Source organism: Limanda limanda, chromosome 3, assembly GCF_963576545.1.
Source record: "Limanda limanda chromosome 3, fLimLim1.1, whole genome shotgun sequence".
In the NCBI taxonomy this organism is placed as follows: Eukaryota; Metazoa; Chordata; class Actinopteri; order Pleuronectiformes; family Pleuronectidae; genus Limanda; species Limanda limanda.
Genome location: NC_083638.1, coordinates 22,726,792 through 22,787,739, shown reverse-complemented (window position 1 = coordinate 22,787,739; position 60,948 = coordinate 22,726,792). Strand labels below are relative to the sequence as shown.

General features: G+C 41.5%; 3 protein-coding genes and 1 long non-coding RNA gene across 7 annotated transcripts; 3 read left to right on the top strand and 1 right to left on the bottom strand.

Moving 5' to 3' along the window:
• Nucleotides 1-1,622: 1,622 nt before the first annotated feature.
• cgnl1 (cingulin-like 1) lies at nt 1,623-29,639 on the top strand. 2 transcript variants are annotated; one of them, XM_061068803.1, is made up of 20 exons: nt 1,623-1,780; nt 2,147-2,235; nt 4,361-6,056; nt 6,225-6,319; nt 7,999-8,104; nt 8,607-8,708; nt 9,944-10,080; nt 11,287-11,425; nt 11,828-12,040; nt 19,695-19,901; nt 20,023-20,127; nt 20,211-20,363; nt 20,945-21,115; nt 23,687-23,848; nt 24,055-24,144; nt 27,020-27,103; nt 27,327-27,451; nt 27,710-27,818; nt 27,927-28,090; nt 28,177-29,639. In XM_061068803.1, exons 3-20 carry the CDS (start codon nt 4,413-4,415, stop codon nt 28,319-28,321), a joined length of 3,951 nt encoding a protein of 1,316 aa, XP_060924786.1. In that variant the 5' UTR covers nt 1,623-1,780; nt 2,147-2,235; nt 4,361-4,412; the 3' UTR covers nt 28,322-29,639. The 2 variants fall into 2 exon arrangements, with proteins under 2 accessions (XP_060924786.1, XP_060924785.1); XM_061068802.1 differs by lacking the exon at nt 2,147-2,235.
• LOC132999029 (uncharacterized) lies at nt 22,949-35,866 on the bottom strand. Its single transcript, XR_009678018.1, has 3 exons — nt 35,716-35,866; nt 24,039-24,111; nt 22,949-23,810 (listed from the first exon to the last, which is right to left on the bottom strand). It is a non-coding gene; the product is annotated as an uncharacterized LOC132999029 (long non-coding RNA).
• myzap (myocardial zonula adherens protein) lies at nt 32,837-49,795 on the top strand. Of its 3 annotated transcripts, none has more exons than XM_061068806.1 (14): nt 32,837-36,052; nt 36,736-36,816; nt 41,987-42,079; nt 43,023-43,187; nt 43,316-43,408; nt 43,507-43,620; nt 43,711-43,875; nt 44,881-45,006; nt 45,235-45,363; nt 45,889-45,983; nt 46,349-46,454; nt 46,998-47,081; nt 47,362-47,423; nt 47,530-49,795. In XM_061068806.1, exons 1-14 carry the CDS (start codon nt 35,987-35,989, stop codon nt 48,317-48,319), a joined length of 2,169 nt encoding a protein of 722 aa, XP_060924789.1. In that variant the 5' UTR covers nt 32,837-35,986; the 3' UTR covers nt 48,320-49,795. The 3 variants fall into 3 exon arrangements, with proteins under 3 accessions (XP_060924789.1, XP_060924787.1, XP_060924788.1); XM_061068804.1 differs by having other exon boundaries at nt 32,838-36,052; nt 47,317-47,423; XM_061068805.1 differs by having other exon boundaries at nt 32,839-36,052; nt 43,723-43,875; nt 47,317-47,423.
• Nucleotides 49,796-51,437: 1,642 nt separating this feature from the next.
• Nucleotides 51,438-56,167, top strand: polr2m (RNA polymerase II subunit M). The gene is made up of 4 exons (XM_061068292.1): nt 51,438-51,761; nt 53,054-53,632; nt 53,764-53,986; nt 55,507-56,167. Exons 1-4 carry the CDS (start codon nt 51,658-51,660, stop codon nt 55,648-55,650), a joined length of 1,050 nt encoding a protein of 349 aa, XP_060924275.1. The 5' UTR covers nt 51,438-51,657; the 3' UTR covers nt 55,651-56,167.
• The last annotated feature ends 4,781 nt before the right edge of the window (nt 56,168-60,948 follow it).

The following is a 60,948-nucleotide window of genomic DNA, read 5'->3' as shown; positions in this document are numbered from 1 at the left end:
ATGCAGCAAACTCAGTATGAACACGTCAGCTCGGGTCCCTCTGACCTTTCTTGCTGTTTGACCAGAATAAGAGCGAGCAGCGTACTGGGCATGCCCAGAGGTCCCAGCTGTGGCACGTCTGCAGAATACAGAGCTCTCATTGTGTGCTGCTGTAACTCAGCACAGTGGCACAGAGCTCGGATTAAAGGCTGTGGTGCTGCATGGCCTCTCTGCGGACACAAATATAAACAGTGGACCGCGACAAAGGCTAGTGGCCAGCAGGGCCTTCATTTTGCTGCAGTTCAATATAGCAATATTGGAATGATCATTTCTTTACAGACTCAGTGTAAGAGGGTGAGCGTTACAGTGCTGCTTTTCAGGAACTGCAAAATCTTTAGAAAAGTTGTGTTAATCGAAGTATTCGTTGAGAAGTTCGAGGTACTTATGTGGAAAATTCTACTGAATGTAAACTATGATAGGGTTGGGAAATATTAAAACTGTGTGCCTGTAATGTTTGTAAAGGAAAACTGCCTTTTTGTTATTGTGTCTGTGATTTTTCATTCAGCTCTTTTTCATTGAAGTGAATTATTAGAAGCCTCTTTGGGACAGCTTTCAACATCAATAAAAAGAAAAAGAAATACCTCCTCCTGTTCTTTGTTGTTGCTGTACTGGACTCTCACCATTTACATGAGCACTCCAGGTCTATCTGTTGTGATGGTTTACTGTTATGGTGTGTGTCCGTGTGTATCCGTGTGTGTTTGTGTGTGTGTGTGTGTGTGTGTGTGTGTGTGTGTGTGTGTGTGTGTGTAGCAGCCCCACCCGCAGCACAGCTTCTCATTAACTGACCTCTCTCAGGTCACCTACTAACCACTAGATGACGCTCTCGCTTTTAAAGACATGCAGCTGCATTTATGCATTTATGCAGAATGCAAATAATTAATGTTACATCCTGCATGAGGCGAGCAAACTCATGTATAAAAGCCCCTGGGGAATTAAATAATTCATAAAAACATTAGTTTGCAAAAGAAATTAACATGAATTCAAGAGGTTAAAGTGTGCTACTTATTATTTCATTCTCCCAAATATTTTAATAATTCAAAATATTCCTGTTTTCCTATTTTTTTTAACAACCAAATAGCAAAAATAACCTGTTGGGCCTGCTTCTTCTTAACGCAAACTTTGCATTTTTTTCTCAGTCTGTCTGTAGTTTATTTAATATGTAGTGTATATAGTTCAAAGAACATAAAAAGGTAATAAACAGAGTGAGTATCAGATCTCAAATACAGCCTGTGTCCTGCAGCCTGTACAGACTCTGCTGGGCTGAACCGAGCCGTGCTAATTAGTATCTATTGATTTGTTATTTTAATACTTCTTTTGTCTCATGTTTACTTCTTTTAAGTGAAGTATTGATGTAACATCACTTTATGGCAGTTCATTAGAGCCATATACATGCTCCACACAGGAGTAGGTATATCTATATAAGTTAAGCTATATAAAAGTAATGTTTATTTTGTGAAGTGTCTCTGATCCAGGACCCGCTGACTGGTTTGGGGTTTGTTTGGGTGGGCGGGCGAGTTTGGTGCGCTTGATTCAGGAGGCGGGGCGGGCCGGAGGGTCGGACGTCCTTCTGAAACAGCCATTCTGAGAGTGTCCCAGAGAACAGGACAGCAGCGGATAAGTTGTACAACTGTGCTGAGGCCGCTGCGCACAAGTGTTCGTCTGCTCTTCTCTTGACTAAAACACTTTCAAACAAACCCTGTGAAATCTGAGGAGAAGAGAAGCGGAGGGACAAACGACGCCGGTGAGTAAACTAGCGAACAGTGCTGATTGTAGATGCTCCGTCTGTCGCGTAACTCACTGGAACTCCACAGGAACTCCACTGTGAACGTGTGACTGTGACACATGATGAGAGGTGAAGTGAGCAGACTGAGCTTCACACTGACTCCGGGCTTCTGTCCACCTGTTGCGCACAGATTCTCCACTTTGCTTCACCTGCTGCTGTTTTAGTGCACTTTTCCCCCGGTGCCATGTTTGTAGTTTTTTTGTTGTTGTATTCAACACATAAGCGGTGGTGGTTTGTTAACGCGTGCATTCTCGCTGCTGCTGCGCGTTCACGTCGGCTCCACATCAGTGAACTCTTGCGTAACTTCACACTATTTTCCCACAGAGTAAATCCTGCAGAGCGACTGACCTCCTGTCAGGTCCCACCTTCTCCCGCCCTGTCCTCAGCTGATCTGCCCCTGCTCCTGGAGTCATGTGAGCAGCTCCACACTCACTGTCAGGATGCAACCTCTGCTTTGTTCACTATCTGCCTCGACACCTTAACCTGTGCTGCAGCCCTGACCTTTCCGGAGGCAGTGAAGGCCACACGGCCTCTGGAGACAGTGGGGGGTAACTCACTGAGCGTTTCCTCCATTTGCAGTTCAACACCAAACCAAAACAATGGCAGGGAAATGGTTGCACCTTGTGCTGGAGTCCCTGTGAGTCATATGCACATGAAACTATGAGGATGGAAGAGTCTACTGTTCCACACGAAGCTTGAACCGGTCCCTGACAACACCCGTACACCCTTGTTTGTTTTGAGAACACCGCACACGTTGTCTTAGTTTTTACTTCAAGCTCTTTCACTTCAGTGTTTTTCCCTCAGCAGGAAGTTGCTTTGCACAACAGTGTCGGCCAAATGATTAAGTATAATTGAAGCGCCAGGACCAACCACAAGCAGGGGTTGGATCATGTTGTCCTAGGAGTTTCTGACATTTATACAATAATATGTTTTCGGCTCTATGGTGTTTCATACGAGGCAGTAAACCTGACCTGAGACAAAGATGGCCTCTGTCACTAAAGATAATCCACTTTAATGAAATAACATGGCCACCCCCCATGGGGAAACAACAGAGGTGCTATTTCATGCAGCAAATTCCAGATGTTAAAACAAATCTGTCTGTTTTGTTTCCGCCATCATGCACAGACTGAATCCCTTATGATACAGAGAACATGATCTGAGGATCTCAGTGGCTTTCTACCATGGTGGCAAATCCTGCAATGTTCTGTATTGATAAATGGCATAACTTATTAATAAATTCCAGAAAATCGATTTCGAAGTGTATACAATAGGGTTCAAAAGTCTGAGGTTACTTTCCTGTTCATGCAGATCACACATTGATGAAATATCGATACAATAACGAGAGGGATGTCTGTTGAATGCCTTATAAATCATTATTCTTCTAAACGTCAACAAATAATCTAGCAAAACATTCAGTAACACTTCAAGGCTATTCTGCTTGATTTGCACTTGGTATCTTTACCCACAATGCAACCAGAGGCAAAGAGTGTGACATGGTCTGTGTCAGCTGACAGATCTTCTTCACAGCCGTCCATAGGTTTGGGTTTACCTTTTTCCGTCTTTATGTCCTATATCCTGCTTTCACCTTTTGTTGTCAGGGTTATCAGTGTCCTTCCTCCTGGCCCATCTCAGTCCGTCTTTGTATTGTCACACCAGGTAGAATGGGACTTTATCAGTAAGGCAAACAGGAACCTGTGAGAAGCCCATTGTCTGCTGAAACACATGTTGGCTGCTGATGGCTTTGTCTTCAACCACTTCCCAGATATAAATTTGTCTCATGAACATTTAACAGCTCGGTTTGATATTAACAGTTTTATATTTATTACCAGGTGCGTTCTCACACTGCGACGGAAAATCGGCGGTCAACTCCAACAACCCTGACTACCCTATAAATTATTAAGATACAGAGTTGAGTCAAATAGGTTTTGTTGATCTTTTTCCCATGTGTATGGATACTACAAATTACAAGTGCAAGGATCAGCTGCACTGTGTATTCACACATACACATACTGCACATCCACTCTAAACCTCATGCTCTCCAACATTGACAGACCTCTCACATTTTTCCCAGGCCTGACTCAGTGCTTTCTTACTGTTGATACCTTTGTCTTAACCTGTTTAAGCCACATTCTCTGTCACGCACAGTAAACAGTCATTTTCTTGTACCATACCTGTTAGTCACTTACCTGTGAGGCCTTTCTAAACAGTGTTTGTCATTTAAACGAATGTGGCTCACGCTGAGACATATTTTTCTGCGATATTATGGGCTCTGATTTGTTTCAGGCAACACAGGGAGCTTATTGTCCCGTTTGGCCAGAGCAGATTAACTGAGAGGTTTGACAACAAAGATCTCCCCGGAGACAAATCAGGGCATTAAGAATGCAAAACAAAAAAAGAAAAAATGAAATTTGATGACATAATTAAATGCAGCAAGGGGTTTAATGTTTCATTATAGGCTGATTGTGGAGCCGTCAATCAATTGTTGATTTTACTTAATTAAGCAGTGTCTCATTTCTGACTGTCAATCTTTGCTTCCAGAGGTGGGCCACCTGATCCAGGGAGAGGGATTTGTTTTCCTCCTGTCTTCCTGATGGAGTCGTACAGAGTGACTGGCATTCCCGACAATGGAACGCAGCGGTCCCGCTCCTCCAGGCCCCAAAGTAATGGAGCTGGAAAATACGGTCTCAGCATCCGCGTCCAGGGTATAGATGGACACCCCTATGTAGTCCTCAACAACCAGGAAAAGGGTCCACAACCCTATATCGACCCGAACAGTAATGGTTATATTGACGCAGAGGGCTCTTTTATTGAGAACTACCAGGAGTATGATTTCAAAGGAGGCAAGGAAGCTGGATCAGACAGCCCTTTTATGGAGTACAGGTCTCAGAAGATGATGCATAATGCTGGTGATCAAAATGGTGTCTCAGATTCACAAGGAAAGAAATCCTCCGCCCTTCTGAACTTCCAGAAGCACCCTGAGCTCCTGCAGCCTTATGATCCAGATAGAAACTCCCTCAACATTGAAGGTTTCCACAGCCTGCCTTCAAGGCCTGTGGTTGAGACTGGGAATGAACCCCGCGGTCTCTCCTCTAAATCCATTGAACCTGCTCCGTCCAACACCAGGTCATCGAGCATGGATCGTAATAAAGCTCCTGCTTCGCAAGAGAAAAGACAACAACCATCCCAGAGTCTGAGTGAGAGAGCTCCTCCAAAGCCAAGAACACAGCCTCAGTCTGTGCCTCTGGCCCAGCCTCAGACCAAGCCACAATCACAAGCAGCTCAGCCACAGTCCAGATCTCGTGTACCCAACGTGGATCCACCTCAGTACAAGCCGGCCCCCAAAACTCAGCACCAGTCTGTGCTTCCAGCCCAGCCTCAGCCCTCCGCTGTGTCAAGTCCCACTAGTGATGGTGGGCAGAGCAAGACCTCATGCAGATCTCCCAGTTCCATGAGCAGCACCAACTCCAGCCTTGAGCGGGCCCGTCGTGAGCCTGATGTCCTTCCTCTGCGCAGGACGGACTCCAGTGGCCCAGTCCTCCAGTCCTCTTCCCGTTCCCGTCACTCCTCATCATCCTCCAGCTCTAAGGCTCTGGTGGATGAACAGATGGAGGCTCTGTATGCAGACAGCATCAACCGCCATGAGAACCGACGCTACATCCCCTTCCTCCCTGGATCAGGCAGAGACATCGACACAGGCTCCATCCCTGCCGTTGATGAACTCATTGAGAAGTTCGATGGCAAAGACGGCAGCCACCACCACAGGGGCAGGGCTGGGCGCCGGAACAGGATCAATCCAGATGACCGCAAACGCTCCCGCAGTGTTGATAGTGCCATTGGCCTGCGAGCTGGCTCAAGCTACATGGACGAGTTTAACCGCAGTCCAGGCACATCAGCGGAGCATGTCCTGAGGCCGTCGCAGCTCCGGCTGCAGAAAACGGCGGGCAGTCAGGACTCCTGGATCACGTCTGTCGATGGTAAAGTCGATTCCAGGGCTTCATCTCACGTCACCAGCACGCCCGGCTCACCACAGAGCACCACCTCTAAAGGTCTTGGCTACATCCAGGGCTACAAAAAGCCACAGACTTGCGCCTCTTCATTACCATTCAATAGTAAAGAGAGTGAGGACAGTGCCTCTTCAGCTAGAAAGATTTTGACGACATCAGCGTCAACGTCGCTATCCAAACCTTCTGCTGCCACTGCAGACAAGAAACCCAGTGCAGATGCAGATGTTCAGGTATGAGGCCATTGATTGCTGTCTTTCTTTTACCTCCTCAGATCCCCTAACCCTTAACCTCCTCAGTCAAACACATCATTGTATGTTAACTCCTTTCAATGAAGATGTGTGAGAGACGAATCCTCTTTTTGCTTTGTTAAGATCTCTTTCATTTCCTCTCATATCCAGGCGACACCTGATCTTCTGAAAGGTCAACAAGAGCTGTCACAACAAACACATGAAGAAACAGCCAAACAAATTCTGTTCAGTTACCTTAAGGACGGGTGAGTTATCTCGGCTTTTCTGATCCAGTGAACGTGCTTCTTAGGCTCTAAATTTACTCACACTTCAAAAAATGTGTTTTGAAAATGTTTTGGATCGTAGTTGAATCATGAACTGAGCATTTCGTTCCAACTGAAGCATTTAATCATCATGTTGCACCATACGCCCATGCGTCATGAAGGTAGAGTTGGTTGTGTGGGGGAGCACATATATGTGGTTTTTATCAGAGCTCAACTGTTTGTGATAAAAGTGAAGGAATGTGCTCCTCTGAATCCCCCCCCCCCCCCTCTCGCATCTAGGGCTGTGAGGGATCCAGCTGTCTGGAGTATGTTTTCTTACCCAATCCCACTTTCTCTCTCTGGTGTCTGTTTAGCTGCAGTGTGAGCATTCTGTTTTGTTTCTGTAATGAGACGCTAACTGTATGTAAAGCATTTAAAAAGGGTTAAAAGGTCAAAGAAGAGGCCATATACGAAGATCTGTGCATACTGTACACTCCTTTAATTTAAGAGATCAAGTCAAACAATTCTTTTTGGATAAGTAGGTCAAATTCAAATGCTATTTAAGTCATATTTTGCATTATCTGCACATGATTATAAAGTGAGAGACAGTTTGCAGGTTTCCACAGTTTTTGCCTTTGCTACAGGCTTGGGGTAAAGTATTAGAAAGAACAGGAAACTCCTTGGGTGTGTCTGGCCACAGGTCAGGAGTCACAGGACAAAGGAAAGGAAGCACAGATGGAAGTGCAGGGGCTGAAACAGACCTACATTCCCAAGGCCCAGAAGACAAACATTTCGCCACCAGGGGTTATAAAGATTTAATGGAAATCATCTGTATGAGGAGATGGGAGTTTTTGTGGGGGTTGGTTTGGCTTTTTGTGTCAGCCTTGCAATTTATTGAAATAATATGTCACTTCTGGCGTGGGAAAGGGCTGACATTCCAGTTGTGTTGAATCTGATTCTTCACTTACACCCAAGGATTAAATGTTTTTTTTCGAGAACATCATCTATTGTTTCAAACATCTGTTGATAAACTCAGAAATGCCTGCTGTTCACCAGCAAAGACAAAAAAACAACTTCAGGGAAATTTATGTGTAGGGAATTTTAAAGTCTAGAACAACTGTTATTGGTTATTTTTTTTAAGAATAAGAAAAGCTATTTTTCCATTTGAGAGAATAGGCCTGAAGTAATGTATGGGTGTGGCCAGTTTGAGACCAAGTGCTGTGAATCCAGGCTTCTTTAGAAAACTCCAAAAAGTTTGTTAATAATAAAGTGTTTGTGTTATGAACCAAACTTCTTCTTGCCTGTCAGAGTTTATTTAATATCAGGAGCAAGCAATAACATTATGTCTAATTTGAAATTACTTTTAATTGTTATGTTTCTTAAGGACAGTTGCTCCATCATTATTGTCTGGTCCCGACTAGTTTGCCAGGTGATGGAATGTGACTCTTCAACAATTGTTAACAGCGTGTACATTTGATTGTTCCAATCTCGTGCCTCCTACTTTATTAGACGGGTGTCATGAGGTTGTTTGTGCTGTGAGGTTACACTTCAAAGCAGCTCCAGCCTTCATGACCCAACAGTCTGGGATTTATTCTTGACCCCCAAACACGGAGAGAAGGCTGCTTTCAACCTAAAGTAAACAGTGTGCATTAATGTGCGTGTGTGTGTGTGTGTGTCTGCAGAAGCAGCGATAACGATGAAACGACAAAGAGAAAGGTCAACCTGGTCTTTGAGAAGATACAGACGTTGAAGTCTCGGGCCACTACGACTGCACAAGGCGACAACAAAGTGAGAAATTGTCAACTACATATCAAAGGGGATCTTTGCATATTTTTATATTCAAGTCATAGATTTGGGGTTGTTAAATTACACCTTCATGATTTTACAGTAACTGGGTGAGAGATATTTTGGTCTCACAAATTAACATTTACGACTGGTTGAATGTTTTAATATTGAACAGCTAGATAAATGCAACAAGTATATTAGAAATTTCAAAGTAAACATTGAATGGTATCCTAACATCCGGGTTTGCTTCAAAGCACTGAAGACATTTGTTGTTTCAGATCCATTTTATGAGAACCTGTAAAACTGTGCATATTATCTCAGCCTCCAAGCCTTTGGCAGTGGGACAGTTTACTCTGAATATCAGAATATCACAGTACTGTTCAGCTATTAAATAGTTACCTTTTACTTATATCGCTTAGTGCCAGAGTCGAAATAATCTGTATTTTTATTCCTAATCGACAAAGAAGAAATAACCAGTTCTTAAATCTCTGTGATCTTCTCTCAGTCGCTGGACGTCTCGGCACAGACCAAAGCTCTGCAGGAACTAAACGCTGAACTGGAGAAAGAAATGGTCCAAGTCAAGAGACAACTTGAGGATCAAACAACGGTAACAGCCGTCTGACTCTGCCTCCTAACTCCAGCTTGTTTATGTTGGCATGTCAGTTTATTACTGAACTTGTTGTTTGAGCAGCATATCCTCTAATCTTGGTTGGAAAAGAGGTTTAAGGGATTACTGTGCAACTTGTTGAATTTAGAGAGACATTTTGGGACTATTGGTTGGAGTTATGATTGGCTAAGCTTAGCACAAAGGCACATTTTCATCAACTTAAAAAGAAAGGGAATGGGCAGTGGTTTTATTTGTTTTTGATTTCCATACTAAGTGCTAGGATAAAGGCAGAGTAAAACATCCAGTAATAATAAGTCCTCAGGTTATGCTACTTATTGATCTAGAATAAATGATGCCAAGCCAGTGCAGAACTCACTCAAGCCCTGGAGCTGACGGGAATGTAGAATCTACTGTTCACTCTGGCTTTTCTTATTTTCACTTTTCCTCTTCATTGCCTTATTTTCCCTTCCTGTTTTGGTTGTGCCATAGCAGATGTACTTTCTTTGTGCTGTAAATCAAACCTTTATTTTCCCCAGAGATGTTGTACCCAGTGCCAGACGGATTTCCAAACCAAAGCTAGGCTTACAGTACTGGCCAATCTAAATGCCAGTGGTGTCTTTTGTCTCTAACAATGATATTGTGCAATCCACATTCGTTGCAATGATTATATGAACAAAAAATGTCATCGCAACTTCAAATACAGTAAACAGAAATTTCAAAACACTGTTGTTTGTGCTGCATCAAAAGTTAAGTTAAAGGGTCTGGAATACATTTTATTCTTGGATGAAACCATTTTCAATTGTCAATTATTATAACATGCACATTTTAGAAACTGCACTTTCATAGAGATGGAAGCTTCATTTAATCATGCAATTACTTGTGCTGATATTATCTGGATTCTTTTTACATTTGCTCATCACTCTATTGGTCTTTACGATTTTCTGTTTTATTTAACTATCGGCTTTAGACTTGGCTTTCACTGATCATCTAACTTTTGTTACTGTGTACCTTCTTTTAATCACTTTACCTGGTGTCATTGATTTTATATATTTGTCTAAGTCTATATCCCCAACCGTTCACTTTTGGGTAATAATAAAGTTAATTTTATTCTTTCCTGTCATTTGCAATATTTAAAACCCATTTTGCTATGTAAAATGTATTTTATCTTCATTGAGGTGGTCTGATCAATTCAGTCCAAATGGCAAAAAGTAATTTATTTAATATTTCACCATCAGAGGAGTCAGGGGGACAGGAGGACAGCAGCACGGTTGAAGGATCTGCAACAGGAACTGGAGTGGAGCTTAGAGGAGTGCAAGCGTCTGAAGGCAAAACTGACCAAAGCTGAGACTGAGCTGCAGAACACAGTCGAAGAGTAAGTGAAAACGACACTGAAGGGTGGCCGGGCAGTAATGAGCAGCACAGATGCATCCTTACATTAGCTATATTTGGCATTTCCAGAATGTTTTGCTGACTTTTTTATTTATCAGTAAAGTAATCTAGCTTGAAGAAGTTGGTGGATTGGAGGCAAAACATCTGAGTTCAGCTCGCTGTATTGGCATCTCTATCTTGGTTGTTTTGTTTGTATGCAGCACATCTGGTGATGTTTGGGTTGGGAAACTGGGGAGGGATCGTGCTCTTGTTGCTTTACTTTTGATTCCAACTGATTTGTAGAGGATCGTGCACAGAAGGAATAACATGAATCCCTTGTACTTTCCACTCTCCTGTGAAACTCCTTGTTTGGAGGTGAAATGAAGAACCCGCTGCTACTGTTAACATCAACAAGTCATATAATAATAAATATTAATAATAATAAGCTTAGGGTGTTATTCATTAGCTGCTGATGTAGACCGTATTTTCCACGTGTTATCTCAGTGATCAGTGTAGGACGTCTGTTGATGAAGTGGTTACCGTATCTCCTCCTTCGCTTTTTATATACAGGCCTTTGCGTCTTCTCTGGCTTATTAGGTTTATCTTTGACCCTTGATATGAGTTAGCTGATTCATTCACTTGTCAGCTCTAACACGCAGCTCAGTTTCCACCCCCTTTATGTATATCATACACCTGTTGTTCTGTTAGTGTTGATTTCTTGAATCCAGGATCCAAGGCTTGAGGAAACATTCAACTAAATTTTCTCACTATTATTTAGAGCACTTTAGTATTTTATTGGACACTAGATATTGAAAAGGCAGAAGGAGGACTCAGGGCTAGGACCAGATTTATATTTAACAAGGGACATTTATAATGCATGAGCTGTAGCCATTCAGCTGCTGGTCGCTCCCCTCTATAGATCTTCCTCTTCAGTCAACATTACCGTGTGGTGAGTTGTTTGAGGTGCTGCACATCACTTATCACCTTCCCCCTCGGTGTTGTCGTGCAAAGGCATTTTACACATTATTGGTTTGCCTTGGGTCAGGTGTTCATGTTAACCTCGGCAGTATGTATGCCTCCCATTCAGACCCAGTGCAGGTGTTCCCATCTGTATGTGCGAATTAAGGTGCAGGTGTGTGGGTGTGTACGTGCAGATGTTAAGTATGAAGGGTTCCTGCACTGTGATGTGACGTTTTCTGTGGTGTGCCAGACTGTTCCAGGTGAAGATGGAGAGGGAGCAGTACCAGACAGAGATCAGAGACCTGCAGGACCAGCTGTCGGAGATGCATGACGAGCTCGACTCGGCCAAGAAGTCAGCAGACGATGGAGAGAAAGACATCATGATGGCGGTAATGCTCAGTGTTCATTGTTCTGTCACATTGAAGTAACACAAAGCATCATGTTTGCATGTCAGTTAAGTGCTTTTAAAAAATAGGTTTGCAGAACACCTTTGTGAAAAACCCAAACAATTCTATGGTGAAGGCTGTTTCGAAACGATTTCTTTCTGGAGACACTACAGAATAAACCATCTTAATGAAGAAACAAGGAAGGGACTACAATATTGAAACATATCTAAGTAATGATTAAACTGATATTGATTATTTCCAAATATTTATATTCTCTCTTGTCTTAAATTGTAATACTGCATTTTTTATCTTTAATAACAGTCATACTTGGCTGATCAACTCTGGTCTTGATTCTGCATATTCAGCCGTAATGAAAAGTCCCCAAACCGCCCTTGTTTTCAACAGGACATGATGCAGCTGAAGGTGGACGTGCAGGAAGTTCTCCTGGCCAAGGAGGAGCAGGAGGAAGTGCTGAGGAGGCGAGAGAGGGAGCTGACAGCGCTGAAAGGAGCCCTAAAGGAGGAAGTTGCTGCTCATGATCAGGAGATAGACAAGATGAGGGACCAGTATGAGAAGGAAATGAGCAGGCTGCAATCGTCTTTGGAGGAGGCCAAGCAGGTAATCAGCCTCCCCTATGTTTCCCCTCCCTCCCCTTGTCTCTCTACCTCCCCTCTTCCTCATTTCATTCGCTCTCCGGCCCTCCCCCATTCCCGGAACACACCCTGTCACAGAGGAGTGTTGAGATAAGCATCTCATCATGGGGAGCTATAGCTGTTTGTGTTTGCATATCTGTCATGCACGTTGTGCTGTAGGTGCATCAGAGAGTTGGGCGTTACTTTGAAGTGATGTTATTTTACACCTTTGCATTTGTTTCACGGCTTTTAATGTTCAGACAAGATGCAGTGTATCCAGAAAAAGCTCGGCCCTTTACACCAGAACCACTGTTCTTCTGTGCAATGGATTCTCACAAAGATAAGGACAGGGAGCCAAAAGATCAGTGTGAAAGAAAGTCCAAAGTATTATAAAACCAGCAATTAATAATATTATCATTCAATAACATAATGTCCCAGACCTGTAATTGGGTAATTAACTTGTCGTACGTATCATCAGTGAGCCCATGATCTGGTTTAGCTGGTTTGCTCAAAGACTGATGACAAATAACATCGATGATAAAATAGCACACAAAGTTTTCTAAACACTGATTGGATATAATCTACTGCTTTAGAGTGTAAGACATTTGTCAAATGACAGTGGAAATTGAACTCTATTCGAGTTCACACACTTAAGCTGCATAAACATAACAAACAGTGAAATGTAGCTAGTCATCATTTTTCTTTCAAACCGGTCAAGTGTGGACGTGTTTGCCTCTCTCAGCTTGTTGCTCTATGGGGGAACATTGTACATGAAGTTCGATAATACCATTTAGAGACATTTATCTGTACTTCCTGACAAGGTCACTGTCGCAGCTCAATGAAAGGCCCTGGCAGACTTGGAAACACCCAGTTCTGTTTTCACATTGACAAAAAATACATCCCTGAAGCCTGAAAAGCTGCACATGAAAATTGAGATATTAGGAGAACAGTGCCAGTGATGAACTAGCCATTGATTTAAAGTAAATGAATAGAAATATTATTTTTAGAAGGAGCAGTGAGGCTCTGTGAGCTAATGTTTTGGAAACTGTGGGAGGTTAGTTAAGATAAGTCGAGCAGCGGTGCATGGCAGGACACGGCACACTGAAAGGACCGAGAACACATTGTTTTGTCGGTCAGTGTGTGACTCACGTGTGTCCTGTTTGTCCCAAAGAGTGGAAGTCGTCCTTGTTCTCGGCTTCCTGTCGGCTCATTGGGGGTCCACATGCAGCAGGTCTCTGCAGCAAGAGTCTATAAGAACATTTCCTTTTGTTAAACAGATGAACTGCTCCCCCGAGGGAGTACGTCATCAGGGGTTTACCCTCCGTGGTTTGTAAACACTTGGGGAGATGAAGTCATTGTTTGTTTCTCTTTTAAGATATAAAAGACTTCTCAAGCACTGGAGCCTTTTCTTCTATGTCCTTGAGTTGATGTTCTGTCCTCGGGTAGGACTTTGTTAGACTTTTTTAGATTAAAAGACTGAGCATATCAGTTATTATGAAAAACATCAACTCAAAGTAATCTCTTCAGACACCGTTTGTGCTTTATGTATTTATATATTCTGATTGTGATGGGACAGTGTGCAAACTGATGATAAGATCTTATAAATCTGCATTTAAAAGACACACATGTTATCTAATTTTGAAGGAAATAAGCATGATTTTGAAAGCATGTAAGTAACAAACACCATGTAATTCAAGATATTATGCATTACCGTTCTCTGTCTAATGAAAATACACTGTGTGATAGACACAGATACCAAAACAAATCATGCAGAGTAATGAGATGCGTAGCGCCATGGAACTTAAATCTTTTTTGAAGTCCAACATTGGCAGGCTGAGCTACAGGTTCTGAGAAGGTCTCACGTACGTTTCCACTTTGTGTCAGGGTGACAAATTAGAGCCAGAGTGAACTGTACATCTTTTCATTCTTTTTGCCCCATCTCCAACCCAAGTGTTGCCTCTGGTCTTTGTGTGGCCCGGACATTTTGCGCTGACCAGAGCAGCCCATGCGGAGAAGAATGCTGGAAACTGGAGCACTCAATTGCTCTGTATACTAGTTAATTGCAGTGGCAAGCCATCACTAATCTAATGAGCTGCCATTTTTGAGTTGCGTCGTGTCCCCTCTTCTTTTTGTGCCCTGAAAGAGCGGGGGTAATTGTGGACCTCAGTCGACGATGAATGATGAGTTTGTTTCGCACAATAATAGCAGTGGGGGTGGCTGAATAAGTGGGTCAGTATGTTGTAGAATAGGGGATGCGTGGCCAACCCAGTTGAAAGGAGTAGGGGGGCCTGTTTTGTGTCTTAAATTGAAAGCTGCATTGTGTTTTTCATTCAACTGAAATGAGTGGAATTTTATTAAGATAAAAAAATCTCTAGTCATTCCTTGTAACGAAGATATTACTTTGTTTATTTGAACAACTATTACTAACCGAGACCTCAGCACTTTTGGAAGTAGATTTCATCTTTTGTTCACTGTCAGCATGTGCTACTATGCAAAAAATGTGGAAAGATGAGGTGTGGGGAGTTGTGAGAGGGGTTGTGAGAGGGGTTTGTTTCAGGAATGTCGGGGTCAAAGTGGAGAATGTGCTCCCTGGAGACCTCCTTCTCCCCTCCGCTCCAGCTCTGTTACACTGTACCCGCTCTGACCTGCGGGAGAGACTCCAATCTTTTTCGTTTTTTTGCCTCTTCATGGTGCTGCAGTTGCATCTCCATCTCTGCAGCGTTCCAGATCCTCAGTGTTTGAGGCTTTAATTGGTCTCGGCCGTGCGCTCCCTAACCCGACTGTAAAGACAGAGCTTTGTGCTTATCTCCCTGTTTCCAGCTCTGGTTGTGTTTCACCTGCAGCCTCAGTGTGCAACACGGCCACATTGTTATCAAGCTCTCATCTGTAACCTCAATCCCAAACGCTGTATTTTTTCATTAGCTAACTCCACAGTATCCACACGAGACTCTGCAGCGATCTCCCCCTCGCCAGCTCATTTTCTGGCCCGTGCCGTTCTCATCCATATCTCAGCCTGCCTCTCAACTAATCTCTGCCGGTGTGTGAACTGAAGTCTCACTGTCTGATCATCAAACTTACAGTACGTAGCCGGAGAAGGGTTCCCCCTCGGGCTTGTTTTGAAAGTAAGGACTCCTGCGTGAGTCTGTGTGTTTGATGATAGCGCTCTATTTCCCAGCGTAGCTTTGGGAGCTGATTTAGCAGGTGGCTAGAAAAGCGAGGATGGAAACGCAGGGCAGCGAGCGTGGAAGGAAATGATGGAGAGCGTTTCTGGATCTTGACAGAGACGGCAAGGAAACAGTTATTTATCCTTGCAGAAATACTGCTTCTTCAAATGGCTTTAATGATAACTTTAGAGACTGATGACATCAAACACGAAAAAACATGAAGTGAATACGCAGGAATTCCGAAAGTGGCTGCATCAGATCGGGGTCAGGTGTGTGTGAAAACAGGCAGCGGCCTAGATTTTTCTGTTTGTTTCTCCTTTATTTTGCTGCCTCTGAGAGCTGAAGTGGTGGAAGCCTACTCTGCCAAAAAATCTGTCAGGTTGAGATGAAAAAGAACATCTGAGGCTTCTAAGGTTGTCAGGCTGTAGTTGTTTTATTTTCACATCGTTCACATTGTTCTTATTTGTTGTTTTACAATGTTCTGTCTGATCAAGATGAAATGAATCTGAATGTTTTTTTGTAAATTATTTACTTACTTAATTGTAAATGTGTACAGCGTGGGTTAAGATCTCTGTTTGTGCTGTGAGTCTTCAAGCTGTTGTGTGGGATGTGGATCTTGGGCGTTCCTTCTCGCCCAGGTTTATACAAACCTTGTCTTCTTTGGCCTTTGGCCTGGAAAACTTGAACATGGATTTTTCTGTCCTCTTTGTTTTTCTGCTCACACTTTGCTTGAGTTAGATTTAGTTGGTTCTGTGAGGCACATTCCATGATTCAGTTTTATGTTGTAACAATTAAAGATTTTGCTGAATATTTTACAAAAAACTCTGTAGATCATATTATTGTAAAATGCTTAATATCTAGAAAACCTAAAGTCGTAAATATATCATTTATTGGATGTTGGTAGTGACTGATCATGATGATTGCAGCCATAGTTGAGATGCATGTGGGGTCAACAGCTAAATTTGTCAAATTTGGTTCTCACTGAAGGATTTAGGATTTTTCACACAAAAACGTTCTTAAATGTGATTTGTATGATTCAAACTTCAAAGTATCTCAGTACAGTTTTATAATCACAGATCTGACTTTGTGATTTCCTGTTATACACCCTGGAGAACATGCAGCTTGGATTTGCACCGAGTTTTAAAAGCAGGTTTTTGTTTCCATTCTTCTGAGGACAAGACAAGATTTGATTCCTTTCACCAAAGAGATGCCAAAGCTTCTCAGCCGTCACCTTTTCATTTCTACCTCAGTCTTTCCTTTCAGACCATGACAGGCCCTCTGTTCCAGTTAACCTCAGGTCCAGGTACAGTTTTGAAGCTGTTGTATGTGTAACTCATACTTTGTGCTGGCAACCAAAATCAAGGCATCTAAACTGCCAACGTAGGTTTTTCTACAATTTGATGCTGGAAGTTACCAGTACTATGAACAGCCATGGTCAGTTTTATTTCACTAAGTAATGTTTGGTTATAGATAAACCATTTCCAAAGCCACAAGCATTTTTTTTCTAAGTAGTCAATAACCGACTGTCTAATGACATAAAATACACAATTACAACTCTCAACTTGATGTTTGTGAATCCAGTTTACCTGATATAGGGATTATTCCTATATATACATTGAATTTATTTGAAGACAAACGGCTCTGCTTGAATCTGATTTGATGGATATAACTGCAAGCCAAGATTTCACCAGAGCACACGACCACGGGACATGCGCTTCACTTTCATGCCTCGCTTCAAAGACGGCCCAAAGTTAGTTAATGTGCAACTTTAGACAAACAGTGTGAACACACAGAAAAGACCCAAGTCAAACTTTGAGTTAAGGCAAAGGAAACAGAAATATAAAAGTGGTGTGATATAATCACATATTCTTCAGTGGTGGTGTACTTGTAGAGTGACGTCTGCTTGTGTTGTCAGTCTCTTTGTTAGATCACTGTGTCTAAAGAACTGATGACGAATTCTAATAAATAGACAAATGAACAAACTTTTGTCTAATAGCTGATGAAGTGATTTGTTTTGTTAGTTCTAATCAATAGGTGATTTTTTGGTCAACTTTAACAAGGACTTAACTCTTAAAAGGAATTTTCACTTTTTTTCTAGTTAATAATCAATTTGTGAAGATTTACATGACACTGAAAAACTAGTGTATACAAACTTAGTTAGCTAATGTCATGTGTGTTATTAATTGTCTTCATGCACAAGATTGTTAATTACGTGTAAAAGAGGCTGAAGTCACTGGATTCTTCGCACATTTTTTTAAACGCAGCAGTGTCTCCCTCTCTGTGTTTTTATCTCGTATGACCCAGTGTGGGAAGTGGGACAAGCAGAGAAATGTGAAGGCTGAACTTTATGTGTATGCTTCTAAAATGGAGCACTGGCACAATGCAGACACACACTATAAAAGCTTTATTATTGTAGTGAAAGCTGCGTTTAGTCCCACATCCCACCCAACCCCCTTTTCCAATCCAACCACGTATAATCAAACCATACGATGACATCTTACACTTTTGTCTGTTTGTTTATCCTTCGGCATGGTTTTCACAAGAGTACTGAAGCAATTTGCACCAAACATGGAGGGAAGAGGCCTTAACCAGGGAACATTTTTTGGTGCAGTACCTTTAACAGATTTAGCAATCAACAGAAGTTCAAAACAAAATCAGGAATCTGCTGTAACACAAAATAACACACAAGTCGTTCTGTGACCAAACTAGATATGCCTCAATTCAGAAAACTGCAAAAGTGGGTTTCATTTGCAAACTGTTAACACTGTTTGCTTTTTGGCTCTTGGTTGGTCAAATATAAAATATATCCATACTCCAGTCTCGGTGTGCAGACCTGCTGCTGCACTTGCCGCTATTACCATTCCATGTTTTGTTCTTATTGTCTTAAACACTTCCTCATTCTCTCTGACTACTAATCAGCTTTATTATGCTGCCCTTGTTAATGACATCCCCAGTACCTATGACGTCTGTGGTATCTTTCCTCTGTAACTATGGCACATTATTGTAGAAGAACAAGTACGTCAAACTTGGCACCGACACTCTAGTCCAGACGTCATCAACATTAGTTGTTTTGGTAACAACGTAGACGTCATGTCTACGTAACTAACATCACTTTGCATTTGACAATTTTGTTGTGTGTTGCGTTGAATTTAGACTTGAGCATTTAGACATACACGCGCACACACACACCGGTCCAAATTAAATGTCAAATTATCTCCAAATGTGGTTTGGATCTGACTTGCAACAATATGTTTCATGTGTTGTTGTTTTACTTTCTAGACTTTGTAAAATCAATCTGGAGATAACCTGGATAGGCCAAAGTCTGGTTTTGAGCTGCTACTGTGAACAAGTGTAAATCACCCAGAGAGACAGAGATGAGGCAGCTCGGTGGTGACAGGGAAAACAGGTCTGACTGGCCTGTCAGCACTGAAACAGGGAGGCACCGGTTACCCTTCTTCACAGGAGGTGTAGAGATGCAGTGTTGTTTTTAGCCAATCTGACTAAGAAAGACAGGTTCACTGTCAATCAGTGTGTGTGTGTGTGGGCGAATCAATGCGCAGCACGCCGGATGTGTTTCGACTGATTGGATCACAAACGAGTCACTATGTCTTGTTTGAATGCACCAGAGGACAACATTGCACTTTATTTCAAATAAACTTTGAGCGTTTAAGTTTTTCAGCTTTTTCAGTTGTGTTGCATTGTAAAGCTGGGACTCCAACAGAGACTTACAATGACAAAGATGTCTTCTCTGCTCCTCTGCTTGACAGCAGCTTCCTCTCCCCTGTCCAAAACATGAAATTGCCAAACCATTTTCCTCACATTCCACCTCTATGCTCAAAACAAACTTTTGCAAGATGGTTGTCAACTAAGGTCGCCGTTCACAGGACGGATGTAAATTCCGCCGAAACCTGTTATCTGTCGTGAAGACTGAGTCACCTGGTTGTTGTCAGGTTTCTTTTCCTGTGTCGCCTTCCCTCGCAGACTTGTACTTCCGTCTCTCCAACCTCAATTTCAGACAAAGCCGACACTTCATTCATAAATATGGGCACAGGGAGATCTCAGAGCACTCTGCATTAACTCTGTCACTGCCAAACATGCAGACTAACACTGTAAAACCTTTGGAATTGCTCACAAAATATGTCAAAAAAAATGATCTTCGATGCAGAAAAGCACAATAGTGACACAGGAGATGAGCAGGTCGGCCTTGCTTGTCTGTTGACTTAGCCAAGCTCCGATTTAGTTCAGTTCAGCCATCACTTGGTAAATTAGGAAGTGTTGGAGAATTACAGAGGGAGGTTGTTATTCTGTGTCTCCACAGAATGGCGGCTCAGTGTGAAAACTACAAACAGCTTTTTGTTGCCTGAGACATTTGAGGGAGTCTCAAATGTTCCATCATGCATCGTTCCACTTTATGTCTAGTGTCACAGACTCCTGCTTCCTTTGTACTGAAGCCTTGTGCCTCGCTCTGATCTGCAGAGCAGCGCAGCAGTGGTCCGTGAGAAGGCTGAAGTGGAGGCAGCCAAGGGTGCAGTGGAGGGCCAGGCAGGACGGCTGACCCAGGAGTCCGAGCGGCTGCGCAGGCGAGCACAGGAGCTGGAAAACGAGGTGGCCAAACTCAACCGCATCATCGATGAATCCAAGCTACATGAGAGCAGGCTGGGAGACCGAGCCAGCAGGCTGGAGGTGAGGGGTCAAGATGAATGGAGAGGGAGTCAGTAACTCAGGACGGCTGGTTCAGTTGAACACTGTCACATGTTATTTTGAATGAAAGTTTTAATTAAATCTAAACATGTCCACTTAACAGAGAGAGAAAAAGCAATTTGAAGAGTCACTGGCAGAAATTAAGGAGCAAGAAGAGGAGATGTCGCGTGCCAACCGAGCTCTGACCCTGCGGCTGGAGGATGTGCAGGTGAGATGAGCAGCACGAAACCACACTGCATACAGAGGAATGTGTGGTTACTTTCACCCCTTCAATACTGTGTTCTGTTGCAGAGGAACCTGACAAAACTGAGCGGTGAACACAAGGAGTTGGAGGAGCGGTTACAAGAGGAGAAGCTTCAGAAGGAGCAGTTCAAGAACATGAAGAACAACATAGAGGATGAGAGGAGGCTGCTGGACCGAACAGTGGACAAACTTCAGAAGGAGGTGAGTGCTCTTCAACCTGTAACCACCAGTAACCACCTGTCACCTCATGAGTGGCCGTCTTGACTTGGTGAGTTATATAACAAATACTTCTAACCCGACAGAGGACATGGTGTCACTCAGGAAGACCAACGACAAACCAATGATACTGTTTGACCTCATAGGTTCTGCATTGGGGTTGACATAGACCGTTTTTCGTTTATAACCATTCAATTATGAAACTTTTATTATAAGACCAGGATGTGCTAAAGGTGGCAGCACGGTGGTAGAGTGATAAGCACTGTTTCACCACAGCAAGGTTTGAATCTCAGTTTGGCTGGGGTCTCTCTGTGTGGAGTTGGCCTGTTCTCCCTGGGACTGTGTGAGTTTCCTCCAGGTACTCCGGCTTCCTCCCACAGTCAAGACATGCACACTGGGGTTAGGTTGATTGGAAACTTTCCATCGAATTCAATTCAATGTGGTATTGAGTTTTGCTATGAAAATCCTAAATTTACTCTTGAGCCACTTCAGTGTCATTACAGCTCTCTTCCTCTCTCACAATTCTCTCTTAATGTCTCTCTCTCTCTCTCTTTGTCTGCCTGTAGATGAATGATATTGTGGATGCGTCCCAGTCGTCCACTCGGGAGCTGCAGGAGCAGATTGATATTTATAAAGAGAAGAACCGCCGGGAGCTGACAGAGCTGCAGAAGCTGCTGAAGGAGCGAGGGCAGGAGCTGGACAAGTACCTGTTGGTGACCAAATCCCTGCAGGAAGAGGTAACAGTGGGTTACACCCGCCTCCTCTAACGTTGTGGGCACTCGCAGCAGAAACACACATTTGAATGCTGACACTGCTGTCTTGGTGAGAGTGGTCAAATCAAGGCCATCATTAGTCAGGCCAACTGAGCCCTCCCATGCAGAACAGCAGATGACGAGCCTTTGTTCCTACTCAACCAGTTTATCTCCTCCCACGCACATCATCCCCTGCTTTCAGAGAGCGCTGTCATCACTTTGGTATTTTCTGCTCCCCGCCGTCCTCTCCAACCCAAAACATGGTATTAAAATGAAGTCGGTGAGCTGAGTCAGGGCTCAGAAAAATCTGTGGTCTTTATTGAAATGAATGTTTATGTTTTGTGGTAGAATTCAAATGGGAATGTGCCGAATCCCTTTGTGAGGACGTCACGTCATAATTGTGAAACCTCTCTGCCTGAGACAATTTATTCTTGTCTGCACTTTGGAATGTGAAGAATGTTTTGGTTGAAAAGGGGACTTGATAAATGTTGATAATATAGGTCAGAAAGGGGGTGGCTCAGATTACTCTTAATCATTTATCAGCATTTATTTAAGGCATTAAAATTTTAAACTTTATTAAGGATGACCACACAGGCACAGTTTTGTGGTTATCCTAAATAAAGTCTCAAAAACCATAGTTTTTATTTGATTAAATTTCATTACAAAGTGCTAATGTCTAATATCGACGAGAAAGAACTTCAACACAAGGAGACAATACTATATAAGCAGGCTGCCAAAACATTTCTCTTAAAAAATGTTTTTACGGACGAAGGAAGTTGCTTTGAAATAATTCAAACATAGTATAGACCTGTAAGCCTGTATTTGAAACCTAGTATATAACATTTTAATGTTTAAGAGACTTATTTAAAACATTAAAATTCAGATTATTAAATATTAGACCCAGCAGAAACCCTGAAGATTTGACATGAACATTTTAAGATATAATTGATTATGACTTGGTGGCTGTTTTTAGATATTTCTGTTTTCCAGTGGTGAAGAGCAAATTTGGATATGTTTTTAATGAATTTAAATATCCTGTTTTAGACAGGAAGAGAAAAGACTTGTGTTCTAGTCGCCTGTTCACAAGGCAGCAATGTGACATTAAATAAAGATAATTTGACTGTAAATGTAATGTAGGTCGATGTTTACAATGAAGATTTCACAACATTTTAAAAAGAAATTGTCTAGTCTTTTGTGAGATTTAAAAAAAGCATCAATCAGGCCTTTAAGGATGCACACAATGCCCCTGCCCTCTACACTGGAAAACACAAAGGTCTGTTTATAATGAGAGCTTCTCTGGGCACATTTTTAACAAAGGATTTTTTTCTAAATTCTGTCTTGATTTTAACACTTTTCCTCACATTTCCTTCTACGGGAGGAACTAACTTCTGGAACCTGTTGTCATCAGCTGCTAAATCCATCACGCTGCCACTTTATTTCACAGTTATTACAGCTGGACATGTCATGTGGTAGTAAATAAAGTGTATATGTCAGGATGAGGTCAGTTTCCTCCAGGTTCTTCCTTTTTCATCTCTATGTCCAAGCTAATGTATCTTGGTGCAGTTGCTGCTCAGGAAGAGGAGGATGTCATTGTTGTGATATCATTGTTGTGAAAGCTGTGCTGGCTCCATTCACATCCTCCTCCACCGCCTCTGCCGAGAAACTGATTACTCTGGATTTGGCCTAGTGAGTCCACTTTTCCAGTTTCTCTGAAATGCCCACTAGATCTCCACCCATGTGAACTTGGCATTCCTTCTGTAAAATAACAAGTGTAGGCTGAACACATTCTTCTTCTTTTTTACTTTATTAAACCAAGTAGATGTTGAGATCAGGACAAGAAGGCAGAAAAAAAACAGCGATAAATAATTTTCATTCCCTGAATCTATTTCATTGAATGATCATCACATTAATTCACTTAAACTCTTACAAGCATGGATATCCAGGCCCTGAGGGAGACTGTGCCATTATCCCATTACACGTATTAATAAGTCTTTGCATGCTCTGCTTCAGCTCCGTTGCTTAAATTAGCTTAACCCAAGTATTTACAAGATGAAATATGTAATAATTCCGAGCTAATGGCCAGATATTTGTTTGGGCGAGAAATTAGGCCAGATGATTAATTTTCATTGTATAAGCATGATGGAGTGGGGGCAGGTTTGTAGCTCTGGGGGCTCTGCTGCTGAGGTAAACAGTACAGTAGCTATGTTGGATTCATTAGTCACTCCGGAGAACCATGTAATCATTTAGCTAAGCAGCAGCTAAATTGTCAATCATCACTACATAATAAGACTTGATTTGAAGTAGGCGTCATGTATAACAGTGACATGGATGTTCAACATGAGTGCACGGTTTAATACATCATAACTGCAGTGGTACTTAAAGAAAGCTGCGGGTCCTTTAATGAGACACTGAGGCCCAACGAGTTTTACTGATCTTCAGGGATCAAATGTGTCACGATTAAGAGCAGTTATTATTGTTATTTTTATTATCAATAAGAAATGATGTAAAAAAAGTTATTTTTAATGTTTTGAATAATGTGTAATTATTTTGTTTTAGGTGTCACGCCGTGAGGAGGAAATCCGGCAGTGTCGGAGGGAAAGAGATGAGGCTGAGCTCCGGGCGAAGATGCTGGAGAACCAGGTTCATGATCTGGAGGCGGAGACCGAGACCAACGCTCACGCTAAAGACGACAAGACACGACACATCAAAATCTTGGAGGTACGTTCATGATGCCAAGTAAAGCCACTGATACAGGGGTTGTCCTTATCAGCAGATATCGTAACTAATGTAAAATTGTGAAAAAATAAGCCTCTGACAATCACTAAGGATATATGAACACACCAGAAGAGATTAATGGTCAACGATTACGCTACATTTTTTGAAAAAGTGTTTAGATGGCAACACTTACTTCATTCATTTTGCAGGAAAGGGTTTCTCAACTGGAGTTGGACCTGGATGAAGAGCATCAAAGTGGAGACCAGCTGATGAACAGGATCGACCGAGGAAGAGAACAGGTAACACACAAACACACACACACACACACACACACACACACACACACACACACACACACACACACACACACACACACATTCTCATAATCAGTGTTCACCTGTGTCACGACTTGCTGTTCATATCCTCTCATAGAAGTGTCTCTGTTCCATCTCAATCTGTAAATTATATCCAGACCTCCTGTTACTTCGTCTTCCATCTCTAACATCATAACTGCAACTGCTTATCTCTACATACGAGGAGCAAGTGACCTCTGCCGAACAAATTCAGGTGTCAAATACAGTCGTGCAAAGGCCAGTTCACATTATTCATATGCAGGTTGGTGTGTTGCATCGGTGCTTTGGTGCATGAGAACACTCTGGAGTTTACGTTCTTTTTACACATAACATCCACACTCACAGTTTACTTCTTTTCTGGGTGAAGTGGACGGTTTATTGCTTTGTAAGATGATCTTGCATGATCGGTCAGGTTGGTGGCCTGCCAGCGTGGTCTCAGCGCTGTCTATCCAATTTTTCGTGTATCAGTCACAAAAGACTCTTCTTAATGCACCGCCCGAGCCAAAATACGTGAGCTGCCAAATGTCTCAAGCTTTCAGGTTGGGGAGTTCACTTGGAAATTTGGCGCAGTAACTTCATCTCGAAAGCAAATCCACTTCTTGGGCTTGAATTCGTTTTTTATCCTTGCTCCACTTTTCCTTCCTGTGTGATAAAGCTGCTGACAGAGAAACTGTGAAGTAAGATTTTGATAAAGTACAGTGACTTGTACTGTTGTTTGTTCCAGGGAGAGTGTTTCCTAATCAGCGGGAGGATGTTGATCCTGTAGTTTTTGAAATGACACTATTTTATTGCAACCTCGCAAATTTTATGCTAATGTATTTGTCTTATGGAGCACATTTATCCAGTAGTTGGTGTCATGGCACCTTTTAAAGCTCCATCACATGTGAAACTATGCTGTGACTCGTTCTGGTTACAGGTTCCTCTCGGTCTGGAACTGACACAGATTCAAAGGTTCTAAACAAAAACTTGCGACGGCTACAGGAGCTTAGTTTGGATGAGTGGACTTTTTCTTTTTTTACATCTCCTTAAATGGTTTCCGTCTTAAAAAATGTTTGGCCCAGAGAAGAAGAGTGGCTTTGTGACAAAGTGGCATTGGTTCAGCATGAGGCTGAGGTCGGTTGTCAAGGCAACGCTGGAGCTTTGTGCAGTCAGGATGGAGTAGGTTGAGTGGTGCGCACACGCACACACCAACACAGACACACACCGGCATACACGTGGGTATGTGGCGGTGTGTGCGCTCTCGTGTCTGTGGGGAGGCGGGGTGGGGGTGGTGAATGGCGTCGGGGTGGTGGGGTTGCGGCGGAGGCAGCAGGAAGAACACCTGCGTCTCTCCTGGCACCAGGTGCTCCTCTCCTGTCTAAATGAGAGTAATCTCCCCTCTCCTCTCCTGCCGTCTCTCACAAAGCAGATTAGTTTCGCTCTATGTTCCAGTCTGCTGATTCAGCTCCCTCAAGCACTGTGCTGGGTGCACCAGTTATAGGGGCCATCGTTCATCAGAGCAGCCCACTGTCACCCACTAATTGGCATAAAATATCACCAATTCCTAGCTCCTCTCACAAAGAAAGAAGCATCACCACTGTATCGATTAGTTCTCTCCCTCCCTCCTTTTGAGCTGGGATGTCAGTGAGCAGCCAGGCCTCTCTCAGCTGATTTAACGTGCAGTGACGACACCAGCATTAAAGAAATAATTTGACGTTTTAGAAAATACACTTATAAGCATTCTTTATGAAAATTATATGAGATCTAATGTCTTATATCACATAAGGGTTAACTTAAGACAGGATTCAGGAGTAAAAAGGTAGCCTGGTAACAGACTCTGCCTATCAGCACCTCTAAAGCTTACAATGCACACATAAGCACAACGTGTCATTAAGCTTAAGTTTTTACACAAACAAGTTATGATGTGTTAATCTGTGAGTTTTAGAAATACTGGTTGGTGGATTTCATCAGCCTGGGACAGAGCCGGGCTGCTGGTAGTTACTTATTCACCCTTTGCACACCAGTGGTGAAGAAGGTACTCAAACATAATACTGAAGTAAAAGTACAAACAAATAGACCAAAAAGTACTCATGTGAAACTGAAAGTACAGCCTTAACGTTTCCACTTGAGTGAAAGTAAGTAGGTACTTGCTTTAAAGAAACTTAACTTAAAAGTATTAACAGTAAAAATACTTGCTGTTGCTGCAGGAGGCGGGGTCTAATGCTCCCTGTCCACATTGGATCAGTGAACCAGTTAACCTTCTGTTATTGATTACTCTTAGAAATATAAAAGGTTATGTGAACATGTAACGCAATGCATTGTAACGTAATGGAGTAGAAAGTACAAATATTTGCTGATATATGTAGTGGAGTCAAAGTAAAAAGTATACCAGGAAATAAATCTACTTAAATAAAGTACAAATACTTGAGAAATTTACTGAAGTACATCTCAGCACCTTTCCATACAAACGCCAGGGATCTTGATGTTATCTCTTGGTGAGAAAGTGAACTTGAATTCAAAATTAACATTTCTTCACAGTTTGAAAGCCAACAGCCATTTATTTACTACAGTCTTCGGTGACTCTTTCTACTACAACCAGATTTCACAGAGAGTTGAGTATCTCAACTAAAGGTGGAATGCAGCCAAACAAGAAAATCCAGATCACCAATTAACTGCAGGTCTTTCCGCATTAAGTTTCGTATTGTTTAGCGTTTTGACTCACTCAGCTACAGTGGTTCCTGTTGCCGGTGAGACTCAGACAGTGTCTGATAATAATTGTCATCCGAGTGTGTGTGGGTGTGTGAGGGCGTAGCAATGACAGTGTCTGGACTCGGCTTGACAGGTGGAGCAGATGAGGAATGAACTCCTGCAGGAGAGAGCTAGCAGACAGGACCTGGAGTGTGACAAGATGGCTCTGGAGAGACAGGTACACACTCTCCTGTCGGGAGGAAAACAACTACACACAGTGTTTCTCTACAAACTCAGTTCAAAGCACACACTCCTTCAAGTCATTCATGCATTTCACCATTTTCATTTTAATTGTATCCATCCTCACATCTTATTTTCTTATTTTTTTTTACACACAGATATAATTGTGGTTTAAAAACACTTCAAATACTTCACAACTTGTGTCTCTCCGACCTCTCCAGAATAAAGACCTGAAGGGTCGAGTGGCTCATATGGAGGGCTCCCAGAAGTCCAACAAAGAGGGCGTGGTAGCACAGCTGGAGGATCGCGTACAGGAGCTGGAGGAGAGGCTGGAGGGAGAGGAAAGGTGAGAGGGAGACCACAACTGGGAATGAAGATGAGGTGGTGGAGAAGAGAGAGAGAGGTTTGATTGGAGTAGAGCGGTTCATTAGTTTGGAGATGACCTCTAGATGGGTTGGTTTTAAAAAGATCCCAACTAGATGATTTATTTAAGTTCAGATCTGTTGGTAATGGAGCAATTCAGGGTCTTTTTTTAAGAGCTTACTCATTTGTGTTTTAAAAATGTGTGTCTGTCTGTGTGGTAACGTGTCTGTGTGTGTTACAGGGAGCGTGCCAACCTGCAGCTGGTCAACCGGCGACTAGAGAGGAAGGTTAAAGAGATGATGATGGGTGTTGAGGAAGAGCATAACTCGATGCAAGATCAGAAGGACCAAGTATGTACACATTCACACTCAAACACCTTGCATTCAATAATAGGTCAAATATTTGTTTTCCGATCTTTAACCATTTTTTAATGTGTGCTCCATGTTTGCTTCTCGAAGCTGAATCTGCGTCTAAAGGCCCTGAAGAGGCAGATGGACGAGGCCGAGGAGGAGATCGACCGACTGGAGCACGGCAAGAAGAAGCTGCAGAGAGAGCTGGACGAGCAGCAGGAGTCCAACGAGCAGCTCCAGAGTCAGCTCAAAGCTCTGAGGAGTGACATCAGGTAAAACACACACAAAATATACTCTTAGGATTTATCTCACAGACCTTTTCAGTTTCCTAGTAATAATATTGTTCCGTGTCATCCAGGCGTAAGAGCAGCTCTGCTCCGCTGCTCAACACTCTGGACGACGATGACGACGACGACATCAGCACGGACGGGGAGACCTACTTCAGCTCGACGTACAAACGTTCCTCCAGTCAGGACAACATCCTGTCCACCTACACTTTGTAAACAAGCTCTGAGGGGGAGAACGAAGCTGCTTCATATGCATCGCTGTCGGACCAAACATCTGGAGAACAGCTGGAACTGTAGATCACGCTAGAAAATCTGCCTGAATATTCCGAGACTTTCCAGCTAAGTGAGATGATTTGAAACATTGTTTGCAAAATTCTCCTGGTATTAGATCTGCGTACAGTCTCCACGTCCATACATTTACTCAGTATTATTTGAGCGGCTGTGAGTCTCGGTGTGTTATTCTGTCCAGTAGAAATGAAATGTACATACTGATTCATTTGAAAATTTTACATTCAGTCAGTGGATTTCCCTTTTGTTAATTAATTGGAAGGACACTCGCTTGTCAGTGATTATTTTAGCCTTAGTAGACTTGAACGCGCTCTCTGTAATGCACTGTAATACAACAAGATCACTTCTGCCTTTGTGAACAATATGAAGATATTAACACTTACTTTTTTATGCCTATCAACTATTTTAAATTTACATACAGTATCTGAATATACATTTTTGTATCATTTGTTTAGATAAAATATATTTAGCTTTTTTTAATGAACGAAGAGCAAATCCAAAAATATGAAGTGAGGACCAGGGTGTTTGTTTTTATTTATTCATGGTTGAAAACAGCTCAGTGAGGTTTTTAGGGAGAGATAATTGAGGGACTTTGTATACATGCATTTTTATACAGTTGTATATGATTGATATAATACTGGAGCTCCATTCAGTTGTTATCAACAGAAATGATTTGTAATCTACCACACGGGCTACTCCTGTTATCAGTGACACCACAGGATTGTTTATACATCTACTGGAAAAGTCTGCTTCATGTGGCTGACTTCACTTTTTTTTTATGATGGAATTAACAGTTACATCACTAAACAAAGCTGCAAACATCTCAACCATTTCATCTCTGAAGGCCTTTTTTATACTGGACACACTTTTTAATGTAACTTGTATCTCTGGTTGCGTCTGTCCTGGATGGATGAAGTTGTAATACTCAACATGGTGTAAGTCTTTAACCTCTGGTGTATGTTTGAGCCGTGCCACTCTGTACATATCCCAAGACCTTACGCAATGTGGACCTCCTCACATTCATTCTTTTTAACAGACTGAGGGAATGTTCTTCAGATGAGATAAACTGACAATCTATGTTTTGCTCCGATGTGATGATTTGCACTCCCTGTTCTCGATTCTGACGCCTGCGGAGGGGGGGGGGGGGAGAGGATTGAAACAAATTCCTGCCGCTACCTCTCTGTACACATTTGTTCATAAATGTTCCTAAATCCTGCTGAGACTAAAATAAAGTTACTTTCATTTACTCTCATGTGCTCTTTTTCCTTGGTGAAACATTCCTGACTGACTGCTCCTGATATTTAACACTCATAAATCCCCTCCAGACATAAATATGCTAATAAACATGAAGAGAAACTTTCCTGTAGCAGATGAATGTTGAAACAGCCTCTGAAAGTGCATGTACACGTGTGCACACTGAAATAGCTAACTTTTGACTTTGATTATAAAACTAAGACATTTAGATATCGTTAGTTTTAACCAGTGTTGAAATATGTACTCTAGCCCTTTACCAGTAAAACTTCCAGTCTCAGTTTGAAAATACTGATAATGTGAATTTTACAGAAGTTTACTTAAATAGTTTATCTTTAAAGTGGGAACTTTTCTTCTTCCTTGAAATAAAACTCAACTTTCAACAAGTCACCTCATACAAAAAGGATGATTTACAGATTGATGTTATCTGCTCCAATGACTGAATTTTCATATTCTAAAGGAAAAACATAATTTTTTACTTGATAAAATCAATATATTGTATTGTTTACCCTGTGCCAAAAATTAATCTACAAAGAAACTCAATCAGTTAAATGTGGAATGTAAAGTATAAAATTTCTCAAACTTATAAGAACAAAGTATTTGATCAGTGACTTCACTTATCGTCACTTCACATCTCTGCAGGGTCAAAGCAGCTGTGTCAATAGCAGCTCTTTATCTTCACTCTCATGCTCAGCAGGTCAGTGTTTTTCCTGCTGGAACATATGAAGCATGTGCATCCTGTGATGGGGTCGGATCTCCTCTCAACACAGAGTCCCTCAGTCTCTGAGGCAGAATATTAACTTTTTCCCCAAACTACAATATTCATATTTAAAACTTAGAACAGCTAAAATAAAGCAGGGGGAAATTTGAAAAAAACTAACAAAAAGTAAAATTTTTCACAGCAAAGCAATTCACATCAGCTATCTTCACATTTAGCCCATTTTATGGCTTTTTATGGTGTTTTTATTATTGGAATGTGCACTCGGAATGTAATGTTTCTTGTGTTTTGTCTGTATCTGTTAGCAAATGAATTTCCTCACTAGGGATTGATAAAGCTGTCTAATCTAATCTTCATCTAGAAGCTCCAGATAGAATGGCAGATACATTCACATTCGCACATTTAAAGGGATGGTTTCCACATTCTGACGCTGATGCAGATTCGGGACGGGCTCCATTATTATTCTACAGGAAGTCCCCTGAAGTCAAATGTTTTTCTTTGCACAGAACGTCAGGACAGTCACAGCAGTAATGTGCTCAGAAGGAGAAAAGATACTGGGTCCAGTGCACACAGTTCAAATGCATTTGTTTGAATAGAGAAGATAAAATCTTTCTGTGATCAGTGTTCACCTCCATGTAAAAACTTTTCTTCCAAACTCAGATCCTCAGCTGATCACATGCAGCGGTCAGAGGTGCACAGACGAAGCTTTGTTGCTGCAGTGTGATTGGATGCTGTCGGGGTGTGACCTTGATTTCTTGCTGTTCTCTGTGGAACAGACAAATCGACCTCTTAACTGCTGCAGAATGATCTGCCTGTGTGTCGGGCCAGGCAGTAACACGGGCCGCAGGCTGCAGGGCTTAAGAGGGAAAGGTTGTGTGTGCTTAACAAGGTGATCATTCCTGGGATTCCTTCATGTGCTTGAGTGAGTCCAGCCAGAGAGACTGCTGGGTAATGAAAGGCCCAACAGCTGAGGACAGACAGATGTATAGAGCTGTGCAGGGTTTCTCCTGTGAGGAACTTCTCTGCTTCACACGGATCTCTCTGTTTCACCGATTCACAGAGAAAACAAGTTCTACGAGTTTTACAAGGATCCAGAAACAACTCCGACATGAAAAGTAATAACTGCTGCTGATTATGTGCGTGTGTGTCGCAGTACTGTGCTGCCCCCTAGCTGCAGCAATGGTCATTGTTCTTGCGATAGAGAGATAGATAGATCTATAGATAGATAGATAGATAGATAGATAGATAGATAGATAGATAGATAGATAGATAGATAGATAGATAGATAGATAGATAGATAGATAGATAGATAGATAGATAGATAGATAGATAGATAGATAGATAGATAGATAGATAGATAGATAGATAGATAGATAGATAGATAGATAGATAGATAGATAGATAGATAGATAGATAGATAGATAGATAGATAGATAGATAGATAGATAGATAGATAGATAGATAGATAGATAGATAGATAGATAGATAGATAGATAGATAGATAGATGGAAAAAATAGAAATGTAGTTAAATAAAGAATAATTTAAATTCTCATTGTTGCTTGACTACTAAGTAGACCTTAGTGGAGTAAAAAGAAACTGTGTTGTCTGTCTGAATTCTTAGAGGTACGTCTGTGTTTCATTAGTTTTCTCCTGCTATGAGGATTTGATTGATATGAGGATTGATTCGAAATCTTAGGATTTTGAATGAAGAAGTGATCATGTCATGGTTTGTATGTGGGAGTGGAGACTGGTTTCCATCACCAGTCAGGCCGTCAGTGCTCTACAGACCCACAGCAACATGAGGGGGGTCAAAGTCTATCAACCTGTTTACCTCTGAAACGCTTTCATTTTGACGATGGGGCAATTATGGTAAGTGACCTGTAGTAAATGACCTGTTAAAGGCACAGATTCAGTACATTCAGACCCCTTCACATCCTGTGGGCTCTATTGTCTGAATTCAACAGTCACATTCTTATGCTTGTTTTTAGACCAACACCCACAAAGTTTGACTGTTTTTGTTGTCAGTGACACTAACAACATGAATCAGGCTCAGAAACACAAACACAAACGAAACAGCCAGTGGACGCCTGAGGCAGTGAATGTGTCGGAGCAACAGGATGAACCTGCTTTCAGCTGCTGTTAAACTTGAGTCACTGTCAGTGACAGAGGAAGGTTTTACATATTTCGCTTGAGTAAATGAAGAAAGAAATCCACTCCAAGTTAAGTAAACTTTATGATGTTTAATAAGCAAGAAGTACTGAAAGTATTGGAAGTGGAAGTATATAACTGCATGTTATATAAGTAATTATTAGATAATGTTACTTGATGTTACCATTTTTTAATTTTTTTTATTCTAGGTATTTTATCACCTACTGAGTAGTAGTAAAATAGTAAAAACAAATGTTGTAATTCATCAGCTTTTCATATGTTTTCTTTGTAAATCAATTTCTATCACAGCTGAATCATTTGATGTAAAGTTTCAAAACAATTGATATTTTATAACATATGTGTTTTCAGAACAGCATTTCAGAAATGACAGTAAATTCTTCCACCAAAGTAAAACAATCCTCAGATTCAGATGAAATAGAAAATAATCAGATTTGTGTCGCATCAGTTAGCGGGAGAAAAAGATCATTGACCCCTCACACAGCGGACATGTTCCCTCAAATAAATTCAGCCAAATCCACTTTGGATACATTTTACACAGAAACAGGAGGAGGATTTTCACTGTTGCAACATAAGACTTAAGTAAGTTGTCCATCAACTTAAAGTCCAAGGTTTCACAAACAATGTTGACAAAACCCATATGTGAGGTGTATTTTGAGTTTGTCACATTTTTCTGAAAACAGTGCATCTTTGTGAGGTTGTGTAATTGTACTTAGGCAGCGCATATATCTGTCAACAGTTGTGATGGCTCTTCTCTGTCAAGCAGTCACTACAATTCTGGCCGAACTAAATTCCACAGCTGCAGGGACACAGAGCATAAAAATGCCGTTGTTGTTGCTCTCAACACCTTTTTCATTGTGAAACAACTGGTCCCAGATAAGAGAGAAGCTCAGGTAGTTCTGCAACATGCACGCGGCAAATAAACAATCTTAATCCTGGGACAACATGAAGTCATATTTATCTCTGTAAGCAGATACTAAACTTTAAACTGCAGATCAAAAACTCTCCATTAAAAGTGTCGCATTGAAACTACTTTAATTGTAAGATCTTTGCTTTAATTACAAATGTGTAAATGCATACAATTCTCAGAGTTAAGAAACTGGAATCATGAAACATCTGTTGTGTTTACATGAAAAACAACTGAAACGACTGAAACTGAGTTACCTAACCAGTACTGATCAAATAAGGGACTGTCTTACTCATCGTTTCAGCTCTAATAAGGCCCAAGTGGAAGTTTCACTTGTTAAAAAAAGCAACATCTTTTAATAAACTTCACATGTTTAATACGTTAACGTAAGGAGTAACAAAAATACTTGCTGACATTCCATCATTGTCGTGTTCATGTTTTTTATCTGCTTGTTGGTTTTCATTGTTAATATACAGGAGCTTTGTTAGGGAGCAAAGTGTATGAGTTTGAATTTAGTCATATGTGATAATTAAAGCTGCTTATCTTGTAAAACTGACCACAGGGGAATGAATCAAATACTGAATCCAGACTGGATGAGAGATAATACATGTAAATATGAAACTGAGAGTGGGTTTCCACATGGTTTTCCATGACATTGGCTTTGGCAGTGGCCTGACTGAGAGACTCACTCTCTGATTGCAGAAGCAAAGAAACACTATTTGTTTGAGGTCTGGTTACTCATTAACTCCTCGGCCCAATAAAAATACCTTTTACATTGTCCCGAGAATTTTTCTTTTCTTTATACACTGACGTATTTTTCACGATATAACAGCGGAGCTCTGTTGAAGGACACTTTACAACTGACCGACCTTCTTAACAGGCAACTTGAGTCTCTCCCTGCTCTGCGTCTCTGGTTTCTATGAGCAGGGAGTGACTGCAGGTCATTCATACGAGGAATGTGATCTGCCTGTCATGAGGATTGTGTGTCGGCTTCTTCAAGGTATTTGACAGGATGAGGAGGTTTAAACGGATGTGCATGAATAACAGTGTTGTTTTCAGAGAGTAGAATTAAACACATTCTTCCTTTTTCATTTTTGCTATCTAACATCAACAATATCAATAATATATTGGCCATAGACACCTCCTGCAGCTTCAGTATGAACATGTTCAACACTTTCTAGTGGAAAATGTAGGATTCAAACCATCACCTAAATAAAAGTATCACATAAAAATGTTCCTACAACAAAAGTCCTGCCATCAAAATCGTTGAATATAAAAAAATTATTGTATTTATGTTTTTATATAATTGGATCATAATTACCTCCATGATTGATTTATGATTTCACCCCTGTCCGTTTGATTGTAAGCTAAATTACACAAAAAGTTACTTATTAACGAATGTCCATGACACATCTATGACACTAGCAGATCTGGATCAGGGGGCAGATCCTGGAGTTCCTCTTTCACTCTCTCTAGCATGGTGGGATAAGGTGTTATTTTGACAATTTTGTTGATTTCACTTTTGTTAATTCATGTATCTCGATCTGAGAAGTTTAGGGAACTGATATCTATGAGTGTGTGGAACAGGTGGAGGTATGTGCTCTGCTCAGTGCCATGATGTAATAATATGCAAAATGTACATAAAACAACATTATATTTAATAAAAACGTTTGATACTTTAATCTGTAATAATTCATTTTAGTTCACATATTTATGTAGTAACTATTACTGTTGAAGAAATATATAAAAAAAGATGTTCCAGACTAGCAGTATAAAGTAGCATAAAATGGAAATACTAGAGTAAAGTACAAAAAACTCAAGAATATAAGAATATAATATTTAGTTACTTTCCACCACTGTAAAGTAGGAGACCAACCTTTTGATAAAAGTACAAAAGTCATATATTAATTGCCTTTGACCAACTAGTAGAAATACATTTTGCAGTAATCAGAAATATGCTAAACAGGGAGATACTGTCCAGCTCCTTCAGTGTGAAGTTCACAGTGAGACGCAGCCCCGCCTCTCCCCCACCCCTGTAGATAAGAAGTGCTCCACCTGTCTCAGGACCCGCCCTGTGAGCGACCTGGGAGGCAGGTGAAATGTGGCCCAACAGGTCTGATGAGAGAGCTGAATGACACAGGGAGAGTCGTGAGTCAGGCAGAGAGCTCGCTGAGTGACTGACAAGCCTGTCAGCCCAGTGGATTAGAGGAGCAGTCTGCTTGGAATCAAGACAATGACATTTTTGTGTTTGTTTTGCTGAGTGTGGCTCTGGATTGTACCTCAGGGTCCTGTGGACTCCCACCACCAAAGCTACACCAACAGCACTCCCAGCACTCCCAGCACTCCCAGCACTTCCAGCACCAGCAGCAGCAGCAGCAGGTTAGACAGAGTGGAATTTCCCTCCTCTCTCCCCCGGCTGGGACTGGGGGCATATGGTCGCTCTCAGACTTTGAGCAGGACACAGGAAGGAGAGTGAGAGGAGAGGAAGGGTGGGAGGAGGGCTGGACAGGGGGAGAGTAAGAGAAGTGAGGAGTGGACAGAACAGGAGACATGCTTCGCTATGGTTCAGGACGAACTGTTTCCACCACCACAACAGAGGAATCTCCGGACTCCGAGGTAAGAAGTAGTCCCAGAGAAGTCAGGACACTGAAACTCTCCCTGTGTCTCTTTCTTTCTTCTCCTCTGTGTTTTGAAAACAGCTCAGTGGTTTTTCCCCCTCCTCCTCTGTGTGTCCCCTGTTGTACCGACACTGTGGATTTTCTCATCTGTAAACTGTGAGATAAATTGTCTCCCTTCCAGATAATATTTTCTGTTCCCTGATCCTGCAAAAGTTCATGTTTGTTATGGGATGTGTTCACTAACAGGAGCGTGTAATGGGAGCTGAGTGTGCAGGAGGCTGTCATGTTTATTTGAACAGCTCTCTGATAAAACAGGCCTTTGTACTTTCAAGTTACCCCCATTGTTTGTAAATGAAGACAGAACCTGTTCATATTTCTAAACTGGGAATGATATGAGGAGCATAATGCAGTCCTTTGAAATAATGTCTTGATATGAGATATTTCAAAATACATAACTGTGAAAGTGTTTTTGCATAGTACAGAACCAAACACGTCTCACAGTTTCCGAGCATTTGCATGAAGTTTGTTTGCAGCTCTGTAACTATTTTCTATAAATAAAACACATTGTGCTGCTGTTTTTCATGTAACTCTTCAACTGTTTCTCATAGCGACACATCTCAAAACAAATATGAATGTGCTCGCATATCATTTATTTGCCTTTTGTGTGTTTGTTGTTCTCAGAGGAGGATCACACGTCTCAGGTTGACTCTTCATGCGGGAGACAATGGGAGCAACGAGCCAAAAACAACAAACTCAGAAACAGTAAGTCACATATCTCGCTCTTATTGAAACGCTGCTATTAATCAAGCTGCATCCTGCACATAGATCCTGCTCGACAGCTCTCCTCACTATTAATGCAACGAGTTTCACCTCATGTTATCTCTTGGTCAACTGAATTCAACTCAACGGACCAAGGGAATTTATGTGTCTCTCAAAAATAACACACACATTCATGATACCTGGAAAGAGAGACGGTGCAGCATCTGAGATTCATGTGTTTTCATCATCTGGTGCAGTTACATAATCATGACAGGAGGGCGTGTGTGTGTGTGTGTGTGTGTGTGTGTGTGTGTGTGTGTGTGTGTGTGTGTGTGTGTGTGTGTGTGAGAGAGAGAGAGAGAGACAATGCACATACAGCTGTTTCAAATTTACTTCAAAGCTCCTCCATGAATCTGTGTTTTAAATCTATTCCATAGAAAATATAAAAAAAACACCTGACAGTTCAGCTGAAACTGTAAAAACACACACTCTGGTAACTTATCAAACAAAGCTCACTGGCTTTTGCTCAAAGTCCACAATATGTCAGACAGTATCCATGTTTGTTGTTGCACGTTGTTGCTGTGTGAAATGAGAATTATGAGTCCACGCTGCAGGCTGTTTGCTGTAGGTGGCTCTGCCCCGCTCTTTGTTTGTGTTAAGGATCTGTGGTCCACAGTGAGAGTGTGAGAACTGAGTGTGATACCGCACTTGTTCTTAGCCCTGAGGAGTTGCTTTTGGTGCTTGCAATAACGCAGGATCCTTGCCAGGCGGATCCTTGTGGCATGTTTTCAATGAACGTTGGCCAAGGAGTGTGGTGTTCGTCAAGTTATCTCTCCTGCAGTCGCTCCACAGATAGCACGCTGTCCTAATCTCTGACAGGGAGGGCGTGCCCACTACTACAGGAACTGATGACAGAGGACAGCCCGGGCAAGAGCGCACACAAAAATGGAGAGTATCGCATGTGCTCGGCGATGACGTGTACTTCAGTGTGTGTTCAGTGAGGATGCAGCTCTCAGCCCTGTGTGTCTCTGACAGCCCTCCCCCCTCCTCCCTAATCAATCAGCAGCAGAGAGGTTTTACAGACAGTCAGTCGCCTCAGGTGAAGAGAAAATAAAAAGAGGAAATGTAAAGTGTAAATAGAATTGGTGCGTTGAAAATGAAAACCGAATGGTAAGAATCGGCCTTGGTACACCTTGGTACATTTGTGTGATAACTTTGTTCACTAGAACATCAACGCAATCAGCTTGTTAGCATGCGTCTTAGAATAAAGAAACCATAGAGTAAAGATGGACGACGTGACTGCTCCATCAAAAGTGAAGCCAAAAAACCCAACCTCCACCGTGATAGCAGATGGGACATGGACTAAAATAAAGAAATACATGTCAAACTACTTATGAAACCCAATTTCACACACTCGCATATATCGATATTTTTGTGTGTAATTTAGCTAACAATCAACCACACAGAGAAACGCAGACAACAAGATAACCTCCTCGGTGGAGGTAAGAAGAACATAAGCTCCAGCCCTCATGTCTGTAATCATTAGTCTGACATGTTGATAAAACTGCTCCGGCTCTAGACCTGTCTAACCAGACCCCTGATGCTTCTTTAGCTGGGGGCAACAGACGTTAACAAAATGGCTATTACCACAGTTTCAATTTGAGCAGTTGTCTGCGAAACGACAAAACTCTAATGGGATCTCCACTGGATACCGAAAAAGTTTTTGGGTGTTCACAACATTGCAATGTGAATACCATTTTCACATTTATTACGCCCACATTATTATATTTTCATGTTGAATAAAGATCTTTTACATTGTCACTGTGTGTATTTTGAAAGTTTAACTATTATTATATTTTATTCATATAGTTAAAAGGAATCAAAACCTTTTTATTTTAATATGAAATGTTAGTGCTGAAACACTGACAGGCTGGGTTCTTTATATTTAGTATTTTTATTTTATTTAGATGATGACCTGACTGAATCACCACAATTGCATATATTTACATTTGCACTTCATCAGCATATTTCACATGAATATTCTCAGTAGATGTCAATGTTACATTTCACATCAGATTCAGTAGCAGCACTTAACATTTAATCAGGACTCTACACTGACCATGAGAAATATTACAGATGTCTGAACCAGTGATTTCACAACATACGCGAGACACACTTTTTGACGCCGACGACGTGTCAGATATTTCAAAGACTTATTGTACTTTATAGAGAATTTTAAAAGGTTGAAAATATTTGTCTTCATTAAAGTGAGTAACCAGTGAATCACTATGTGCAGGATGAACGGAGATGAAAAGGAAATAAAAGGAAACAAGGAGGAAACAAGGAAGGAAGATAAGAAGCGATGGAGAAAAGAAGACAATACAACATTAATATTAACTAAAAATTTTAGGGCTGCAAAGCAGCACTGGGTGGGCCCGAGCACATCCATTTTGAAGCGTTGCATGCTTTTTGTCTGAAAAAACAAAAATAACCAGTTCTGAGAGAGAAAGAGACGTGACCTTTGCAAGACATAAAGTTTCCTTTGATCTAGGAAGACTGAAATCAAAGGATTCATGGTCCATGTATGTCCGCGTTACAGAACATCGTGTTTTAATGGCGTGTAATCAAATTTTGACGCCACGCCACGGTCACACCGTGTGATTAAAAAAAAAATCCATCAGTCAGTTTTTATCTCCATCTTGTTGTGATGACACTCATCTCAATTTGAAGTTGATCCGATGAAAACCCTGGTACAAGTGTATCAAAGAAAAAATGTGGAATATGGCCAAAATGGCCACTAAATACAAAATATCAGGCTTCCTGTTTTGTTTTTACAATTGCACCCAGAGACTTTTTTGTTTGTTGGTCATGATACACCTGTATATCGATTTTTGTGAAGATAGGTCCATGGGAACACCTTCCGGGGGTCTCGGGGGGTCTCGGGGGGCACCGTTGAGCCATTTTGCGACGCCCATTGAAAATTCCTTCAGAATGCGTAAATTTTCACCACTTTCTAACTTTCTGCAAATTTTGGTAAGAAGTTGAGCATGTTAAAGCCCTCAAAAAGCCAATTCATTTGCCTGAATAATAATAATAATAATAATAATAATATAATAATAATAATAATCCTTACAATTTCAATAGGGTCTCACCAGACACCTTTGATGTCTGTGCTCGGGCCTTAATAAACTGATCTCAGAGATCGTTTCTGTCATGTTGAGTTATTTTCATCATAGTGATGATTGTTCAAGTAATTTGTTGTGATAAAAACAGGCTGAAACATCATGTTTGACAGCTGACACTGTCTCGTGATAGGTCGAGCTTGAGTATAAACCTATCAACAGGATCTTGCTACAGTGGCTCCATCCCCTGATTGTTACCGCATAGACTCTGGATCCAAATGTGCAACATGGCAGCGATGGAACCCAGGATATTTTGGTTTGTGCAAATGCAACAGAATCAAACAAACAGCAACTGTGAATGTCACTTGTTAACACTTCTTGTCTGTTTTATCTGTAAAAAGAGAGAGAAAGGATTAGGTAAACACATTGGACAGATCCAGAATGGCTGTTTCTCTGTCCCCGTCTTTGTGCTGAGCCAGGACCGCAATCAGCCTTCTCATCTAACTCTCATTCTGCGTTGGGATCTTAAGTTACAAAAATATTTCACATGAAAATGTTCACATAGTGATTCAAAATATAACTATAGACAGGTAAGAAAATCTCTTACAGAGGAATTTACAGAGGAATATCAGAGTTCAGTTTTCTGAAGGTGCTCCTTTTTTTTTTTTTTTTTTTTTGATTTAACAGTCCAATTTGTATTGGATTTATTTACTCACTGAGTCTCCATCTCATCTTTAAATACAGATTTAATTACACTTTATATATAGATTTCACACAAGCTGCTCAATCTTGAATCGTACATTGGATCTTTAAGGCCAAACGTAGATCACTTGGGTTGAAGTAAACAAAAATGGGAAAGGGGAAGTTAATCAAGGAGGAAGGAAGATGCTGATACATCCTCTGATGGAGATAAGCAGAGAGATTGTGTGTCAGTAGAAACGCTGGTTAACACGGTTCTCAAAAATGAGTAAGGTTGTGTCCCTGCAATCTGAAAGATCACGGACACAATCAAGCCAGTGACGATGGCCTGGATGAGATGATCTACGCCATGACACGCAGGAGTGAAAGGCACAGCAGATGCATTTAGATGTTTCTCCACCTGCAGTGTTAGATTTCGTCCGTACAATGGCTGAATGTCTCTCCGATGTGAACTCGACTCATCTCAAGGAGCGACACGAGAGGGTCTTTGTGTTCTGACTGCAAATACAACCCTTGTGTGTTCGTGTTGGAAATCTGGAGCCAATCCACTCAGTTGACTCCTTCACAATGAAGTCATTGGACGGAGCAGTTAGTTCATATATGACACCGAGAAAAGTTTGACAATGCACTGACAGGTGATTATTACAAAGGGACGTCTTTCAGGTGCATAATTCAGGTAGTTGTTGACTTAGGTTATGAACGACACAAAAGGAACCCTTTGTGCTCTTCACACCAAAATTACTATGCTGCAGTTTGCACGACAAAAACCTGGTCAACATTCTCCCACAGTTTGGTCAAACACTGTAAAATCCAACGCTGAATGGAAAGAACAGAGAGCTTTTCAAATTCTGAGGTCTCAGAGAAGCGCGCAGCAGTGTTGTTAAAACTTAAATATGACTGTGGAGAGGTTCCTCCCCCCCATTTGCTGGAACTCACGTCCACATATCAGCGTCTCTCTGCAGAATGTTCTCTGTAGATTGAGTGGTGCTATCTTTCTATTTATCTATCTTTCTATTTATCTATCTATCCATCAATCCATCCCAAACCGAATCATTCACATACATTTACAGTGTACATAACAAATTTATGTTACTGCAGGATGGAGGAGGGCGAAACAAGCATGCAAAGGAAAAATGAATAATAAGAGGAAGAGAAAAAACATGAGGGAAACTGTTTGCATGATTTCTGAGTCTTTGCTATGTGTAGCACGACAGACTCGAAGACAGTATTACAACAAAGGCTTTGCTAATGACAAGGTGTCTGTGGTGTGGTATGCTTACACAAAATTTTTTTACTTTGTAGCATCCGCACACAACATCAGTGTTGAGTATTTGTTGTTGTTGTGCGTGCAGGCTCAGAGAGAGAAAGACATCAGTGGCGCCTGGAAGAAGAAGAATGGGCTGATCCAAAGAGGGAGGCCAGCTGGCAGGGAGTCACCTCAGCAGGTAGGCAGCCTCATCCACCACATGAGTAATAGGCACGACGCCGCGACACAAGTGTGTCACTGACATGCCTCTGTAAAACATGACTCTGTGCATGTACTCCCAGACTATCATTAATAATCTTCTCATAGATATTCAGCATGAACAGATGTTGGTAGAGGTTTTTTGAGTTTGAGACTTTAAATATTCATCCTCAGCGGTTCAGGAAAATGTTTGTTTTTGTTCTGAGTGAAAATGAAGAACAGACAAAAAAAGATGTCATCAATCATCTGGTCCCTGTTTCTGAAAATGTTAATATTTGTTTTTTGTTTGTCTTCTATTGTCCAGTAAATGTTTATATTTTTGGCTGTTTGTTGGACAACTTTGAATAAGTCAACTTAGGAAGTATTGGATGCAGCCGTGATAAATAGTTCTAATAGTTCTAATAATAATTCCCTTATTATTTCAAAAGAAATCCTTTGCCTCTTGGATTTTAATTGAAGTATATATTCTTACAGATTAAACTCCTAGGCCAAAGTCATGCATCTGTGTCATGATAACAATTGTCATTTGTTGTTTAGTAATTTCATTGTGTAAAATGTGCTGCTCTGCTCCTGTGCTGCTCTACATCTGTTTCCACCGGTGCTAGGCTGTCAGAGGTACAATAGGCAGAAACGGCAGCAGCTCGTGTACTGGGTTGCAGAAACATGACACCTTCGATACACCCTGTACTTTTATAAGCTGTTTGTTGCCAACCTCCTGTTTCCTGTGCTCAGCAGCAGTAGGGCTGGAAATACCTGATCACGTTTACATATGCAGGCATGAGCATCTGTACACAAACACGTGATGCGCCTGCAACTGTGTACAGTAAAAGCATAAACACACAGATACTCAGACACCGTGACAGTCTTGGTGTGGTGGAGGGGTGGCTACAGAAACCTGACCGGTGCTATCCTGTCTAACTCAGCACCCTGGAGACACGACCAATGGGGTGCCAGAGTCCTCGACGCAGCATCATGGGCCCAAAGTGTACGGCGTGGTGCAGAGGGCGGGCGCGGACAGACAGCAGGAGGTGATGGCGCGGGAGTGGACGGTCACTCACCTTCACGATGAGATGAAGTACATCAAGGAGGTGAGTGGAGGCTAACACAACAACAACAAGCCCTGAGGCAACGAATCATCGTTTCAGCATCACACCAACAATGCAAGGCTGTGTGGGTTGATGCACTGATAATATTTGTCTGTTTTGTGTGTACACAGGTGAGAGATTCTCTGGAGAAGGTGAGAGAGAGGATGTACGGTCAGTTTGGAGGAATGCAGCAATCCATGCAGAAGCTTTCACAGGAAATCAGGGTAATGAGTTATGCATAACGACCCTTAACCCTTAACTCCTTTATCAAACCCTCTCTGTCTGCGAGCTGTGAATAAATCTGCATCATTTGTTTGTGCAGACTGCAAACTCACATCGCAGGAGTCTGGAGTCAGAGGTGAGGGTCCGGACGGAGGCCATGGACAGCTTCGATCAGATGAACAGCTCCCTCATATCGAACAACATCACCCTGCAGGTAACAAATCAATGTTGCCGAGCCTGTGAAGACTTGCTGGATGACGGCTGCGCTCCATCACCGATGGGTTGGCTTGATGAGTAAAAGAAGTCTCCTTTGCAGAAATCTCTTCTGGAGAACTGTCAGAGCAGACTGGACACCAGAGAGGAGGTGAAGAGTTTGCGGAGCAACTGTGAGAAAACACAAGAGAAGCTCAGGGACAAAGAGAGGGAGCTGGCCGCTGCGCAGGTGGAAAACCAGACTCTGAGGCTGCAGGTCAGACTGAGGACACACTCACTCGTTCACACAGACACACATGCATTCACAAATGTCAAAACATTCCCATGGGAGGACCTGCTCCAGTGATTACTCAAATTACCTGTGACAAAATGCTCTGATGAGTCAGTGGAGAGGTGTAGCTGCTAAATGATTGGAAATACTCGTCACATGTAGAAACTAGACTCAGTACTTATTATTTAATTAATATAATAAGTACATACCTTTATATTACCTATTATTATCAATAACTAGAATTGCACTTAGTTGAGCGCATATCTCCACTAAGGTCCAACAGTCCCATTCGATTCAAACAAGCTGCACCAAATTTCCATAAATTAATATGACATATAGGAAAAGACTTGGTAATGTGTGCACAGATGACATTGCAATTTGAATGCTAACAGAAAAGCTGGCTCACGATATGCCTAGACCTGAGTTAAGAGTATATATATATACACGGTGACCTCATTCATGTATTCACATATTAATAATGTCACTTAATCCTAAATTCTGCAGACAAAGGAAAAATACTTTGCCTGAAAGGAGACAAACAAGTCAATGAATCAATCAGATGCAGAGCTTTGATAAACTCAGAGTGTGAGATAACCAGCTGAAAACTCACTGAAATCCAGCTGCCTAATTCATCATTAGACATTATTATATATGCTTAAACCTGGACTGAATGATTGTGCACATTCCCACCATTTCACCACCTGACTCATTGTCATCATCCTGATACAGATGCAGCCGGAAAATCAATGTAATATTTTTCATACACATGCAAACACACACACAAGCAAACACAATTGATTGTATTTCATATTTAAAGAAGAGAGCTAGAGAGACAGGAGCTGGAGGCCCCTGAAGAGGTCGGCGTAGTAGAGAAAGCTGCTTGTGTTGATCCAGCAGATCCTCTCACTGCATCTGTTCTACTGTTCTACCGTCAATGTGACACAATCAGCCGAGCTCAGTCTTATTTCTGCTGCGCTGTGAATCATCCAGGTGGAGTCTTCGCAGGAGGCCAACGTTCAGGCGCTGCAGGAGCTGTCCGAGAAGCTACAGAGGGAGTACGATGAGAAGCTACTGGAAGAACAACGGAGGCACAGGGAGGAGATTGAAAACCTACAGGTCTGCATTCTTGACTCCTCGTGTCATAGTAGCGCATCAGTTTCAATCCCAATAGAAACCAAAACTTACTGTTTGCGTCATAAGAACAGGTTAGATGTGGAGTAACCACTCAAGATGTTTTTCGATTTTTACACATTTTACAGAGACAGAGTCAAATAAAAAATTACTTCAAAGTTAGATAAATTACTAAATTCTATCCAAAACTAAAATATATTTCTGTTCACACAGGCGCAACTGGATGAGTACATCAGGCGACTGGAGGAAGCAGAGAGACAGATCAGAACTGCAGAGGCCAAGATCAGTGAGAGGGACCAGAGGATCATTGAACTGGAGCGTCTGCTGGACTGTATGAGCAAGGTACGACTCAACAGGACAAATAAGAAATGATTCTTCAGAATAGGAAGAGGAAGGGTCTTGGTTTGAATCTCAGCTGGGGTAGGTCTGTCTGTGTGGAGTTTGCATGTTTGCAAAAGTTTTGTCCAGATGTTCCTGCTTCTGAAATTCCTGCTTCTAAAGACATGCAGATTAGGGTTAGGTGGATTGGAGACTCTTAATTATATATCTTGGTGTGAATTGTGTTTGCCTCTGTATGTTAGCTCTTGGCCAATAACAGCTCAGGATTGTCTCTGGGCTGGGCCATGATCAGAGGCTGTGGTAACTGCGTAAAACTACTCAAATTTACACAAAGATCCATCTCGTATCAGATTTGTTAAAAGCATTACCATCCATCCAGGTCACCAGTTTACTGCTGACCTTAATGCTATCACCAGATAAATTAAATGTTTAGAAAATGAACTGTGGATTTAGAATGTTACGTGGTTTTGAGAATCATGGTTTGTTTCCTCACAAAATCTGAGAGAAACTGAATAATCCTCTCCACAGGAAAAGAGTCAACTCAACAAGAAGCTGCAGGAGTGTGAACAGCGCCTTCGCCTGGTGGAGCTGACAGACACAACTGATTCGACTGTGTCTAAGAGGTACAACTTCAACTCAAGGAACAAACAATTAATAAGCTTTATCGTTTGTGGGTTGTCAATCATATGATATTTCTCAGTCAGTGACATTTGCTCACTTGTCGTAGTGTTGTATATGAGGCTGTTCATCTTCAAGTTGAGATTGTTTGGTCAAACTGTTATTTCTTAAGTCAAGAATAAACTTCCATTATAAGAGGCTGCAGATGCATCAGGTTGCTGTAGTTCCTTTTTCTTCCTGAGGTTTTTCATGACCTAATCTGAGAAGCATCTGACTTGGCTGCACATTTCTGTAAAAAACACAAAAAGAACCCCTCCCTGTCCTGAGTTCATCCCGTCTGTGGGACTAACTGGTCGCTGCTCGTGTTCAGGTCCAAAGAGCTGCAGGACGAAGCAGGGGATCTCCGAGAGAGAATCAAACACTTGAACGACATGGTGTTCTGCCAGCAGAGGAAAGTCAAAGGAATGATCGAGGAGGTGAGGAGGGTTTGTTTTTCTTCTGTTCTGCTGTGTGATTTGATGATGAGTGCGGATATTAAAATAAGCTGAAGCAGGAGATCATTTACTAAAGCAACAGAGTGCAGATGAAGTCAGTGTGCACCAGGAATGTATTTAACTTCAGGCCTCAGTCGATAAAAGCTTAATGGTTTAGATGCTTGCGAGTCGCTGTGTATTTCTATTGTTATGGGGAAATAGTTGTTAATTAACTGTGAGAAATTGCACACCTTTAAAATAAGAAATTAATCATTAATAAATATTAAGTTTGGTTTTAAATTAAGCTTTTATTTTCATTATTGTTCTGCCTATAAGTCCCTGTAATTTGTTATTTCAAGTTACAGCTTAAATTCACCAGATTACTGGTTATTTGGATCAGCACCAAATTTCACAAACTCATAAATATCTAACAATGTTAAAGAAGGTGAAAACTGCCAACGATCCATATAAGATCACAACAATGTATTGAATCAGCAGAGATGAGATCTGCCTGGAAACACCCTAACCCTTCTTGAATTTGTGAAGGTTCAAACTCTACGAGCTCAAGTCGCCCAGAAGGACATGTTCATCTCCGAGCTTCTGGACAGAATAGCAATAGTGGAGTGTGAGGTAAGAAGTCAAACGGTGTGTTTACCGTGTGTTCACTGCGTGTTGTGATTTTGGTGTGGTGTGGTTATCTAATGCATGGCTACAGACAATTGCCTGGGTTGCTATAAGCGCTGGATGTCCTGAACATTCAGCAATGTCTGTGTGTTTGCCTCCCGCCACTGCACCTATCAATTCCCTGCAGGCCCTTGCATGTGTCTTACCTGACAGTGTTGTTTCCTTTCTTTTCTTTTCCTAGAATAATGAGTTAGAAGACAAGCTGAAGTATTTTATGTCCACACAGAATAGGCCTCTAGAGGCTTTGGAAACCAGGGAGATCGGAGTAGGCTGCGATCTGCTCCCCAGGTAAGACACAGACATGCTAGAGAAATGTGTGTAGTAGCTTCAGGTTGTATTTGGTGCCTGGTTTGGTGGTGATTTCTCACCCTGATGTCTGACTGTGCATCTGCAGACGTGAAGTACAGAGTCATGACACGCTCCAACCAACTCATCTCCATCCCAATCAACTCCCACCACTCGCTCTGCCGCCGCCATCAATGAAACCTCCATCAGCCACAAATCCCTTATCACCCTTCCAACCTCTGTCACCAACACAACCTCTCTCACCCTTCCAACCTCTGTCACCAACACAACCTCTCTCACCCTTCCAACCTCTCTCACCCTTCCAACCTCTCTCACCCACACAACCTCTCTCACCAACACAACCTCTCTCACCAACACAACCTATGTCACCCTTCCAACCTCTCTCACCCTCACAACCTCTGTCACCAACACAACCTCTTTCACCCACACAGCTTCCACCCCCCCACCAGCCCTCATCCTCCACACAACCTCTGCCCTCCACGCAACCTTTACCCCCTCCACCTCCCCTTCAGCATCCATCGTTCTATCTGACAATGCCCTCCCAACCGAGGTCGTTCAGGCCTAGTAATCCTCCGCCCAGCAGGCTGGAGTCTAGTTTACTGAGGTACACTCCTGTCGAATACAGCCGCATGCTGAGTTCCTCCCCCCCGGCGCAGAGTGGGACGCTCCCCTACACCCGTCCAGCTCACCCTGAGACGCCGGTTAGCCCCGGAAGAGACGAGGTGGACACTGCAACGAACACAGACACAAGCTCCAATCCAGAGGAATCCACGTCCTCCCAGCCATCTTCTAGAGCTCGATCGAAATCATCTGGAGTTTATACACCGTTCATGAGGCTGATGGAAATCACAGCAAAGCTTAAAATAGAACCATCTTAAAGCAATAGTAGTATTTATATATATTTTTGGGGAAAACGCGTTACCTCTTGCTTCGCTGAGTAAGAAGATTGAGACCACTCCCGTTTTTATAATACCAATGATTCAGTAAATTATCTTAGCTTAGCATTAATGATGAGGAAAAGGAAAACAGCTGGAGCTACGTTCTCACTACAGGCTCAACTGGCCTAAATCACATTTTTTTGTTCGTATATCTTGCATGTCTGTTATTCAGGACAGTCTTATTAATCGGTTAGTTCAGGATAGAGGCCAGCTCAAATTAAAGTCTGATACTGGCCCCATTATTTTTGTCCACATTTTAGAAATAACAAGAACTTCTAAATAAACAATAAAATCCGAGAAATAAATCCAAACTGAGCACCACGACCTGCAGTGTGAACCTGGCCAGAGTCGAAACTCGAAAGCTGATTGGAGGCAGTGAAGTGTAAAGTTATCAGTTAAACAGGAGTTCTCTCTGTTGCCATTGCTCTCAGCCAATAATTAGTCCCCATCAAACAGTATTTGTAGGAATTTTAAAAAAAAATGTTGAATTTGGAGATTTAGACCTGTTTTGGATACGTCTGGACAGAGATTTGTCAAATCGGTACATTATGAACATGTGCATTAAATATGTTTCTGTGGTAAAAACTAAGCAAACTGCAGTTACACATATGAACGTGGTACTGATCCTCTCTTCTATTCCTCAGCAAAGAAAGATAATAAGAGCAGTTTAACTCTTAAAATGTTAAACTCTTCCCTTGAAGCTGAGTTGGCTTCGGTCTGATAGTTTTTAAATGACCTTCTGACCACTGATCTCACTTTTACCAGTAAGAAGCTGACACAATAATGAGTTATACTGTGTAGAATAGGAATCTGGTCATTGATGAAAAGTATATATTTTCTATTACATTCAGATCCTCTGTGTGCACATAGCACTGTTAATTGTAATACATGTTGTAGGGTGTAAATAATCGAATGCTCTGTAAAAAACTTTTTGTAAATAACATATTGAAGGATTATATTTGTTTTGTTTACAGTGAACGTATATGAAGGTTATTTAGTGTATTATCCTATCATTTTTTATTGGCTCTGTACAAAATAAATGAATATTATTTTGTTACTGTCAACTTATGTACATTATATTTATTAACATGCTTTGTGCCTTTGTGAGCAGCTGTTATCTGATACTGGTGGTGGAGATGAAGCTCAAAAGGGTAATATAATAACAACAATAATAACTGTACATTTATGTGGTGATGATAAAACTGATGAATTACTTTCAAATGTATTTACCGTAATGAGGTGACTGCCATTTCTGAGCCACTGGCACACGTGTTATCCAGCTGTTGTCTGCACTGCCACGACTGTGATCAGAAAATACTTCATGATGTGCCTTTACCTTAATGCTACATATCAGAATGCAACTAATGAGATGAGGCCGGCAGATGGTTGGCTAATAAAGACTTTACTGTACAGGTATCCTGACTGTGACTGTGTCAATGGACGCCAACACACAGCCATACATTAACAGATGTCTGAAGCCATGTCGCCTCTGTGACTGCCTCATTTTTCAGTGATCTGGGTTGATCTGTCGGAAATAGTTGTGAATAGTGAGAAACACAAAACCCTTTTTATCATTGGTTTGTAGAACTCGCATCCTGGATGTTTAAGCTGTAAACTCAAGATAAATTCTAAGTAAATGTGCAGAAACAAAAATCCACTGCCTCTATTGCCCTTTCCTATTCCTATTGTTTATTGCAGTTCACAGGAAATTATGTACAAAGGCCTCACAATGAAAATCTGTAGTTGCCTGGTTAAAACTCAGGCGTTTCACTTTTCACAGCAGGATTAATTTTTGTAATTTAATAAACTAATGTAGACTCACTTAGAGTGTTTTGCAAGAACATTTTAAATACTCTCGAAAGCTGTGTGTAATAAATGAAAACACAGTGGTAAAATGTGACATGTGGCAGAATCATGCACAGGATCAGGATCAGGAAGAAACCCATAGGGCATATGGTGGGTTGTTTTACATCTTCAGGTGGGATCTGACAAAATGCACAGGACCTATGTGCAATCAGGTCAGTTTTATTTGTATAGTGCCAAATCACAACATAGTAAAGTCCAGACCTTACAACACAAAGAAAGCCAACACGGTCTTTTTTAGGAAGAAACCTCTGGCAGAACCCGACTCAGTGTGGGAGACCATCTGATTCCATAGTTGTGCTGAAAAATGGGGGAGGTGATGTGAGGTGGCTGGAAAAGGGGAATAGAGAGAGAGGGACCAGGAACAGTTGTGTAACCATCATATTTAAGCTCTGTCATACTGGGGGTTTCTATGAAAATAATAATAGTGTTACTTATAGATGCAATGCAGGCACTATTCAATTCAATTCAAAACAACTTTATTGGTCCCCGGAGGGCAAGTCAAGTAAAAACAGGAAACATCAGTCCAGTCTACTCAAATTATAAAGTGAGAGTTAGTGTATATGATTGTAGCAGGACAGTGAATAGGATAACGACTGTGAAAACTGATCGTAAGAACGTGGATAAAACTGAATGATTAAAGTGATCGGAGTGCATTGAGCTAAGGAATTATATTAATACGGTCATGTCAGATCTGGATCCTGAAGCTCTGGAGCTCATTGAGACTTGGACTTTGTGTGCAGCTGCAGCCGAGAGTCAGACCAACCTTGAATGGTGGGAGAGGACAGAGAGGACACAGCTGTAACGTCCTGGGTTCAAGTTCAGGTCATTGTCTGTTGAGCTGAGGGAGAAACAGGTTGGCTGGGAAACATCCAGGCAGGAAGAGCAGAGATGGAAAATCTGCTCACACTGACTGCACTGTCTACAGAGAGGAAAGATTCAGCTTGAATGGAGGAGTGGCACAACAGGCATACACTGTAAAGGTCACAACAAGCTGGAGTGACACTGTCACTGTGACAGACTCCTCTTTGATCTCTCTGTCTGAGGCTGATGACGACACTTGACCTGCAGGGGGCAGCAAATCACCGCCACCAGTTGGGCTGTGGCAGGGAGAAGAGGTGCACTTCACCAGCCTGCACGCTGGGGGGCGAGAGAGCTCTGCCCTTCGTGTCTGATTTCCGGTCAAGAGGGGGAAGCCAACTTTGAAACTATGATGTTGACGAAAACAAGCTGCGGCTCCAGGAGCTTTCTCAAGCTGTTTAACACCCAAAGAGTCGCTTAAATGGCGGATGTTGGACTGGTTAACGTTCACACTCAGTTTTATTTTAATGCCGCTTGTTAAACGTCAGCTCCCGCTGCTGTGAATGTCAGAAGCTAGCTGTCAGTAGCTAGCTGTCAGTAGCTAGCTAGCAGTGATGTCGCGGACAGAGCGCCAGGGTCAGGTGGGAGACCTGACGCAGAAGAGGAGAGAGGAGCTGGAGGATCTGCTGCTGCGACAGGAGAAGATACTGTCCAACCAGTGAGTTCACACCAGTAACCACCAGTCAGTCTGTGTCCTCCATGTTCAACTCTCACATGCTGAGACACACGTGGGTCCCTGTGGAGGACCACTCCTGCCGCAGGGACAGTAAAGACAGAGGAGACAATAACTACACTAATATATACTGAGATCTGCTGTTTTCCATCAGTACAGTCAAGATTTTGGCTTCTCTGCTTGTAGTGTGTGTCTGAAGTTTGTTAAAGCATCTGGGTTCAATAGCATCGAGTTTATCTGTTGACATGTTGCCATGGGTTGAAAATACTTTCATCCCAAGGTGGAATGAAAGTATTTTGGAGATTTCCACTGTGGCCTCAGTCTGTCTCAGTGACTTCTGACTCTTCATGGGATCCCAAACTGACTCCATGACACCGACAGATTCAAGATTCAAAACATTATTGTCCTCTAATGCTGGATCAATTGATATTTATCCTTCACTGAATATAATACATATGATAAGACTATTCAGATGTTTCTTTTTTTTTAAGGATTACAAGTTTTCAACTAAGTAAAAGTTGACCTGTGGCAATTAAAAACAAAAAATGCAATACTAAATATAATAGTGCCGTGTGCCTGCTCTGCTCAATGAAATTAACTTGTCATTAAATGCAAGATACACAGTGATGTACACCACAGTGAGCCGTCTCCAGACGGTTAAATGATATCAGTGCTCTGCTGCAGGATTTTCATTTCATTTCAGCAGGAAATATTACTTCATGACTCTGGCTGTATGTTATGGATAGTTGTCGTTCCGTAGAGTGAACATGAAGCCAATCAGACGCCTAACTGATGGATAGGAATCTAAACATCTGAAGTGCCTAAAGGCTTCGGACAGTGTTGTAGATGTCAACATCCAATGTAGCTTCAAATGTGACAGATATCACATTTTTTGTATCAATGGAAAAAATACACTGCGGCCAAATAGTTCAGCACTGTTATGTTATACAGAAATATTAGATTAAATAGTAATAGAATAAACAATTCTATAGAATTATGTAATGATTTGAACTTGGTATAGATTATTTTATTCCAAAATACAGATGTATAAAAAAAAAATTAGTAGAGAAACATGAATGCAGATCATCTAAGATTTTGAAGGGTTTATTTAACATGACAATTATGAAAAAGTTAGAATATATTTTTTGTAAGAATGGTGTCTACCTCTCCTGTAGAGTTCAACAGACTTGTAAAATCTCTTTATTAACATTTGAATGTTGGCTTATTTCCACCTAGGTTGCACCTAGGATGTAATGATGGGTTCATTTTGTCCACAGGAAGTTATTGCAGTCTCTTCCTGATAAAGGTAAAAGGATATCGGACTTTGCTGAGAAAGTGCGTCTTGCCATTGAACACTACGATGAAGAGGAAAGGAGACAGAGCTTGGTGTCTGCTGCCAGGATGGAGTTACAGTCCAAGTACCAGCAGGCTTTCTCTCTGCAGAAGTGTGTTGTACCAAACACACAGGCAGCACAGCCTGACAGACAAAGTGAAACTGCAGCAAGAAGTGTGGTACATGAGAGGGAGACCTCACCTGTCTCCGCTCACGTACAGGAAAAGACCACTTTGGACAAACAACAGGACCAGTTAGTCTCCAGAGTAGCTGCTGGTGAAACCATGGAGACGGCTGGAGCTGGGGCCTCTCTGAACTCTGAAGAGACAAAAGAGGGTGACCTTGTGGAGGCCTTGGAAAGGGTCAGACTGTCTGAAACTAGCACTGGTTTCAGTAGCAAGTCCAAAGAGAGAGACAATCCTTTTCTCAGAGTGCAGACAGAAAGAAAGCCTCACTATTTAACTGTCCTGGAAAGAACAGAGAAGACTTCAGCTCCTAGGAGGCAGAAATTTAAAACAAATCAGTAAGTGGATTTTGTTTAATGACGTGATGATGTATTTTGTAAACATCAAAAAAGTAGATAATTGTGTAGATCTCATTCAGTAACAATGTGACAACATTAGTTATTTGATGGTAAATTATTGTTTTTTCCAGGCTGCTGGACAGAAGTGACATTTCTTCATCAGGGTCCTCGTCACCCGGCCAGTCCACTGACCGCTTGTTGCCGCTCTCTGTCCAGGACCGGAAGGAGAGAGACAGAAAACACTTGAACGACATCACTGCTGCCAGAATGCCCCCCCTCCACTACAGTCCAGCTCAGCTTCTGTCTCTGGATGAGTCGGCCGTCCTTTTGAATGACCAAACCAAGAAGCATAAGGTTTGTGCAGCTGAGGCCTTCACGCACTCCTATACATGCACTGTATATACTAAAATGTAGAAATGATGACCAGGTCGGAAATTTCCACTTGCTGAAACATATTTAGTCTTTGTATGAGCAAATATTATGCCCTCACAGCGAGTGGAAACATGCTGAGGTAACTGTATTTGAATGCTTTGGTTACAATCAGCCATGGTGAATTCCAAACATTACAAATAGGCTGTAGAGACCAAAAACAGCCCTGTGCTAGACAACTTCAATTTTATTTTATTTTATTTCACAATCACAGTAAACATTATCGCAAGGCACTGTACATAATAAGGCCGAGACTGCAAGAGGTTGCCTTGGTGCTCCTGTGCTGCTTCAGATACAGATGAGACATGAAATTACAATCCGTGAAATTCACTTTGAGTTACATTGTATTGAAACTATCAGTCTGTAAAAAACTGCATTATTTTTTGTATTCTGGTAAAATATGTTACTTCTCTGTAACCCACTCCAGTTTTATTAATCTTTCAACGCGGTGATCAAGATGTGGAGAATATAAATCTGGTGTGAATGTTACAAATCAATAATATAATAATGATAATATAATATTTATATTTGCTTGCATGGAACTTGGTCACCACAGTGCTGTATTGTGGTACAACAGCAGTTGAGCATATTCAACTATTTGAACCCTACATTTTCGTTTTTCTGCTGGAGCCACTTGCGTCAGCAGCCCTGGCCTGACCTCATTTAAATGAATGAGAGGGCTGTTTTTTCACACGGTGCTGAATTAGCTCTGAACACAGCCTTAATTTGAAAGACTTCCTTTGAAAACATAGGTTTATTACATTTATGAAAAAATATATATTGAACATTAAATGATATTGAACTGCAATTGTTTATTTATTTTGGTACCTTCTTTAAAAAAGTGAATTTACATTATTCCAATCATAGGATTATAATGGAACTCAGTAGAGTCTCTTAAACATGCCAGATTTTTTTCAGCAAGATCCATGAATTAGTGTCCAAGAAATCAACAGAAATTTTTTAATACAACATAAAATTCACCCAAACTGTCATGCATCGACATTTTTGGGATTCCACCCAAGTATAATAGATGAAGGTTGAAACTCTTAAAATTCAAGTGCTTCTCTTGAATCATTCTTCCAACAAAGTGCTGAGTTGCACCTTGAATCAAACAAATTGAGCTCATACAGTTGTAATATGTCATATTTTCTGATCTTATTAAATTTGTAAGTCAATTTTATTGCAACCAAGTGTGAGGTCTCTCCTTAAGCTCTAGAGGGCAGTGTTCAGACAGTGTCAGTACTGTGTGTGACTTCACATCCAAATTACTGATGGCAGAGCCAAACGTCAAACAGTGTGCTGCTGTCAACTGTTAAGCTTATAATCAGTCCTACTTTTCTTAAGGGTTTAATAGCTATGTCTCTGCTGCTTTATAATAATGTGCTTGTTTACTATTTACTAGCCTATTCATGTCAACTTTTTTGTTATTTTGTGTTTAATTTCAGGAGTTGCAGGCCAAGCTGGCAGCCCAGAAACTGTCTGAGGGATTGAAGATCTCTATGGGGAGCTACTCTCCTCACGATGGCCCCATGGCTGCCTACAGAGAGGTTCATGATGAAGGAGCCCTGCCCTCCTCAGAGGAAGACTGATCCTGGAAGGCTGGAGCTGGGGAAACCAGTGTGACCTTGGCCCTGAGGGAAACGGGCTTTGGACCCTGCAATCAGGACCCATCAAACAGGACTTTCACTCCAAGGACAGGAATTCTTAACAGAGAAAAAGGGGTCTTTGCATGTTGTGCAGGCATAGTGAGTGTCCCAGACTAGGGAAGTTGAGTGGCAGGTTGGGAAACAAGCTCACTAAATAGTCATTCAGGTCGTTTGGTGTCCTCCAGAAATAATAATACCTGTGGTTGGCCGGGAGTCTTAAATGCTGAATTTGAATCATGTGCATTATTTTGTGGGAAGTGCCTCTCTTCAACCAATTTTGTGACTCTGAGCCTCGGAGTATTGTACATTGAAATTTATATTTTGATGTGTTTATAATGACATGCTTTTAAAGCTCATCTACCACAGGTGGATCAGACTGTCCTGGGACAATTATGACTGTTAGTTCACTAATATTTAATTATTAAATAATGTGAAACTGAATTTAATAAACACATCTGATTCCCTCAATTATTGTGTTTGTCTCAAATCAGCTGAGAATCCAGTGTTTAATAAGTGTTTAATAGCTTTTTAAACTGGATGAAAAAAGGGCTTAAAGAGATTCTTTAATTTCCCTTCACAGATGAGAGTTTCATGTTGTGACAATCTAGTCTTTACCTTGATTTATCTACATGCTACTATCATAAATTTGGTTTAATGAGAAGAGAAAACACATAACAATGTGATAACGTGCAGAATAATTGTGTTGTATTTTGTGGACTCAGCAAACCTAGTTACACATTTTTTTGAAATGTAAAAAGCTCTGCAGATATTCAAGTCGTGTACTTTTTTACTTTCCACATTTGGATGAGACGAGATCGAGTTAAACAGCCCCTCACATATGGTCCACTTTCAATAAACGGAACATTTGTGAGATCAACAGTTCCAGGTTAGACATTCTAACCACTTTGTGTTTACGTTCTGATAATATAAGACCCAGTTTCCTGTAGTCGGATTATTTGAGTTTAACAATTTTTTATTTAATTATTTATGTGCTAAATAAATCTGCTAAGTGATATCAGTGTCAGTTTCTAGTGGAGCTGTGGTCGGCCCCGATTTTCAAAAATCCTGTGCGATGTTATCAAGCAGGGATCTGTGACACACTTGATAAGATTAATGCAGAGGTAGTGAAATATTGAATGTTGATGGCTGGGACATCTGGAATGCATCATGTGGTTGCTGGGAATGTCAGGCGATGATGGGACGGCAGCAGGCTAATGCAACATGGCAAATACCATTTCTCAGCTTTGCTAATATGTGGTAGATAAGAAATGCCAGCGACGTTCAGCGTCTTTCCCAACTTTCCCATCATCTCTCTCCCAGCTCTCACAGAGGACTGCGGGCTGTCCCAGTTTAAATAGCAGGGATTTTAATAAGAAGAAATAGTAGCACTGAGGCGAGTTTCAGAGGAAATGAGGGTGGGTTCACGTTGGTCAGGTTCTGGTGGTAGATGCCCCCTGATAACCTTTGGTAATTGTGGCAGAGGCATTGGTGGGAGACGCTTGAGAAAAAACAACAACCTGATTGCGGTGTATTTAGAGTATCTGATGGGCTCCAGAGTGGCTCTGTGCTGACGTCCAACAACAAATACACCATCACACTCTGCAGAGGATCCTCACTGTGCTGGGATTAATTACAGCCTACCTTGCTTACATAAATTCACAGACTGTTACCAATTATGGGGCACATTTTAGCTGTATAGCTTTTCTCCGTGGTATCTGGCGTCAAACCTGACTCTGAACGTATGCTGATGTTGTTGAGGTGGAACCGAGCACACACTCTGCAGTCAAACAGTTTTTTCTTTTCTTTTTTAACTTGGTCCATTGATGATGAGGTTGTTTATACTTCGACTCGAATCCCGGACCCCTTGTCTCAGATTAATAAGCTCCTCGTGAAGTAGTCTGCAAGTGATTTGCTCCAACTCTTGAGTCCGAAATCACACGTCTCGCGGGAGTAAAAATAATTTGCTGTTTGGGAGGGGAAACTGGAATGTGATTTCAGAACTGCCTCTTCAAAGAGCAGTCAGCCCGGCCTTAAATTAGATATACAGTATGATGTATAGACTGGCGTTAAACACGAGTTAGGCTCTCGGCAGAATGATTGGATTATATCTGCCAGGTTACGAAGTCTGAGGTCATACTTTTTCCATTCTCTGATGTTTTTGTCATATTTCTCAGGGCACACGAGGAGATGAAATAATGCAGCAAGCAGCAGTTTTCTGGAGATAAGGTTTCAGACTATCTCCTCCTCCCAATTGGAACCAGCTCTCCCTCTTTAACTGCCCTAGAACTGAGCCAGTTAAACTTTTTTTTAAGTAATAGTGGCACAACTATGGATCGTAATATTGGTCGGTTTCCACCTTTAGTTTGATGGATTATCATAAACCTTACAGACATTCATGGTCACCAGAGACTGAATCCTAAGGTCCTACAGTGATCGTCTTCATCTAGCTGTGGACTAATAGTTCTTTCCTCTGTGAAGAAGGTTATGCTTCAACCCCTGTCCATTTGTTGGTTGGTTTGTATGTTTGTTAGCAAGGTTAAATAAAAACAACTTCAGATTTCCATGAAACTTGGTGTAAGGATGTGGTGTGGGTGATGGAAGAACCATAAATACAGATCCGGATCAGGGGGCTTATCCAGGAATTTTTCTGTCTTTCTTTAACATTGTGAGATATGGAGTTCTTCAACAGTTTCACAGATTCCCAGGGAATAATTCATGGATCTTGATGAAAGAAATCTGGCATATTTATGGGACTGAGTGAGTGAAATCTGGTGCAGCCTGATTGTATCTAAGGGGACTGTTGAGCCTCGGTTGAGGTTTGGTACCATTCATGCCATGTAAGTGTCAATATTTTTATTTAATCAAACATACCGTATCACCTTCCTAGGTGACATCTTCTTGCACCAAATGGATGTTTGCATTAAATCTTGACATGTAGAGGACAAAGCTCACAGCGAGTTGGAGAAAGACGGTGCTGCTCACTGGTGTTTGTCTCCAGTGTGAAAGTTGAACAAATGTTTCATTTGCAAATGGAACGAGCTGTGAATGACCAACAAACAGCGCTGCATGCTGTGTCGTGTTTATCTCTCTCTGTGTGTGTGTGTGTGTGTGTGTGTGTGTGTGTGCGTGTGTGCGTGTGTGCGTGTGTGCGTGTGTGCGTGTGTGTGTGTGTGTGTGTGTGTGTGTGTGTGTGTGTGTGTGTGTGAGAGAGAGAGAGAGAGAGAGAGAGAGAGAGAGAGATGAGAGGAGGCTTGCACATACAGTAGTTCATGTCATGTCTGTTGACTGAGGGAGCGTGATATGTGGCTGTAACATTCATGAGAGTCCTGCAGCTGTCTCACCAGTGATGCAGATAGAAAAATATTCCCTGATTTGTGGGTGAATCTGTCAAAGGAGAAAAAACGGCCGAGGTGTCTCAAGCTGAGTGCTGGTTGTAAAACATGGTCATGGGAATGATTTATCAACTTTTCACATTCTTACGATTGTTTTCTTTGCTTTAAAACATTCACCAGACATGGAGAGTTTACTGCATGTGCGTGTGGTCAGAGAGCAGCATTTCCAGTGATTGCTCGTCTGTTAAATACACAGACATTGGCATTACAGTTATTACAATCAGATCTGCTGAGCTCAGTGGAGCCTGAACTGTACCAGGTGTTACTGGACATGTTGGTGCTGATGCTCGTCACAGTTGTGTCATATTCACAGATAGTGGAACTTTGATAAATATCATACATCTCCTCTTATTTCACCGACATTCTATGTTTGAGAAAAACTAACCTCATGAACAATTTTGATCCTTTTTTTATTCTGCAGAATTTGCTTGAGGTGAATGCATCTCCAGCAGCAGATATAACTATGGGACCCAGGAATAACTGATATCTGTGTGGACTGTACCTTCCATGATTATTATATCCACCTCAGAGGTTGTGTTTTTACCCCTGTCCGTTTGTTTGCTGGTAAATTTAGGTAGGACTTTTTTAACCTTTCTCTCTTGATTCACAGATGAAAAGAAATCAGACAATTTAAGGGGACTGAGATGTATAAGTGTGAGCAATATGGTGCCGATCCAAATAAAAGTCCTGATCCAGGGGATTTAAATGTGGTTTAATAAGGGGACTGTAGGGCCTTGGCGGAGGTATGTACTCTACTGGGATGAACCTGTTTTATAAAACGTTACTTCTGCTAATTTCTACATAGTAATAACAGGAGCAGTATTTGGCCTCAAAGAGTCTGCTTCAAGAACCATGTTAAAAAACAGAACTTCAGAAAATCTACTTCAACATTTGCAGTAAATTCTGCAGCCGAGTTATTATAAGTTAAATAATCACAATTAATTGACATTTGTATGAGTGTATTCCCCCATTTCCTGCAAATAGAAGGATTCATTAGACAAACTCGTCGTCTGTCTGTGAAACACAGTGAGAGTCTGTGTGGCCGTCTGCAGCAGCATCAGTGTTTGTTTGTACACATGGTAAACTGGTCTCCTGTGAAAATCTCAGTGGTCCTGCCTGATTTCACACTTTTAAATGTTTTCAGAGTAAAGGCCCATCACTCTTTCCCCAACAGCAGCAGCAGCTTGTGTGTTGCAGAGTCTTCCACTTAATTCTGTTCTGTTTTGCAGCAGGAACATGTGCTTCTAATATTCAGTACAGCTCAATAAAATACACGTGCACTGTTATTTTACTATATTCACACTGTGCTGTTTTGTTTATTAAGAGTTTGTTCCTTATTTTTCCAGGAACACATTTCTGCTGCCAACTTTTAAATCTATGGACGACCAGGTTTCATGTGAGCGCAGTGAACCAGCAGAGATAAGAATGTCACAACACAAGCATTCTGTGTTTTTTCTTTTCTATAGAGCAATGTTTACAGTTCAAAAGCCATAAATCCGACCACAAATGGATAAGGCATAGTGTCGCTGTAATGAGTTATCCTTGTGTAGTCACGTCTTGTAGCAGATGGACAACACGTTTATTTTGAAGCTCTGCAGGTTGTACTCGCTTGTCAACACTGGATGGCAGTAGTGTTTCTTTGTTCCTGGTTGTGCAGCCTCATCTTTTATTATCATGTTATAGTTATCACCATATATCTTTTAAAAAGCAGATTTTTTTTGTAGCAAAAGACGCATTGACATGTCTGTTTCTTTCTACACTGGATGTTTGTAAAGCTATGCATCAATGAGGAACTTATATTAAAGTTAGGGCCACAATCCTTAAGGGGCTCTGGAGGATCAACAGCTGT

What these genes read in the sequence shown, in the direction of transcription:
- cgnl1 (XM_061068802.1), top strand. Translation starts at nt 4,413, where the DNA reads ATGGAGTCGTACAGAGTGACTGGCATTCCCGACAATGGAACGCAGCGG. An exon ending in AGAAAGACATCATGATGGCG is followed by an intron (nt 11,426 to 11,827) that starts GTAATGCTCAGT and finishes TGTTTTCAACAG; the next exon opens with GACATGATGCAGCTGAAGGT. An exon ending in AGGCTGGAGGGAGAGGAAAG is followed by an intron (nt 27,452 to 27,709) that starts GTGAGAGGGAGA and finishes TGTGTGTTACAG; the next exon opens with GGAGCGTGCCAACCTGCAGC.
- myzap (XM_061068804.1), top strand. Translation starts at nt 35,987, where the DNA reads ATGCTTCGCTATGGTTCAGGACGAACTGTTTCCACCACCACAACAGAG. An exon ending in AAACAACAAACTCAGAAACA is followed by an intron (nt 36,817 to 41,986) that starts GTAAGTCACATA and finishes TTGTGCGTGCAG; the next exon opens with GCTCAGAGAGAGAAAGACAT. An exon ending in AGGAGATTGAAAACCTACAG is followed by an intron (nt 45,007 to 45,234) that starts GTCTGCATTCTT and finishes CTGTTCACACAG; the next exon opens with GCGCAACTGGATGAGTACAT.
- polr2m (XM_061068292.1), top strand. Translation starts at nt 51,658, where the DNA reads ATGTCGCGGACAGAGCGCCAGGGTCAGGTGGGAGACCTGACGCAGAAG. An exon ending in GAGAAGATACTGTCCAACCA is followed by an intron (nt 51,762 to 53,053) that starts GTGAGTTCACAC and finishes TTTTGTCCACAG; the next exon opens with GAAGTTATTGCAGTCTCTTC. An exon ending in CAGAAATTTAAAACAAATCA is followed by an intron (nt 53,633 to 53,763) that starts GTAAGTGGATTT and finishes TGTTTTTTCCAG; the next exon opens with GCTGCTGGACAGAAGTGACA.